At 45.7% G+C, this 60948-nt stretch overlaps 3 protein-coding genes across 3 annotated transcripts in view; 2 read left to right on the forward strand and 1 right to left on the reverse strand.

The window, feature by feature from the left end:
• Positions 1-54, forward strand: part of ube2z (ubiquitin-conjugating enzyme E2Z) — an 11615-nt gene extending 11561 nt beyond the window's left edge. The window contains exon 7 of the mRNA XM_007904355.2: positions 1-54. This exon is cut by the window's left edge and continues 423 nt beyond it. The gene's annotated coding sequence lies outside the window, so the exon portion shown is untranslated.
• A 7304-nt stretch (positions 55-7358) lies between these two features.
• Positions 7359-13636, reverse strand: snf8 (SNF8 subunit of ESCRT-II). The gene is made up of 8 exons (XM_042343225.1): positions 13554-13636; positions 12343-12393; positions 11721-11859; positions 11293-11397; positions 10181-10253; positions 9470-9611; positions 8452-8526; positions 7359-8101 (listed from the first exon to the last, which is right to left on the reverse strand). The coding sequence occupies exons 1-8, from the start codon at positions 13605-13607 to the stop codon at positions 7964-7966; spliced, it is 777 nt and encodes a 258-aa protein (XP_042199159.1). The 5' UTR covers positions 13608-13636; the 3' UTR covers positions 7359-7963.
• Positions 13637-25885: 12249 nt separating this feature from the next.
• Positions 25886-46522, forward strand: LOC103185749 (transformer-2 protein homolog alpha-like). Its single transcript, XM_042343302.1, has 8 exons — positions 25886-25941; positions 40178-40329; positions 41192-41357; positions 41990-42178; positions 43945-44060; positions 45041-45088; positions 45934-46001; positions 46107-46522. The coding sequence occupies exons 1-8, from the start codon at positions 25912-25914 to the stop codon at positions 46115-46117; spliced, it is 780 nt and encodes a 259-aa protein (XP_042199236.1). The 5' UTR covers positions 25886-25911; the 3' UTR covers positions 46118-46522.
• The last annotated feature ends 14426 nt before the right edge of the window (positions 46523-60948 follow it).

Consider the following 60948-nt stretch of genomic DNA (forward strand, 5'->3'; position numbering starts at 1 on the left):
CTGCTGCTTTTACAACTCCTGTGAATCCCCCCCCCCCCCCGCCCCCCACCCAGTCCGTACCAGTGTGCTTGCCCCATCAAGAGCCTGCGTATGGATCTGAGAAGCGGGTGCTTTGAGAACACATCTGTGGGGACAGGACATCAGCAAGTGTCTTAAGAAAACAGCCAAATGCTGGTGGGTGGGTGGGTTAGAGAGTTCAAGACGATCAGTGAAAGAATGCCCTGGTGGTTTTCTGCCCACCATCTTTCAATTAACATCAAATCTACGCTGTTAAATTTAGCCCCGTCCAAAGATTTTCTTTTCTCTCACCAATCCGTGTTGTCCGGCTATTACAGATCAAGCTTGCTCTCGCAACTATTTGAAAAGACCCTCTTAACATGGCCCGAAAGTGGTTCATTGAACGCACACTAATTGGTACGGCCCAGTGACTTGTACTGATTGGCTCTCTGTTAGAAGGGTCTGTATTAGTGGCATTTGATTGTAAAATTTAAATGTTGTTTAAAGTGAACAGTAACCCCTGACCTCAGCATTCTCAGCCAATGGCCCTTATTGACCCTCCATTGTCTGCGGCTCTTTCTGAGTGTAGAGAATTCCTCCGAAGCCCCCTTGGCCCCGCACCCTTCGCTCGAAAGCAACTGACTGCTGTGGTTTCACCCACAAAGCACGCAGTCCATTCACTTCACAGTATATTCTGTGAAGCGCTTTGAAACGTCTCAACGACGTCAAAAGGCCCCATGTCAAAATCGTAAGGATTATTCAGACATAGCTCTCGCTGCGCATGGCTGACTCTCTTGACAGAAAGGTATATTTAACAGAAAAAAAAACTTTCTACGACCTCGCCTCACATATAGCATGTTTTAAAGGGCACACTGGTGTACCGCACGAAGGAATTGTTGAGCACAGTTCTAGACTGTTTGACAAGGGGTAACTGTTACAAAAAATTATAGAGTGCAGAACATTAAAGTCTAATCACACGCGTTGTATAATGTTGATTAACTGTGTAAAGGTAGCTGCATATTATCTACGAGTAGGGAAATCAACTAGCAATAACATAGAAGAAAAAAAGAACCCGTTTGAACACAGCACAGCTTAAGGATTTTTAGTCAAAGATGCTACACTGTGTTACTTGTAGTATGTTTTCCCCTTTAAGAGTTGCCCTTTCTCCAGCAATTAATTAGACCTGGAATCCTGTAGGTTTGACTTACAGAAAAAACACAATTGCAAGGAACGGTATCTCGCACGGGCGCTTTTGAAAAATTTAGTTTGGAGACTATTTGGGCTCAGTTTAGTGCAGTGTTTGACTTCTGTATCCCGTTAGAAGTTCCCGAATGTGCAGGAAGTATCATCGTTTCACCCCCCACCCCCCCGCTCCCTGGACCTGGGTTCGATTCCCGGGCAGGGCGAAACTTTGGGCAATTTACTCCACGTGCTTCTGTTTATTTAGCAGTGAGTAGGAACCTGGTTGTAAATCGATTGGCAGGTTGTTTTTCCGGGAATAATAATCCCATCAAAATAAATTTTAAAAATAAAATAATAATAATTTGGTCACTCAATCCACGGCTGCTTGTGGACGCTGCTGTGTGCAATTGGCTGCCGCGTTTCACCCACAAACTATACTGTCAATTCGCTTTACAGTATATTCTGTGAAGCGCTTTCGAAGACATCATAAGGCAAGGATTATCAAGTGCAAGGATTATTATTATTGTACCAGTCTACTTTCTGGAGTTTTGCATATATAAGCCATACTAATTGTCTTCCGTCTCTCTCCCTCCCTCACCAAACACCCCCCCACCCCCCAATCAGTGCTGATGTCCTGTGCTCTATTTAACTCTGATGTATGTTCACCTCCAGGTCTCGCTAACCAGAGGTAATATTCCTAACAATGCTGTTCTCCAAATGCACAAGGGCAGCGTTCTGTTAGCATCGTTTAAAATACAGTATTTCCGACAGAATACACAGTCACTACACCTTACAGTATATCCTGTCAGACGTCCTACCAACGTGAAAGGTTATGAAATGCAAGGATCATTATTGTCGATCTTGTTTTTAACATTGACGCATAAGGCACCTCGAGCCAATACATCTCGACCAGCGTGCAACTGAGCCTCGGACTAAATTCCTAGTGGAACACCTCGGGGCGGAGGTGCTGCTGTAGTGCGTCTACTTTAGGAGCAAAAGGGAGCAGGAGAGTGAGTTAAAGCGGTTGTTGTAACGCTCTCCTGCAGTTAAAATCTCCCTGTTCTCGCTGCTCATGCAGCTGGTTTGGCTAGTTTGGGGAGGAGGGACATGTCTCCGTGGCTGCCACAAGCCCTGAACTGCACTGATTGACGATGGGAAATCCTCCATCAAGAGAAGAGATATTCAACTTTATTTGTGGAATCCTGTAGCTGAGTGCATAGAGCACTCGCCTCGCAACCGAGAGGACCTGAGTTCGATTCCCGGGCATTGCGAAAAGTTGGGCAAGTTTCCTTACTCCACACGCCTCTGTTTACCGAGCAGTAACGAGGAACCCGGCTGTTTGTCGATTGGTTAATCGGTTTTCCAGGGGTTGAAAAAGTTAATTCATTAAAAGATGATAATATTTTGGTCACTGAATCCTTGACTGTGTATTCTGTGAAGCGCTTTGTGTCTTCTCGAACTACATCAAATGCAAGGATTATTGTTATTTTATTATAGAATTGGGGGGACAAATCATAGCAACGAAAGTATGGGAAGAGGATTTGGAAGCTGATTGGTTTTNGGGGGGGGTTGATTTTGGGGGAGATTCGGTGGTTTGTCCGAGATAGAAGTTGAGTAAACCTGCTGGAATAGCTAGCCAATTCTCCCATAATTAATTGCTGTTTTTTTCCTCCCCCCACCCCCCCACCCCTGTCGCTCGGTATGTACATAGCTTAGATATATTGGGCAGGTAAGTTCGTTCGGGCAATTTTCACAGTTAATGCATTTTCCATTAAATCTCTGTCACCAATGTTCTGTCAGTAGGTCAGTTCAGACTTGTAATCATTGTCCAGGTAGGCAGTTCTCTTCACTCTCTGTTCTTGTAATGCTGAGTGTATGGAAGGAGAGACAGAGCAATGTCGCTCAGGCTCTTACCCACTTGCTGTAAAAAAAAGTATTTTTGATGCAAAAAGCTTTTCTGTCATTTATGATGTTTAGGAAATGCAGATTTTTCCTGCTACATGCACACTTTGGAATGCCAGACTGAAAGCACTTGGGTACTTCAACAGTGTATGTTAGGCGTGTTCTGTGCGTGGAGGTGATGTGCTGAATCCTGGGCTGACTTAATAGTGGTACATGTCACATATTCATATTCTGTGTCTCTACCACTCGATGGACAGTCATTGAGTTCGCTCGCTGTAAATGAACAAGGTATTTTCACCATCTCAGTGTATTTCCAGAGGTGATCAAATTGCTCTTAACTTATTTTCAACTCCCCTTCAAGTTAAGTTGTGCCATGGTTAGATCCAGTAATTCCTCTGTAAGATTGTCACTGCCTTTTTGTTCTTACCAGCAGGACGAGAGCGAGAGAAAGACGGGGAGAGAGATCTTTCTCTCAACAAGCATTCTGTGAATATACACATGATTTAATTAGCCAATTAAATAGAAGTATCAAAAAAGACATTTCAGACGTAGATTATTGGTGTGTCCTGTTACTGGTGGATGTCTGGTTTTCAAAGATAAATCTCAAAGACAAATTGAGATAAAACTTTAATCATTGTTTCACAAAAGAAAGCAAAATCCCATACTCATTTGACAGCCAGGTTAATATCTTTCAGGAATTCACATCATGGAGTTTCATAAATACAGTGGAACCCTTTTATATAGTTGAACCTTGTTTGCAGTGAATCTATTTCACTGTTTACCCACGAGTTTGCGTTTACATGTAACCAGAGCTTGGCTCGATGTAGACTAAAGGCCTCTTAAATCCCCAAAATGTGCTGTTTCCAGTCGTGACCTGAAAATCACATGTTTTTTTTTTAAATTGCTATCCTGAAACGGATTCCTGTACGTGAACTGGAATGAAGGCTTTTAAACCGCAACTAATATAACCGGAAGGTGTCCTGTTAGTCTATGACAAAGTGCTTGATATTGTTAGTTCTGGTGATCTGATGATCACATCAGTGCTGAGTATGAGACAGACCATAAGCATTGGTAATAAGGTTTCACCATAAGCAGAGTGCTCATCTGGCCGTGAACTTGGGGCATTGGTGTTTTTCTGAAATCAGAATAATTGCACTGTTTTTAAAGGGCATTAACTCCACACGTGTTATCAAGTGGTGTCTAGAACACAGGTCTGTTCCATTTGTAAAACTGCTGCATGTCGTAAGTCTGCTACTCAATGGAGAGAACGGGGACTGTGTTCCCGCCTCAATCACTTGGCAATTGGTGCCCTTGCCGCAGACTGAATTCTCTGTCCCTCTCAATGAGGATGGAGGGAATGGGAGTGGGAAGATTGGGGATGGAAACTATTTAAACCAAAGGCAGAATTACTTTGAGCCGCCCGGTAAATTTCAATGTCGCTCGCCCCCCCCCCATAGCAGCACATTGCTTGGGGGTCAAACCCCAATCTCTGTTTGTTGTGTGGTCTCAGTAGAAAAAATTGGGGTCCAGAAATAGTGGTTTCTAACTGGGTTCCTCAGCGAGAAAACCGAGTGGGGTCCGTCTCCCCTTCGGTAACCGGGAGTGCGTTACTCCGACTCGTCTCAGAGTCCTGATCCTAAATTGGAGCCGCAGTACTGCTGTCTTGTCACAGGTGTTTTGATCCTCAGTTCTGTTGAACTAACCCCTGCAAGAAGTGGCTTTAATATGCATAATGGTGAAAAAGAAACCAGTTCACAAGTTCCGCGCTTATCCTGAGGCTTTTGTGTTTGACTCCAATTCGTTATGATCTTGGAACAGTCGCCTTTCCCAGGTCCAACAATGGTGGTCAGCAGCTAACAGGAGCTCGTCGTGTATGATTCCCTACGGAGCTAGTCATGGAAGCTGTCAATGACAGCCACACAGAGGTGTAAGTCTTGTGAGAAATCTATGTTTGCTATGGTAATCTATGGCTGGGATCGAGTGGGATTGGAACCTGTGACCTTCTAATTCAGAGCTGTAAATTGGGTTGCCGAGTTAAGGAAGGAAAATAATCTAGATGTCCTGGTTAACATCCAATGATCTCCTGCTCTGATCTTCCTTCCCCCTTTGCTAGAGAGTCTGTAGCAGGGCTTTGTGTGAGGACAGCATCAGTTGTGCTGCCCTTCCTCACTGTCCAGGCTCACACGCCAATAGCTACTTGAGTGAGACACCAAGCCCTAATGGATCAACATCCCAGAATGAGCTAATGTCTGCTGAGGGTGGACAGTTCTGCCCAGTCCTTGCCAAGGTTTTGTTGTACAAACACATACAGGAGTGAAATCATCCAGCTCACTAAGTATTCAACCAAACCAATTCTTGCCTGTCGTATCTTTGTTCCTCATGAGGAAGCCCAGATCTGGACCTGCACCCCTCTGCTCTTTTATACCATGTAAAAAGACCTGTGATCACTAGTGATTACCAGATTTTCGCATCGGGCATTTGAAATACCGAACGGCCGTCTGGTTATAGACTGGAATGCAATTTGAGTGAGTGGGCACTGCCAGCAATTCCTTAGCCTCTTGGTGTTGTGAACAAAGGAGCTCTCCTCCAAGCTTGGGTTATCAATCCTCCGCAGTGGGCGGCCGGGGTCTTTCTCACCCCATCCCCTCAAGGTGGGTACCGGATACTCATGTATGTCAAACACAAGCTGGCACTGTTATCCAAGATATCCGAAGGGGGTGGGGGGAAGGTTTGGTCAGTCAGTGAATGGTTCGGGGATGTTCCCAGTGTGGAAGGACAATGCAGAACTGAAGGTTTGGGGCTGGCTTACAATATGGATTTAACAGTTGTGTCTTCTTAAGATACTTAATGCTGTTGAATCAAATTGTTCCAACAACTAATATGCATACTAGGAAAAAGCACTGATGTTTATACTGTTTCATATTGTACATACGTGACAATTAAAATCTTTGGTGCAATAAAATTTGCAGATAGCAACTTTCCAAAAAACACTGTCCGTTTTGATTTATTTGATTCCCCTCCTCTGGGTCTTTTTCTAAATCCCTTCCCCCTCGCGGCTTGATGTCCACCTCGCCCAGTGTTGCGGGGTCTTTTTAACACAAATTGATGCTCCGAAAATGCAGGTTGCGTGTGTGGATGTAAACTGACAGAGAGACGCCAACTGCAGAAAAACTTGCAGAGAAATATCGCAACTTTATTTGGTGTTCAAAAGTGACCATTCCAACTTGGTGAGTGAACTCCGAGGCGAGAGCGGGGTGGACGCAACTTTTAACTGGAGGATTCGAGAGAACAAACCACACGTGAGATTAATTAAATCCAAAATCAAGTTGCAACAACCAAACCGATGGCAAAATACTGCAGGTGCTGGAAATCCATATACTGACAAAGATGAAATGTCTGTCCGTCTGCTAATAACTCAATAACTGATTGACCTGGAGACATGATTTATTCCTCACCGGAAAGGTCTTGCATGGGGGAGTGTCATGGGGATCTCCTATCGTTGATGAGCTATATTAAAAAAGCCCAAATATGAGGTACACCTGATGCATGGTTTTCTGCAACAAAGTTTTGACAGAGGAAATCACTTCTAGAGTTACATTCGAAGAGGGACAGAGGGAAAAAAATTCAATTTTACATTTTAAAAATGAGCTGAATCCCATATTCTCTCGAGGGTAAGAGTGAGGAGGTGAGAGAGGGCTTTTGGGGGGGTGGGAGGGAGAGGGGGCAAGAGGGGAAAGGTTATAAGAGCGAGTGAATGTGTCAGGAGGAGAGAGAGGGTTCAAGTGAAGCCTGAGGTCTGTTCAGCAAGAGTCCTCCCACTGAGTCTACCCACTGAGTCCTCCCACAGGAGTCCTCCCAGCTGAGTATAGATAGGGACGAAATGTCTGTGTGTCTTGTCTGTATGGCAATCTACATTCCATATTGGATCCTTTGGTTGCAAGCGAAGCTACAACGGGTGTGAATTCAAAATAAATCTATGGAGGAGAAAGTAAATTAACGTTAACTGACAAAAGGTCATGGACCAGAAACGTTAACTCACTTTCCTCTCTCCGTAGACGCTGCCTGACCTGCTGAGTGTTCCTAGCGACTTGTTTTTGTTTTATACTCAAAGCCCGATGTGGTCAGTGAAAGCCTCGAGTCAACAGCGGTTTTCTCGTGCCGTCAGCTCTGCGTTTCTGTGAAGAGAATACTGTGTACAGGTTCTGATTCCATCATTGGGGAAGGAATCCTAGTGGCCCACATTGCAAGTTTCCCCAGGCCATGAAGAATCTCCTGCATCTCTCGGCCTCTAGGATTTGTAATTGAACTGAAAATGAATTGCAGGTCATGTCAGGCGAGCGACACCCTCATCGTGTGCTACAACACCCTCCATCATCATCCCTTTTCGATTCTAAATGCAACTGCGCTCAATTTGTTAACCGACCCACGTCGATATATTCCCGATTCAATGACTGTCCCCCAAACTGGAGTGAAATAGCACCTGACCACCGCTTCTCAATGCGAATGTCAGGCAACTTTTGCCCCCCCCTCCCCAGTCTCTCTCTAACCCGTTCTAACCCCGTCACCAGTTCACCGATCGCTGTCCCTGGGCACAAGCTGTTTGAAATGCGGAGCGGTGATGACTTGCCACCTGAGACCAGTGACGGTAAAAAGTTCCCTCACAAACAACACAGGTCAAAAAATACTTCAAGTTCGGAATTCTCTTGCGGTTTTACAATACTTTGAATATTCAGATACCAGAACTGCAATGGCTGACAAGTGTCTGATACGTACAGAAACCCATCACCGTGTTTAAAGAGTATCCACCAACACCCGGAAATTACCCTGGGTCTGGAATAGAACACAGAAAGCCCCCTCTCCCCTGGTAGGAAGAGGGGTATTATCATGGCGATCTTTCGTCAACCTCTTCCGGAGAGACATCCCGGGAATAAAGTTCCGAAAACAGAGCCGGCAGCCAATACTGGGGCTCCTCAGAGGATTGTCTGTCGATCCAGGCCAGACCTTCCTTCAACAGGTGTTCCTGGAAGAGTGAAATGGCTGGAGTGTAAAGGCTGTTAGTCCCACAACTGTCCCGTTAGTTAGAGCTCTCGCCTCGCAAGTGAGAGGACCCGTGTTCAATTCCCGGGCAGGGCGAAATGTAGGCAAGTTTCGTTACTCTAAACGCCTGTTTATCCAGCAGTAAATAGCCCACAAATATACAATCAATTCACCGTACAGTATATTCTGTGCAACGCTTTTGAGACATCGCGACGACGTGATAAGGCGCCATTTATCACATCTTTGATTATTATTATATTAGTCATAATACAACAGAGCGCGGCACGGGGACAGGAGACAGAACCCAAATCCCTGCAACGGTTCAGAACATACCAGCACGTGGTTAGCTCGCTCAGTCTCCCACTTCAGGCTCGCTTTGATTTCACTGACCGTCACATATCCATTTTTCTGCAAAGAAACACAGACAATGTGTGTCGTGGGGGGAAATCTCTTATTATGCAGCAACTAAAAGCTTTATTAGCGTAACAACAACAACATGCACTTACATAGCGCTCTCCACACAGGGTAACGTCTCAGAGCACTTAACGGGGGGAGGGGGTGGTAAGCACGGTCGAAGAGGAAGGTTTTCAGGCGGTACTCGAAAAGGGGGAGAGAGGGGGCAAGGCGGAGGGATTGAGGGAGAGTGTGCCAGAGTTTCGGGGCATACTGGCTGAAAGCGCGACTTCCAATTATTATTCTATGTTATTTATTAATGATTATCACAGCGCAGTGGTTACAGCGCTCGCCTCGCAAGCGAGAGGGCCCGGGTTCGATTCCCGCACGGGGGAAACCTGGGGCGCCCATTCATCCCGTGGATTTTGCACGGTTTCGAGGAAGAGAAGAAGTCGAACAGGAGCACGGCAGGACAGCAGCCCGTCGCATCACTAACTCACTGATGGCGGCGGGCAGTAACGCATGGCAACCCACGCCAGCAGCGCAGCATCACAGAATCATAGGATCACACACAACGCAGAAGGAGGCCATTCGGCCCATCGTGTCAGCCGCCCAAATCAATCCCACTCCCCCGCCCTCTCCCCCGTAGCCCTCCCCACGATTGATTTGGTCACTCGATTTGTGGGGACGCTGCTGTGCGCAATCGGCTGCCGCGTTTCGCTCGCAAAAATATTCAAGTCAATTCACTTTACGGTGTGTTCTGTGAAGCTCTTTGAGACGTCTTGCAACGCGCTAAAAGGTGCTATCATTATTATTATGCGTCAAATGCAAGCGTTCTTATTATATTCCGCGAAGCGCTTTGAGACATCTCGGAAGACACGATCAGGCGCCGCATCAAATTCAAGGATAATTATGATCCCCAGAGCAGCGAGAGCTCATCCCGTATCCTTCCTCTCACCTCCGCTATCTGCAGGACCACAGTGTGATCCATGTTCAGCTCAGCAGGGACCGACTGCACCAGGTACGTGCCTCCAACCGGAATCATGCTGAACCCGTTGCCCAAGGCTTTCAGCTTCTTGATCGCTCGGATCAGGTCATCCCTGCACAAAAGTCAAGAGGAAACGGGGAGGTGAGAAGACAATAGTAATAATAATAATCCCTGCATTTGATGCAGCGCCTTATCACGTCTTCGAGACGCCGCAAAGCGCTTCCACAGGATAGACTGTAAAGTCAATTGAACGTGTACTTTTGGTCAAAAGGCGGCAGCCAATTCATTGCGCACGGCAGAGAGTGTCCCGCAAACAGCCGTGGATTGAGCGAACACGTTAGAAAATTATTATTTTTAAAACGTATTTGTTGAAGGCTTCATTAGGAGCCAATCGACGGACAACCCGGTTCCTGCTGACTGCTGGCAAACAGAGGCTCGGGGAGCGGACACGGCCAAAGAAATAAAGAGTTGGGAGTCGGAGAGAGACGGAAAAGGTTAAGGGAGGGAGTTCCAGAGGTTGCGGTTAGTTGTTAAACCCCCACCCCCACCCAGCGCATGCCAGTGCACCCCGCATGCACACACACACACACGCACACACGCACACATGCACACAAACGCAGCACTTCAAACCGGACAAGGCTGACAAATAAATCCGTTCGATTAGAGCTTTGGTCCACTCACTGGCTCACGTCCTGCGCCAGCTTCCCTCGTCCTTTCAGCACCCGCTGGTGCAGCTCCTCCAGTGTAATCAGCCCTGGTGGGTGGGTGAAGAAGAGGGTCTGAGACGTGTGTCCAGTAACTGAACCCATTTGTGCAGCACATCTTCGCATCTACATTTGCTAACAGGAACTTTTCCTTCCTCCTATGCAGCTCACCTGCCTGGTCTCTGCTGCTCCTGAGCACAGAGACTCACACTGGGGCCAGTTCGACATTTGCTAAAGACTGCTACAGGAGATAGAGATAAACCGAGACAGACACTCACACACACACACGCCAGACAGACACACACAAAGACATACACAGACACACACATAGAGACACAGACACACACACACAAAGACATACACAGACATACAGATAGAGACACAAACACACACACAGACATACACACACACACACAGATACACACACACACATACAAAGACATACACAGACATACACACACACAGACACACAGAGCTCAGTCTAGTCTAGTGCAGAGCTGGGGGTAGCGCTGCAATGTAAGGAGGTGCCGTCCCTCAAATGAAACATTAAACCAAGCTGCATGTCTCAGGATCCTAACCTCTGATAAGGTTAAGGTCCCGAGAAGCTCTTCAAGTCGTCTTGACGATGGGATAAGGAGCTCTATCAAATGCAGTTACGAAAATACTTGGAAAATAAGAGATTTGGGTTTGAGAAAAGTAGTAAATACCAAACGAGAAGTTTCGAATTTTTCCGTGACACAATACGCAGATTTCCTGGGGGCGAACGGGGTGTCTGGGATACACGGAAACCCATCACTGTGCTTAAGAGTATCCGAACCAAGCTGAGAATTCCCTGCATCCCACCTACGTATTAGGCGCAGGTTCGCAAGAGCCAAGGCTTGGGGACCCCAGAGTGTGCGTTGGGGTAACTGACGGGGGAGTCTAACCGGCTAAAACGACATAGCTTGCCATTGATAGCACTGTCTGGCAAGCTTTCCTGCTGCTCGTTCAGCTTACAGGGTTTACAGGATCCAGGGATACAGCACAGGCGAACTCCGAATCCAGCCCAATAACACCGATAGAAAGTGGAAACAAACCAACGTGCCTCACCTCCATTTCTGTGCTTCAAAGCCAGACAGACCTCAATGATTTGCACTCCCAGCTCGTAGTAAAAATCTCCAACTCCTAGCATTTCAGACCAAAATCCTTTGCCGGCTGAAAGCATCAAAAAGAAACTGTAAACACCACCAGTTTGTACCAAGACACGTTTACCAATGAGACGTCCGTTCGCTTGAGAATGAGTTGCACGTCTCAAAGACACAATGTTCAAAAGTAAATTAATAAAGTCACTCAAACCCACGACTGTTTGTGGGGACGTTGCTGTGTGCTATCGGCTGCCACACTTCGCCCACAAAAAATATATATAGTCAACTCGCTTTCGGCCTTCCCGGGAATCGAACCCAGGTCCTCTCGTGAGGTGAGTGCCTCTAACCGCTGAGCTACAGGACTCCGGTGAAGGAAGGAATAAGCCGGGTTACATGCTAAAGGATCCACTCCGATCGTCGCACACATATCCTGGAACTGAACCCGAAACTGCGAGCTTTTGCGAATCTCCTGCTTGTGTTTCCTGGCAAACTCCTCCAGGTGGGTCTTGAACATCTCCAGCTGCTTTGACATCTGGACAGAGTTAAGAGAGAACCGGACAAGGTCAATCCTGGTGTCCTGGCCAACACCACCAGATAATAATAATACTAACAGCAATAATAAACCCTGCATTTGATACGTCTTCAAGACGTCTCAATACACTGTACAGAATTGACTGAATGATTTGTGGACGAAAACGCAACAGCCAATTCGCCGCAAGAGTGTCCCACAAACCGGTTTTAGCTGTTTAGATCTCCCAGCAGTTTCCCCGATGCGCACTTTGGGGGTGTCCAAGCCTTGGCTCTCGTCAACCAGCGTCTAAAACACCCCGGAGTCTGGGTTCCGACCCCAGCCCTCGCCCTGGGAAGAGGGCCCTTTCCATTCTGGACGCAGGGAAGTTTCTAAGTGGAGTTTCCGGTCCGCACGTACGTGGAACTCTCAGTCAGATGACGGTTACTCTTAAGCGTCGGCGAGGTTCAGTGTGTCGGACACCCAGCGACCAAAACCAATGCTCACCTGAATCAGCTGATCCTCAGCCAACTCCGTTCCTCTCTCTTTGTACCTTGCCTGGAGACAACAACAGCAACAACAACTTGCATTAATGCCGTGCCCTTCACGTGGGGTAGCGTCACGGAGCGCTTAACAAGAGAGGGAGCTTGAACCCAAGCTGGAGGGAGGGAGGAGGTGACCGTAAGGGGAAGGGGGACAAGGCGGAGGGACTGAGGGAGAGTGTTCCAGAGTTTCGGGGCGCAATGGCTGAATTGAGAGCGAGGTACGGTCGGGGGTGGGCAATGTGACGGAGGGGGAAGGGGAGGGGTCTTGGTTAGGGGCCGGATGTGGGGATCGAACCTGACGCCCAGGTTACGTACAGGTTCGGTAAGTCTCGGGGATACGCCGGTCGATCACTGTATTGGAGGTCAGTGGAAATGATTTGTTATTAACAATATTTATTATTATTATAGTAAAGACCATCACATTATTAGTGTCAATTGGCAATGGTTTGAGCTGCGTAACCCCTTAAACCGAGAGGTTAATTAAACCCGTCCTCAAAAAAATAATAAAAACGATAATAATTTGGTCACTCAAATCCGCGCCTGTTTGTGGGGACGATGGCAAAACACACAGTCACTACACTTGACAGTAAAACGTGCTGGAGAGCGGTGGGGGTGCAAACAATAACCCTTATGTTATTAATCCCTCGGGTTCCTGTCTGGTCTATTTGGTTGATGGCCCCAAGTGCAATAGTCTGGGGGGGGAGAGAGAGGGGGGAGGGGGGAGAGAGAGGGGGGGAGAGTGGGGGAGTGGGGGGGGGGGGGGGAGAATAGGGGGAGTGGGGAGGGAGAGGTGGGGGGAGGGAGAGAGAGAGGGGGGAGGGGGGGAGGGGGGAGTGGGGGAGAGAGAGGGGGGAGTGGGGGGGAGTGAGGGGGGAGGGGGGAGAGAGAGGGGGAGTGGGGGGGGAGAGTGGGGGGAGTGGGGGGGAGAGTGGGGGGGAGAGTGAGTGGGGGAGTGGGGGGAGAGGGAGAGAGAGAAAGGAGGAGACAGAAAGGGAGTGAGAGAGGGGGGAGGAGGGTGGGGGGGAGAGTTGGGGGGAGGGGTGGGGGGGAGAGAGAGAAGGGGGAGGGGTGGGGGGGAGAGAGAGAAGGGGGGAGGGGTGGGGGGGAGAGAGAGAGGGGGGGAGAGTTGGGGGGAGAGAGAGGGATAGAAAGGGGGAGAGAGAATGTACTCACTTCAGTGAGTTTCTTTTTGGCGATGGCTCCCGCTCCCACCCCTCGGCGGTGCATCTCTCAGGACAGAGAGGGAGAGGGAGAGGGTACGGGGTGTGGGTGGGGGGTACAGGGCTGTGGGGGGGGTACAGGGCTGTGGCTGTGGGTGGGGGGTACAGGGCTGTGGGTGCGGGGAGGGCTGTGGGTGGGGGTGGGGGGAGGGCTGTGGGGGGGTACAGGGTGTGGGTGCGGGGAGGGCTGTGGGTGGGGGGTACAGGGCTGTGGCTGTGGGGGGTGTGGGGGAGGGCTCTGTCCTGTGGCTGAGGATCGCCCTCTGGTTCCTGGTTCAGCGCTGTGACATCATCCGCTCATCATCACAGCGCTACACTGAGCCCTTTAAACCCCAACACCAACACAGCCACAGCCCCTCCCACACCCACACCCTCACACACCCCCTCACACAGCCCCTCACACACACCCTCACACAGCCCCTCACACACCCACACCCTCACACACCCCCTCACACAGACCCTCACACACCCACACCCTCACACACCCCCTCACACACCGCCTCCCACACCCTCACAGCCCCTCCCACACCCTCACACAGCCCCTCACACACCCTCACACACACCCACACACACCCCCTCACACAGCCCCTCACACACCCACACCCTCACACACCCTCACACACACCCACACACACCCCCTCACACACCCTCACACAGCCCCTCACACACACCCTCACACACCGCCTCACACACCCCTCACACACACCCTCACACACCGCCTCACACACCCCTCACACACACCCTCACACAGCCCTCACACACACCCTCACACACCGCCTCACACACCCCTCACACACACCCTCACACAGCCCCTCACACACACCCTCACACACCGCCTCACACACCCCTCACACACACCCTCACACAGCCCCTCCCACACCCACACCCTCACACCCCCCCACACAGCCCTCACACCCCTCACACACACCCTCACACCCCCTCCCACACCCCACCCCACCCTCACACACCCCCTCACACAGCCCCTCACACACACCCTCACACAGCCCCTCACACAGCCCCTCCCACACCCCACACACACACCCTCACACACCCCCTCACACAGCCCCTCACACACCCTCACACACACCCTCACACAGCCCCTCCCACACCCACACACACACCCTCACACACCCCCTCACACAGCCCCTCCCACACCCACACACACACCCTCACACACCCCCTCACACAGCCCCTCACACACCCTCACACACACCCTCACACAGCCCCTCCCACACCCCACACACACCCCACACACCCCCTCACACAGCCCCTCCCACACCCACACCCACCCCACACCCCCCTCACACAGCCCCCCACACACCCTCACACCCACCCTCACACAGCCCCTCCCACACCCCACACACACCCTCACACACCCCTCACACAGCCCCTCCCACACCCCACACACACACCCTCACACACCCCCTCACACACCCTCACACACCCTCACACACACCCTCACACGCCCCTCCCACACCCCACACACACACCCTCACACCCCCTCACACAGCCCCTCCCACACCCCACACACACACCCTCACACAGCCCCTCCCACACCCCCACACACACCCTCACACACACCCTCACACAGCCCCTCACACACCCACACACACACCCCCTCACACCCCCCTCACACAGCCCCCCCACACACACACACACACACCCTCCCCCCCCCCCCCTCCCCCCCCCCCCCCCCTCACACAGCCCCCCCCCCCCCCACCCGGACACAGCGAGCGCCTCCCCCCACGGTGTGTGTGTGTGTCACAGGGGCCGGTGTGTGGCTGTGATGCGGTGCCACAATGCCGACCCCTGAGCATTGTATCTGATGTGAGAATATATTTCTGTGCTTCCACCATCGCTCGGTCGCCTTCCTACGTCTTCCCTACCAACCCGCCCGGCCGCCCGCCCGCTCCCTCCGCTCCTCCGCTCCCTCCGCCCAGCGGGCTCCGAGCTGCTCCGTGTCTCCCGCCCGACCCGCCCTACCCTCGGTGGCCGGGCTTTCAGCCTCTCCGCCCCCGCGCTCTGGAACTCCATCCCACGGTCCCTTGGCCTCGCTTCCTCCCTCGCCTCCTTCAAGGCCGATCTCAAGACCTTTCTCTTCGACCTCTCTGCCTTCCCTCACCCCTACACCGCCCCTCCGCCCCACCCGGCTCGGGCCCCGACAGCTGACTGTTCAGGGCTTTGGGACATCCTCCCGACGTGAAAGGCGCTACAACAGTAATAATCATCATCATCGTCATCATCCTCGCATTTTGATACAGCACACGTATCTGGAAGACGTGATCAAGCCCTATATGGCGTCCGTTTGGTCAACATTGAGTGACCCACAGACAGTCGTGGATTGAGGGACCAAATTTATTATTAATCAGAAATGAAGTGAATGTCGTTCTTTTTGTTGCTGGCGTGAACAGCATCCCACAAACTATTCTGGCACAACCTGTGTGAGTCAGCACCCGGCGGGAGGCAAAGCCGGGCACACATGTGTTTGCGTGTGCGAGCGTGTGATTGTCTACATGTGTGCACGTGGGTGTTTGCGTTGGTCTGTGTGCGTGTGTGTGCACGTGTGTTTCAGCGCCTTGGGACGTCCTCCTGACATCGAAGGCGTCGTGTAAAAGCAAAGAAAACCAAAAAGGGAGCTCCTGTTCAGAAGATTTAATTTTTATTGTGGGTGGGGGGTGGGGGGTGGGGGGAGTGTCACGTTTACAAAGATCTCCTTGAGATATTTACAGCAATGCTACAAACCAAACTGAATATTAAGCAGTAAATTAATCAATGCATCAAAGGCACATGTAGATCTGGGGATGTCATTGTGTGTTTGGTGGTGAGGATGTTACTTGGACTCTTGAATCCTGTGGGAAACAAAAGGTATACGTTAGAGACCGTGAGGGATAATAATATAATAATAATAATCATTTTTGCCTTTGATATAGCGCCCTATCACGTCCGGGAGACCTCCAAAAGCATTTCACAGAATATACTGTAAAGTGAATTGACTGTTTTGTGGGTGAAACATACAGTCCACTTGGCATTTTGAGGGTGGGAGGGGAGATAGATCTCAATGTAACATAGACCATGGATTTCCCCCCCACACCCGACCCCCCCACCCCCGGGTTGATTATATGAACATATGGCTCAGGGTCTTGCCATTATTTTGTGATCCTCACAGCAATCTGAAGTCTGTCCAGAAGTTCCTGGAGGACTAGATGCTTCAGGAGTGAGTAAGCAGGCTCCGCAAACTGAGCTTGGCTAAAAATGTGGGGGGGAAAGGAAATTAAGAGTCTTGGTCAGAACCCGGAGTCACAGGTTCGCTGAACTCAGCAAGTTTCCTTACTCCTGGTTGTTAGTCAATTGGGGGATCGCTTTTCCGGGGGTAATAATCCCTTCAAGAATTAATAATAATAAAATGGTCACTCAATCCACGACTGTTTATGGGACACTGCTGTGTGCAATTGGCTGCCGCGTTTCGCCCACAACATATACAGTCAATACACAGTGTATTCTGTGAAGCGTTTTGAGACTTCTCGAAGATGTCATAAGGCGCTGTATCAAATGCAAGGATTATTAGTTATTATTTTTATCTGATCTCAGACACTGGCGGTCTTTGGAGTTACAGTTGGCCTCAATGCCTGTTGGTTAAGGAAAGGAACATGAGTCAAGTAGGTTGACACCTTCTGACCACTACTCACTATGTGTCAATGTGCCTCAGTTGGTAGTATTGTTGCCTCTGAGCCAGAAAGTTGTGGGTTCAAGCCCTGATGCCGGGATTTTCAATTCACGTCATCGAGGCTGACAGTGAGGGATTTGCACCGAGATGGGGTTTGGGATCGGGAGAGGTGGGGGGCAGGAAGTGTGGGGTAGGAGGGGGTGAGGCAAAGGGACTGTGGGATGGAATTCCACTACTAACTCACTACTAAAGCTCACAGATGAACCTAGGTTCTAAGATCAAAGTCCCAATGTAGGCTTGGTCAGGTTCCACAGGCACTGATAGCCCTCCAGACCTCATGATGACCTGTAACCAAGTGACTATTCTTCATGTGGACGTCTTTCTCAAATGCATCCACTGTAGAACGGCACCCACAAATCTAGTCCCTTATGAGCGGGGCCTCTGCACCAATCATCACCAAGTCCTGCAAGATTGATTCAAAGCTTAATCATAATAGTAATAATCCTTGCATTTGATACAGCACCGTATCACGTCTTCAAGACGTCTCGAAGATCTGCACCGAAAATACTGCAAAGTGAATTGACTGTATATTTTTGGGGTGAAACGCGACAGCCAATTGCGCACAACAGCGTCCCACAGACAGTCGTGGATTGAGTGACCAAACTATTATATCTTTTTTAAGGGATTATTACCCCCGGAAAAGCAATCCGCCAATCAACTAACAACCGGTTCCTATCACTACTAGGTAAGCAGAGGCATGTGGAGTAAGGAAACTTTCCCAACATTTCACCCTGCCCGGGAATTGATCCAGGTCCTCTCGCTTGCAAGTACTTTGACCGCTAAGCTGCTGCAGGACTCCATCTAAAGGGGGCGAGGAGTTCATAAAGCCAGTTCTAGCAACCTAACCATCATCTTAATTAAAATATGCCATTTTAGCATAAGACAAGTAGCATATCTAAGACTATGGGTTAAGAGATGCCACTTTAACCTTGTACAGATAAGCCCCACATTGAGCTTAATAGTTTTTAGGTTGACACTCCACTCACCTCCGGTTTCCTTGGTGCTTTAAGAGACAAGTGAGGAAGGTTCTGTAAGGCTGGGCCCCTGCGTGGAGGAGGTGAGCCAAGCTGGGAGCCTGAGCTGGCATGTCCATGTGAAGTTCTCTCCTCACTGTGCCACTGGGTTCCCTGAAGCGTAAGTAAATACTCGTCAACAACAGAGCTCAGTGCAGTGAGGTTTGTTAGCTTGTTAACCACAGGCTAATCTCCGGAAGTTAATAATAATCATAATGATAATAACTCTTGCATTTGAGCGCCTTATCATGCGGTTGAGACGCCTCAAAGCTCTTCACAGGACACACTGTAAAGTGAATTGACTGTGTATTTTGTGGGTGAAACGCGACAGCCAATTGATTCATTTGAGTTATCCCAAAGCACACTCTCGGATCACCAAGCCTTGATCATTGCCAACCTGCACCTAACATACTCCAGAATTAGGTAAGTGGAGTCCATCTCTTCGGGGAGAGATTGTGGATTCCATTCTAGTCATGGGAATTTCCTTGTGTAGGAGGCACGTGTTGAACTCTCAGTCCTGTTTGGTTACCGTGAAGCACGGTGATGGGTTTCTGCATATGTCCAGTCACCTGCTGGTCCCCAAAATATGATAGATTCATGATACCCCAAAAATATTCCACATCTCCCCGATAGCTCAAAGGGTAAAGATTTTTTTTGAGTGTGGAACTTAGCCATAATAATAATAATAATAATCCTTGCATTTCATAGAGCTCCTTATCACATCTTTGAGATATCTTAAAACCTTCATAGAATATACTGTGAAGTGAATTGGCTGTATATTTTGTGAGCGAAATGCAGCAGCACAGCAACGTCCCACAAACAGTCGTGGACCATTATTTTTGGTGGGATGTTGCTGTGCGCAATGTGCTGCTAAGTTTCCCTTCAAATACACCATCACAATCCATTTCACAGTAAATCCTGTGAAGCGCCTACGGATGTGATAAGGAGTGGTATTATTATTAATGCATTGGCCATAGCTGTGGAAAGCTGATGGTATTAGTGGATCTGCTCCCCAGCACGAGTCAGCACTTTCCTGAGGCTCCCCCCCCCCCCACCCATCCCAACCCCAAACAAATGCGGAGACAACCCTCGGATCTGCTCACCAGCTTCTATAAGTGGGCCACTTGGCTCCAATCAGCAAGTCCACAAAGCTCTTAGTCCTCATTGTGTCCATGTACTTGCTGTGGTCGCTCGCTAAAGTAGCCTCTGAGTAACGTTTATCAATTGGCTTCACATCACCAGAGACGCTGCAATGTAACAGAGAAACAGAAATGGTTAGTCACAATCTCAGGCGAAACCTTAGGCAAGTTTCCTTACTCCACACGCCTCTGTTTGCCCAGCAGTAAGCAGGAACCTGGTCGTTAGTTGATTGGCGGATTGTTTCGGGGGCAATAAACCCTTCAAAATTAAATAATAATAATAATCCGGTCACTCGATCCACAACTGTTTGTGGGACATAAGGAGACTTTTCTCATTAATTTTCTCTTTCTCTTTATGATCACTCAACCCACGGCTGTGTGCGGGACACTGCTGTGCCCAATTATAGCTGCCATGTTTCACCCACAAAATGGACAGTGCATTCACTTCACGTGTGTCCTCCAAAGGGCTTCACAGAACCTCATACCTGGTTTCATTCTGCTCGTCCGCCCTTTGCAGATTTTTCTGGGATGATCCCACGACGGAGGAGAGAATTATAAGTAGTTTCAGAGTGACCATCATTTCTCTGGAATGACAAAAGCAAAAGTTTTGTACATGTTGATCATTTTGTTGCCTGTTATTAACTACACGGCTATATTTGGCCCTGCTGGCCTTCGGGACTGGCAATGTTCCTCATTTGCGTACACACATCATAGTCCTTCGGATGAGATGTTAAACCAAAGTCCCGATTGCCTGTTTGGATGCATTTTAAAGATCCCACTGGTTGTACTCAAAAAGAGAAGGGAATTTCCTTTGGTGTCCTGGCCAACAATCTCACAGATTAAACTTGGTCATTCACTTCTTGGCTGTTTGTGGGATGTTGCTGTGGGCAAATTAGCTGCCGCAAGTTGCCTACAAAATGAACAGACACTACACTTTACGGTAGATTCTGCGAAGAGGTCTGAAACGGCTTCCTGATGTGAAAGGCACTGTACCCACCAACGTAAGGATTATTATTGTATGAATCAAGGAGCTTCTCCTGCTTCTAAACCCTGGGGAAGAAAACTACGACAGTAAAGTCCAAATTAAGGCAAAATCTAATGGGATTAACCTGGCTCCATGCCATAATAATAATAATAATAACAATAATCCTTGCATTTGATATAGCGCTTTACACGTCTTCTCATAATAGAATGGACTGTAAAGTGAATTGATCGTATATCTGTGGGCGAAATGCGGCAGCCGATCGCGCACAGCAGCGTCCCCACAAACAGTCGCGGATTGAAGTGACCAATTTATTATCATTGTACAATAGCAATGGGAAGATATCCCGGTCGGGAAAGTACGGAGAAGCTCAATCGGGTGAGTTTCGATGCAGTATTGATGACTGCCACCAGAGGACACTTGTGCACGTAACCAATCAAACGGTACAGATGCTGGACCTTTCCTATCGGTGAAAACTGCGGGACACCTAAGGCGTGTCTTCATTGTGTTAACCTTTCTCTCCGTTGCACTCTCCTCTCTTTTCTTGCCGCGTTTGACACGTGCGGAAACCCTACTTAAGAGCCTCCGAACCACCGCGAGCAGCAGCAGCAGCAACAACTTGCGTTTATATAGCGCCCTTCACGCCGGACGGCGTCTCGGAACCAGACCCGCGTATATCTGCGCCCACCCACCCGTGGAAACTTCCCCGAAGGGATGCGCTCTAGTTATCCAATTCCGCAAAAGACAATTGGCTGCTGCGTTTCGCCCACAAAAAAAATACAGTGACCTTACGATATATTCTGTGAAGCTCTTCAAAGACGTCTCAACAACGTGACAGGGCGCTCTATCGAGTACAGAGATTATTATCATATATTAGGTATATTCTAGACCCCTCTGTTCCCTTCTCCCTCATGTAAGCGAAGAGTAGAAGCTAAAAGATCTCTGTTACCTTTGCAGATTCTTCACTCGTTTGTCGTTGCTCGGATTCCGTTAACTAGTTCTGCTGCTTTGTCTGTGCCGGATGGCGATATCACCTCTTTTATACAGTCCCACTGTGTAAGCAACACCGCAGAACTCCTCAAAAGGAAGTAATTGCTGACCAACAACTGGACAATTTACAGTACATTAACCTTAACTTTCGCGCGATCTGCATCATTTACCCCTTCGTCTGCTTTATATATTTAGTGTTGTTTGCAAAGTTGCGATTAACGCCACTAAATTGCTGCACTAAAAATAATATCGATGGTTCCAGCGAAGAAAATCATAATCAAACTTGTGCACATTTTGTGAACTAAGTAATTTGCAACAGTTATGATTTCCTTAATTATATCAGCAATAAAGTGTATTTAAAATAATTAATGTTTTTACGCACATTAAATAATTTCCTGCAAGTCCAGCCTGGTATTTAATTGCTCATTATTTTTTGCTCCCACTAAACTTTTATCCCTTCTCCACTGAACTGATTTTTTAATTTCTTTTTTCCCTTACCTATATATCAAAAACACATTTACAAATCCACGAGAACAAATATACTTTATAATATTGCTTCTGTGATGCACTTTGAGACGTTTCAATGACATGATAAGGCACTATATTTATATAATATAATAATAATAATCCTTGCATTTGATATAACGACTTATCACATCTTCACGACGTCTCAAAGCACTTCACGGAACATACTGTAAAGTAAATTGACTGTATAATTTGTGGGTAAAAAGTGGCAGCTAATTGCGCATAGCAGCGTCCCACAAACAGTCGTGGAATGAGTGACCATCAAGAGAAAGAGAATATTGAAGAGAAATGTTGGGCAAGTTTCCTTACTCCACACGCCTCTGTTTACCCGGCAGTAAGTAGGAACCTGGTTGTTGGTCGATGGGTAGATCGCTTTTCCCGGGGAAATAATCCCTTAAAAAAAATAATAATTTGATCACTCAATCCACGATTGTTCATGGGACGCTGCTGTGCGCAATTGGCTGCCACGTTTCGCCCTCAAAGTATACAGTCAATTCACATTACAGCATATTCTGTGAAGCGCTTTGAGACGTCTCGAAGAAGCAATAAGGCACTAAATCAAATGCAAGGATTACTATTATTATTAGGACTTTGAACTAGGCTAATGGCTTAGTCTCGGCTAATGCTCTAATACGGTGCTGAGGGTGTGTTGCATTGTTGGAGGTGCTGCCAACCTTCAGATGAGATCTTAAACTGAGGTCCCATCTGCTTGGTCAGGTGAGCGTTAAAGATCCCATGGCAGTACTCAAAGAGAAAAGAGAGTTTCTCCTGGTGTCATGACCAACAATCCTCAAGTTAGATTGGTATTCACTTCAAGGTCATTTGTGAGACATAGTTGTGACTATATTGGCTTTCGGATTTGTCTACAAAATATGCAGTCGCTGCAATTTATAGTCGAAATGCTTTGTAACACAGTAGTGGATTGAGTGACCAAATTATTATTCTTTTTAAATTTACTTTTGAAGGGATATCGAATGCAAGGATTATTATTATTGTTATTATTGAGGCACTGACACTGTTTTTGCTCAATCTAACACCTCACCCAAGTGACCGTTATTCACATGTGACTGTTCACATTGACTGTCTCAGTCTCAGTTGGTGGCGCTCTCATCAGAAGGTTGTGAGTTCAAGCCCATGAACTTACATAGTGCTCCCACATGTTGTGTTATAGTGTAGCCTGTTTCCATGCTGTACCTTCTTTGTAAATTCTCTGTGCGCAATTGGGCTACCGTGTCCACTCATGAATACACAGTCACTTCAAAGCAAATCCTGTGAAGCGCTTTGAGACATCCTCCTGATGTGGTCCACATGGCTTAGCCCACCAGACCTTCAGGGAACCAGCTTTACGCAATTTCACTTATCCAATTACACATGAACATTTCCGCTAGTTAAAGGCTATTTAGGAAATCAATAGTTATTGACCATTCTCTAAAAGTGTGCAAATTAACAGCTAGCATTACTAGTCATAAAGCATTATTGCACTACGTGGAATATAGACTACAATCAGATCATTGCGTCACTATGCACCAATTTACCGTGCAAATATTTAAGGTGACTATCGCAAACTATTGTAACCCTCTAGTTTCTGAGACATTAAACTTATGTTTGTGTTACTATTTTATTGTGTTTGCTACTTTATTCTGTTAAAATTTATTTTCATTCATTTTAAATATTGGGGAGGATTTATTTTTACTTGTTTTATTTTAAATTTTATGTGCAATTTACAGAGTGTAAATGTCATTTTATTATATTTACTTGTATTTTAAATGCATCGACACTTAACCGGAAAATCCAGCTAGCCAGACTGGATGTCTTCCATATTTGCCCATTAGCCAAGGGTTGAGTGTAATTACTTGTGATGCAATAAAGCGAAATAAAAATACAAATTCTTCATGCCCTTTGGGTTACTTTTGTGGAGTTCTGTAGATTAGTGGTTAGAGCACTCGTCTCGCAAGTGAGAGGACCTGAGTTTGATTCCCAGGCAACGTGAAAAGTTGGGCAAGTTTCCTTACTCATGGCTCTGTTCACCTAAGCAGTAAGTAGGAAACTGGTTATTAGTCGATTGGTGGATCGTTTCCAGGGTAGTAAATGCTTGAAAAAAATAAAAATTTGGTCACTCAATCCACGACTGTTTGTGCTACACTGCTGTGTGCAATTGGCTGCCACCTTTCGCCCACAAAACACAGAGTCAATTCACTTTACAGTATATTCTGTGAAGCGCTTTGAGACGTCTCGAAGATGTGATGAGGCTCTATATCAAATGCTTAAAAATAATAATCCTTGCATTTGGTATTGCGTCTTTCTCTAAGTGTGGCAGTCCGGCTCACTGGGTAGCAGTTGTTGCCTCGGAGTCAGAGGATGTCCGTTCGAGCCCCACACGCAGAATTGGAACTGATATTGTCTAAGATGACACATTCCAAAGCCGCGCTGAGGGTGCGCTCCATTGCTGGAGGGTTCCCTTATGAAACGTGGTGACGTTGTTTGTCAGCAAATGTGGTAGCAGTCGGCACCGGCAAGGTCACAGGGGCAACGGGGAGGTCCAAAGGTCCAATTTATCTGGAGAGTTACAGACCAGGACACTGAAAGTCACTCTTCTCTTCCGAATCGTGTCACAGGATCCATAAATACCCGCCCAATAAACAAGGAGACAGGACCTCAGTTTGGAGCCTCATCCGAAGACCGTACTTCCAACAATGCAGCGCTCTCCCCCCAATGCGGCACTCCAGTGCCACCCTGGACTATCAGCTCAAGTCTTAACGTGGATCGTGAACCTTTTGACTCGAAAGGGCCAAATCACAGGAGGGAGTCCTGTCGCTGAGAGCACTCAACAGCAACGACGACAACAACGACAAGATTTTGTGGAGTCCTGTAGCTCAGTGGTTAGAGCACTCGCTTTGCAAGTGAGAGACCTGAGTTCAATCCCAGGCAGAGGGCCAAACCTCGGGCGAGTTTCCTTACTCCACACAGAGCCCTAATAATATTCCCTCCAAAACCAAAAACAATAATAAATTGGTCATTTTCAATCCACGACTGTTTGTGGGACATTGCTGTGCGCCATCGGCCGCCGCGTTCGCCCACAAATATACAGTCCATTCACTTTACGGTCCATTCTGCGAAGCGCTTTGAGGACGTGAGAAGAGAGACAGAGAGAGAGAGAGGAGAGAAGGAGAAGGAAAGAGAGAGGGAGAGAAGGAGTGAGTGTGAGACAGAGAGATCCGGAGCTCTGATTGGTGGGCGCTGCTGTCAATCCGCGGCGGCGGGGCGGGGCGGTGCGCTGACGTCACTTCCGACTAGCAGCGGGCGGGAGCTGGAGCGGGGGGGAGGGAGGGAGGGGGGCGCGGCTCGCGGACGTACTTCCGGCTGGCGGTGGGCGGGAGCGGGGCTGGGGAGGTGGGGGGGGAAGGGGGCGGGGCGGGGGCGGGGCGGGGGCGGCGGTTGGTCGCGCGCTGTATAAAAGGCGCCAGTTGCCAGGGCGCCATTTTGTTGGGGGGCCAAACACTCGGCGGCGGCGGCGGCGTTGGGTCGGAGCTTGAGCTCGAGCTGGTGCTGCCCGTCACCTGGTACCCGGGGGGTGGGGGGGGGGCGGACGGAGGGGGAAGAGAAGTGGTTTCTTTTGCAATTAGATATATATTTTTAATTTTTTTTGGGGGGGGTTGTTTTGAGGTGCGTTATTTTTGTGTGTGGATATATCTATTCGTGTATATATATATATACACACACACGCACACCCGCCCGTGATTTCTTTCTCGAAGTATATATTTTTTTTCTCTTTGCGCGCGCGGTGAAAGGATAATAATTAATAACAACAACAGCGGTATTTGAAGCCAAATTTACCTCATAGATAGAGAGATAGACAGATAGATACCTTTATATCTATATATATATTTATATACTCCCCCCCCCCCCCCCCCCTCCCCTCACACACCACCCAAAACAGAATGAGTGACATTGAAGACTATGGCCGAAGGGTGAGTAGAAAGAAGTGTGTGTTGTGTGTGTATGTGTTGTGAGTGAATGTGAACTGATTTTTTTAAAAACATATATAATGTATACACACACACACATATGTGTGTATCTCTCTCTATATATATATATATATGTGTGTGTGTCTAATTGCAAAAGGGTTTGATCAGGTTGACAGTCATCCTTGCGTTCGACACGGCGCCTTTTGTTGTTGTTGTTGTTGTTGTCGACGCTCCCCCTCCCCCCCCCCCCCCCCCCCCACGTCTGCCAGGTGTAGTGACTTGCGCGTTCCCCCACCGCCCCCCCCCCCCCCCCCACCCCGGGTCGCAGATACACCGCCGCGCGCGCGGGGGGGGGGGGGGGGTCGGCCGCAGCGGGCGGTAAAAATAATAATCATCATCATCATCACCAAATAAATGATGCAAAGAGAAAAGAAAAGCGCCCCCGACTCAGCCGGTCAGTCCTTACCCTGATATCATCACCCGATGCGTGTACGTGAATCGCGTGTGTGTGTGTGTGTGTGTGTGTAAAAAAAAATGAGATCCAGCGATCTCACGAAGGACTTCTAACGGAACAAGAGTCGGGAGACTAAAACCGGCTGTGTTTTGTGGAGCTGTTTCCCCCCCTCCCCTCCATTACCCCCTCCCCTCCATCCCCCCTCCATCCCACCCCTCCCCTCCATCTCTCCCTCTCTCTCTCTCCCTCTCCCTCTCTGTCTCTGCCTTTTTTTAATAGCCGAATCGAACAACAGGACCGATATGTGTCTCGGATGCCTTTTTATTCCCTCCCCCCGCTTCTAGTCTTCGTGTTTATTTTGTAAGCTTCCTCCCCCGTTTTGCTATTGCCTTCGTCGCCCCCCTCCCCTCCCCTCCCCTCCCCCTCCCCCCCCCTCTCCTGTCAAACGCGGACACTTCATTCACTATGGCTATGGAAATCCAGGCAGACGGCAGTCCCCGTTCGTGTTGATGTCAGCCATCTTTTGTTAAGAGAAGCCTCCTTGCTCTCCTGCAGAACCAGCTGGCTCGGGCTCTTCGCAACTGCTTGGAGGATAGTAATAATCCTTGCATTTGATGTCGCGCCTCATCGCTTCGTTGAGACGTCGCAAAGCGCTTCGCAGAATGTACTGTAAAGTGTAGCTTGCGGATTTTGGCTATGCCAACATTTAAGCAACTTTTTTCTTCACAATCTCATCCCGTTTTCGACACCCATCTCCGCCTTGAGCCCCTTTCAAGCTGTGTGCTGAGGCTGTGTAAACAGATGGGCAAAATATTGTTTTGAGGTTGGGGGGAGGGGGGTTCATGAAATGTTTTGGTAATAAAACTAGATGTGAGCAGAATAGAGAAGAGTGATTTTTTAAAAAAATGGCAATCCTTGCATTTTATGTAGCATTTCATACCCTCTTGAATGTATGGAAAAGTATCACAGGATTTTACTATGATATGCAGTGACTTGAGTACTTTTTAGGCGAACTCGACAGCCAATTTGTGCCCAGCAATGCCCCACAATCATCCATGAGGGGAATGATCAACAATAATTGTAATAATCTTCATATTTCATATGGATCTTTAATTGAGAATGAATCAAAGCACTTCATAAGATATATTGTATGTTGTATACCTGGATTTCAGTAAGCTTTTCATACAGTTCCTCTTGAGAGGCTGGTACTCAAAGTAAAAAAAAAAAGCAGGAATCAGTGGAGGTATATTACACTGAATACGCAATTGGTTGAGTGGAAGAACCCAGAGGGTGGTGGTACAGGGAATGTCATCAGACTGGGGTTCCATGAGAGTCTGATTTGGGACCTTTTTTTGATATTTTTATAAATAATGTGGAACTAGGAGTCGCAAGCACAGTGGCTAAGTTTGCAGATGACACCAAGCTAATGAAAGTGGTAGATTGCAAAGCTGAACAAGAGAGGTTACAGGAGGAATTGAATATACTTGGGAATTGGGCAGATGAAATTCAATGTGGAGAAATGTAAAGTACTTCACATTGGGACAAGAAAATCCTAGAAGGAACTCTTATTTGAACAGAAGGAAAATAATATGTATGGAAAATGAAAAGGACCTGTTGGTTCTGATTGACAATAAATTGAAACTTTCCCAACAATGCTCTGTCAGTGAGTAAAGCAAACCAGATGATGGGACGTATCAAAAGATCAATAGCAAACTGAAATAGTGGGATAGTCCTGCCGCTGTATAAATCATTGGTGAGACCATAGTTAGATACTGTGTACAGTTCTGGTCGACGCAGTACAAAAAGGAGAAATCGAGAAGATACAGAGGAGGGCAATGCAAATGATTGAGGGAATGGAAGGACTGGACTATGAGGAGAGACTAAGTAAATTGGGCATGTTCATGCTGGGAAAGAGAAGGTTGAGAGGTGACATGATTGCTGTCTTTAAGATTCTAAAGGGGCAAAGCAATATAGATCATGACAGACTGTTTCAACTTGTCCAGAATAGTAAAACCAGAGGACAAGGCCTGAGATTGAAGGGGTGTACATTCAGAACGAATGTACCCAAACACTATTTCAGTGAGCGATTAGTGAAGTTGTGGAACAGGCTCCCGAGGGAGATGGTTGAATCAGGAAATGTTGATTCTTTCAAACACAGTTTAGAAAGTTTTGTTTAGGAAATAACATTATGGGATATAGCACATAGGTAGTTTGAGACATATGTGCATGCAACTGCCAGGAAGGTGGAAGGCGAACTAGATGGACCTTGGTCTTTTTTTGTCAAGCATTTCTTATGTTGACGTAGAGTGTAGTGACAGTATTCTGTAGGTGGATTGGATATTACATTGTGTTTGACTTGTTTTGTATGTTTAGGAGTTTGATCTGCCTTTGCATTAAAAATTTAAATTTGCAAAGTACATCTGTATTTTAAAGAAAGCTTTTTGTTGAAATATAATCATGTCTTGCAGCTTATGCTCACCACAATGACTGGCTAGCCAAGCACACTGTGCACTAGCTGACCACTGTGCTGCATTCATTTGCTGTATCTTTGTGTGAGGAAATCTTTGAAGAATGCATGCACATTGTACTGTACAGTGTAACAATAACTGTACTGTTAGCAAAATTATTAAAGGTCAAATCCTTGGAAATTGCAGACTTTGGCCATGTGAATGCTCTAGTCTCAAAGTGAACTCAAAAGTATTTTCCTTAAAGCTCCATGTCATCCCTTTAGTTTTTTAATTTTTTATCCAGTCATCTTCTGAAGAAGGTAGTTCTATTTCATTGTTCTATAGGTGCCAATTGGTCTCTGGTATTTCACCCAAGTGCTGATTATTCATGTCTGAACCTTTACTGAGTTTAGAAGATGTTGAATTATTATTTATTAGCCCAGTTGTTGAGTTTTAAATCACATTGCACATTGTCATTTCTGCCCAAAAGGTATTAATTTTTAATTCTAGTTTTATGTGCTTACTTTCTCCACCCATGCTAAAATCCCAACTCCTAGGTCCAGATGAAGTAACATTGCTTATTGCACCTCACTATAATGTACAACCTTAAAACAGGCAAGAAGATGCTGTTGACATATGATCACTCTGTCCAAAATGACAATATTTCTCTTTAATATTGTTCAGAAAATAATTTTAAACCTTGGTTACATTGTGTTTTTGACAGCTGAATGGCTCAGTAAGTTTAGACCAAAACTAGCTTGAGGGGTATAGAGGTTCCAGGTTCAACGTGTCCTTGTCTAGTTGATATTAGTGGGACAGCAAAAAGGGATAGTACAATTAGCCCCATCAACATTGTGGAAAGACAGGGTTCCATTCTAATCACAATCCTTTGACCCTGACTGATAGTATGTGTTGCTATCCCGTGTGAAGAGCACTATATAAATGCAAGTTGTCAGATGCAACTTACACCCTTTCCCTGAATTTTTTTAGTATGACAGTACTTGCTGTTGAGACTCAAATCTCAATTTGTGGTTACTGCAAACAACTAAAAGGCCTTCATGCCTAATAGAAGGGAAGAGAAACCAAATGCTTCAAGGATCGAAGGTAGAAATTAAGTATTTCCCTCTTCCTACTTTGTTCCTTTCCAGCCTTAAGACTGGTGACTCTCAGTAATTTTGTTGTCCTCCTCTAAGAATATTTGTGGGGAATGCTGAATACAAGCTTGTAATCTTTGTTCCATTGTGTTATGAGTTGGAACTCTGCTAACATTTATTATTAAAAGTAATTTTCATATTTGACAGATTAGATGGCATTCCTGTTATAACGTGGTTTCTCTGATCCCAAAAATTACACACCGTTTTATAATAATAATCCTTACATTTGATATATAGCGCTTTTCATGTCTTCTAGACATCTCAAAGTGCTTCACAGAATATACTGTAAAATGAATTGACTGTATATCTGTGGGTGAAACGCGGCAGCCATTGTGCACAGCAATCGTAGATTGAATTGACCAAATTTTATTTTATTTCTTTCTTGAGGGATTATTATCAGGTGTGTTCAAATCATAGAATTGACCAGGACAGAAAATGGCCACTCAGCCTGTCATGACTATGCTGACACTCTGAAACAACTTACTAATTTTTGCCACTCCTGCACTTTCTCCTGTATCCTTTCATATTATTCTTTTTCAAATATTAGTCTAATTCCCTTTTCAAATCCATTATAGGTTCTGCATCGACCGCCAGTTCATTTCAGAATAATAATCTTTGCATTTGATATACGACCACATCATCGACCATCTCAAACTCAGGACCATTTCAAGCTTCTCAGGATTCATTATAAACTATTTTTGTAGGAGAACCTAAGATTCCACCTATGATTTAATATAGACGTTACATACGTGTTTATAACGTGTCTGTGGGGGCGAAAAAACAGCAGTTCCACCTCTGTGTTGTCAGATTGCCGTGAATGTCATTTCCTGCCTTAATATTTGTAACAAGCGCTACTGATGTCACTTCCTTCACGGAATGCTGTCAGTGGTGCTTGCACGCAGGAATTTCTGTTACTGCGGTGTCTTGTGCATAATATGCAGGAAGTTCCATCAAATCCTGTGTGTTGGTGCAAGATCCAGGAAGTGACGTGGAAGCTGGGTGTGTACCGTGTTTCCAGTAGCGCGGGTACATACCTGCACTGTAAACACTGCACCGTGATTTATCCTCCTCACTCACTCTCTACAACTCCCTTTCCACAACTCTTGATGTCCTTGTCCCCCCTCACCTCCCGAATCGCCTCCTACTCATGAACCTCACTCTGGTACACCAGTCACCTCTGCTCAGCCCTCACCTCTGCCAAATCATCCTTCTCCAAGATAATCTTGGAGGTGAAGGACAGCCCCAGGCTCCTATTCTCCACTACCAACCGGCTTCTCCGTCCACCCTCTCACGCCTCGCCCGTTCTCTCCTCAAACTCTGACTGAGGAGATGCTGGATTTCTTCGAATCCAAAATCGAGGGGATCTGTTCCGCTCCCTCTGCCCTCCCAACCACGACTCCCTCCCCATCTTTCCACCACATTCCGACCCCTACCCATCCCTGCCTCCACATTTTTGAACTGTCTTCCCCTCCTCTCTCATCACCACCAATGCAGCATGATACCCACCATCTGCTCCCTTGACCCCATATCCCCATCCCTCTCCTTACCTCCCAGCTCCACCTCCTCACCCCTCTACTCTGACACCATCAATCTCTCCCTTTCATATGGCACTGTTCCCATCCACCTAAAAACAGCTACACTCACCCCCATCCTGAAAAAACCTTCCCTGGACCCATCCCTGCCTTCTAACTATTGGCCCATCTCCAACTTTCTTTCGAAGGTCTTTGAAAGAGTCGTTGCTTCTCAGCTTCGCTCATTCCTCTTCTGCCACTCCCTTCATGAGCCCCTCTAATCGGGTTTCAGCATGGAAACTACTCTGATCAAGGTGACAAACGACATTTTGTCCATCTGTTACCAGGGCTCCTTCTGCCTCCTCATCCTCCTCAACCTCTCTGCTGCTTTTGATACCATGGACCACTCCATCCTCTTTCACTGCCTCTCACCTCAACCTTCAAGGTTCTGTCCTTGAATGGTTCAGGTCTTATCTTTCACATCAGCTCCAAATTGTCTCCACCAACGGTTTCTCTTCCAGCCCCCGCACAGTCTTGTGTGGTGTTCCTCAGGGCTCTGTCCTCAGTCCCCTCCTCTCCAACCTCTACATGCTCCGCCTTGGTGACATCATCTGGAGACATGAGGTCAACTTCCACATGTACGCAGATGACACCCAACTCTATCTGTCTGCCGCCACCCTCAATTCCAGGACCACTGACGTCCTGACAGATTGTCTTGACATCAAGTTCTGGATGAGAGCCAACTTTCTACCACTGAATGTCAGCAAGACTGAGGCCATCCTGATGGGTTCGTGCCAATGCCTACACACCTCAGGCACTGGCAGCATCAGCATCCACGATTGCACACTCCACCTCACCAAGCCAGTCAGGAACTTGAGCGTCTTGTTCGACCCTCAGCGGTCCTTTCTTCCCCCGTATCCGTGCCATTACCCGCTCTGCCTTCCCCCACCTCCGCAACATTGCCCGACTCTGCCTCGCCGCTCAGGCCACCGAAACACTCATACACCCATTCGTCACCTCAAGGCTCAGCTGTGGAAAACTCCCTCCTTGTCGGCCTCCCCAACTCTTCCCTCCGCAAGCTGTAGATCATCCAGAATTCTGCAGCTTGTGTCCTCTCCTGCACCTGGCTTTGTGACCCCCGTCACTCCAATCCTCGCCCAGCTCCACTGACTCCCCATCCCTCAGAGAATTCAAAATCCGCTTCCTCGCTTTCAAGGCCCTCCACAGCCTTGCCCACTTGTACATCTCTGACCTGCTGACCCCCTATCAACCTGTCCGCTCCCTCCGCTCAGCAGGCTCCGGACTGCTCCAGGTTTCCCGCCCGACCCGCCCTCCCATCGGTGGCCTGGCTTTCAGCATCTCTGCCCCCACTTTTTGGAACTCCATCCCACAATCCCTTCGCCTTGCTCCCTCTTTTGCCTCCTTCAAGACATGACTCAAGACCCTCCTTTTTGACTGTACCTTCAGCCGCTCTCCTATCCCCTCTGCCCTCCCTCATCCCAACCTTGCCCCCCCACCCTCAGGTCCTGATCCCTGACTGTTCAGTGCCTTGGGACGTCCTCCCGATGTGAAGGGCCCTTTACAAATGTAATGTTGTTATTGTAAACAAACCTGTACTCAATCTGGACACATGTCTTGTATTAATAGAACCGCAATATTGGAAATGTTGCAACCAGCAAATTGTTTATTTAAGTAATTTTTACTATTTTAGCAATTGTTCAGAACTGCTGAAAGATCGAGTGGTTTCTTTCACCTGTTAATTTTGACCAAACGGTGGTGCCTGTGCATCAATTCACTTCCCAGTGACCCAGTGTGATTCTAAGCCCTACAGATCAGGGAGTTCTCTGGTTCAGTTTCTGTCTTTGCTGAGTTAGCTGATCCCCATCCATGCTGGTGGCTGGATCATGCAGCATGAGTCACCCACTGCTTTCAGGAGAGGATAGAAGATAATCGGAGAACACGTGTTAAAAAGAATTCTAAATAATGTTCCATAAATTTGGAATGTTCATCAAAAGCAGGTCCTCCTGCTTTTTAAATAAATTCACGTTTCTCTGCAGTACTAAGATATTTTGTACATTAAATATGCAGTAGAGGTGTAGTGTCTATAATAAATGTTTGGGGATACAGCGAGTTAAATGTTTCTGTTGTGCTTATCAAAGATTAGTTGCGAGGCTCTGCCAACAGAATATTGCAGTCATCAAATCAATTCTGTAATGTCCCTTAACCGCATCCCTGATATCATTGCTTAAACAAATATTTTTTAAAAAATACGCAGTAAGTGGCCATACTTTGAGGAGGTCATAATACCCTTTAAATGAGCATTGCCATCAAGCGAATAAAGACTACCCTACTATTATGTGGTCTGGTTTAGTACAGATTTGTTTAAAGTGCAGGTGTACTGCAGATCTATTCCTGAAGCACTGTATCCTTTTGCCATTGTCTGTCTGCTCAAGGACTTTTACAATTTATTGTAAATCTTTGTCAATCACTTTGTCAAGGAAGTGATGTGGCAGTGCGTCCTGAGCACAGCACTCAACTTGCCGGAAGTGGTGTCACTGGTGACCTGATAACTGGCTGCCATCTTTTGGCATACTTACTTATTATAACGCAGCATTGAGATTAGGGATCCAAACCATTATTTTATAAGGCAGTCATACAATCATACAGACTTACAACAACAAGATTGCATTTATAGAGCGCCTTTCACGTCGGGAGGACGTCCCAAGGCGCTGGACAGTTGGGTCGGGACCCGAGGAGGGGGGAAATGGTCAGGGTGAGGGGAGGGAAGGGAGAGAGCGAGGAGGGGGTAGAGAGTCGAGAGGGGAGCTGCAGGCACGGTTGAAGAGCAAGGTCTTGAGACCGGCCTTGAAGGAGGAAAGGGAGGAAGCGGCGAAGGCACTGGGGGATGGAGTTTCCGAGCCGAGGGGCTGAGAGGCTGAAGGCCACCGATGGTAGGGCGGTTGGGGCGGGAGATGTGGAGCAGACCGGAGCCAGAGGAACGGAGGGTACGGGCAGGTAGGTAGGGGGATAGTAGGTCAGAGAGGTAGGAGGGAGCGAGGCGGTGAATGGCCTTGTAGGTGAGGATGAGGATCTTGAATTCGATCCTCTGGGGTATGGAGAGCCAGTGGAGGCGAGCGAGGGTGGGAGTGATGTGGGCGCGGTGTCTGGTGCAGGACAGTACACGAGCTGCAGAGTTCTGAATGACCTGCAGTGTGGAGGGAGGGCCAGGAAGTCCGGCGAGGAGAGAGTTCCCATAGTCCAGCCTTGAGGTGATAAAGGCATGGACCAGTGTTTCAGCCGCGTGAGGGGTGAGGTAGTGCCGTAGTCTGCGATATTCCGGAGGTGTTGAAAGGCGGTGCCAGCTGTGGGGCGGATATGAGGGAGAAAGGACAGCTCCGGGTCGAACAGAACCCCGAGGTTCCTGGTGGCTTTGAGAGGTGGAGAGTGCGGAGCTGATGCTGTCAGTGCCTGAGGTGCGGAGGCGCTGACGTGAGCCAATCAGGAGGGCCTCAGTTTTGCGCACATTGAGCTGAAGAAAGTTGTCTCTCGTCCAGGACTCGATGTCGGACAGACAGCTGTCAGGTCATCGGGGGTATTAGAGTTGAGGGTAGAAGAGGAAAGGTAGAGTTGTGTGTCATCCGCATACATGAAGAGGAACACAGGAAGAGGTCAGTTAGCCAATCAGGTCCGCACCAACTTTCAGGAGGTTCAAGACTCACTTATCTCTATTTTAAGCGTTCCAAGGCACAACCTCATGTGAAGCGTGCTTATATAACTGCAAGTAGTGTTATATCTTTCGTCGATCGACCTGTCTACTTCCCTCTTGAAACTCACAATGGATTCTGCCTCTACCACCTTATTTGGCATGGTGGGTCAGTACTCATTGGCTAAACTACTCAATGGTTGGTAGATATTTAAAGAAGTAACTAAATTTGTTCCCGAAAAAAAGACATGAACATCAATCAGTTAGTTTCTCGTGATATATAGCTCATTGCAGCTTTTGGAATATCCATCTATGTATGTTTTGTAGGTGAATGAAATTGGACTGCACATTATGGTAAATCCTTTGAAGCACTTTTGAGATGTTTGTCCAACGTGAAGAGGAGCTGTATCAAATGCAAGGATTATATTTTTGTGTGGAAAGAAAGCACAGTTAGATCTTCCAGTAAATGTTTCTGAATGTACAATGGATTTCTATTTTATCAGCCTCTATCCTCCAAAATACCTTGTAAAAACTAAAACCACATTTTATTTGATTTCCTATCCAAAAGTTTTTTTCCCCAAAAAGTTAATTCAACAGTGGCTCAGTTGATTCCAGACTCTGAACTAGGAGACCAGAGTTTCAATCGATGTTTCGTCTGGCATTTCCCAAGGCATTTCTTCTTAATGATGCTGATATTTCCATGTGATATAGAGATGGGTTTAAATTAATACCAAATGTATAATATCAAAGGTTTTGTAAACTAAAAGCCTGGGCTTTGTTTGAATAATTTTGTATATCATGTTAATATTATCCCATTATTATATAAACCTTGTTGAAGCACACTGTTAGTGTATTTATTTGATGTGGTTGTACATGGTTGTAATCAGTGTCACTGTGCCTGTTGTGAAATGTTTGCGGAGCTGAAAGAGAGGAACAGTTTAGCATTGCTGATAGTCTCTCCTCAGTGATCTTGAGTGATATAGAAAGAATAGAAAGACATACAAATGTCTAACTGTGTCGAGTTCCTTAATGTGAGTAAAAGTTAGACTGAGCATTGGAGCACTTTGCTTCACCAATGCTATAATTTTGTGGATTGCCAAAACAATGCCTTGTGATTTTGGATGTGCATTATTGCCGACATCCCTAATTAGCTTGTCCTTCTATGGAGGGATTTATCGTTCATTATTGGACAGTTAGAAGTCGATCTCAGAACTGATCAAACTTGTCTAAGAAATATGATTTGAGCAATAGCCCTGAAATTTTAGTGCTGTAACTCAGTGTGGTCCAACTAGAGCAGAGGCCCGCCGGGTGATTTTATGCAGCCTGCGACCGTTTCCACCCTTCCAACTTCCACTCCCTCCCACCCTGGTGAACGGGGCAGGGCAGCGGCAGGAGCCCAGCGGTTGGGAGGACTCGGCGTGCAGAGCCTTTACCACAGTCTGTCAGGAAGGCAAGCGCGAGAGGAGGGGAGAGAGAGGGAGGAGAGAAAGGAGGGAGTGAATGTGTGTGAGAGGTAAGAAAGGGGGAATGAGAGAGAGAGAGAGACTGAGCGAGTGATTGAGAGAGAGTGAGGTGGGAGGGAGTGAATGAATGTGAGGGAGAGGGGAGAGAAAGGAACAGAGGTGGATGATTGAGGGAGAGTTTGAGAGGGGATAGAGAGAGTGTATGTGGGAGAGAGGAGGACAGGAGGGGTGAGGAGTGATTGAGAGGGGGGAATAGAGAGTGAGAAGTGGAGTGAGAGTAATTAAGTGAGTGTTGAGAGGAGAGAGTGCCTGAGAGAGTGGGAGGGAGTCCCCCTCTCTGCCCCCCTCTCCCCTTCTCTCCCCTTTTTTGTCCTCTCTCTGCCCCCGTCTCTCCTTTTCTCTCTCCCCCCCTTTCTCTCTCTAACCCTCCCTCCCTTCCCAAGCGCAGGTAACTGTCTGCAGGAGCTGGAGGTTGGTTGCTAAGGACACAGTTGTCAAGAGACGCAGTTGCCTTCCTGACAGACTGCAGTAAAGGCTCGGTGCACTGCGGCCTTCCTGCCGCTGCCCTGGGAGGACATCACGAGGGAGGGAGGCGGTTGGAAATGGACTGGATATGGCCCTTTCTCAAATAGGAAATGCGGCCCATGGCAGCAGAATGGCTGGACCACCCCGCTGTAACCGATTGCTCAGCTGGCAGCCGGTCAATCCCAGTAAAATTGACATTGTTTCAAAATGTGTTGGTTTATTGGGTTGGTTTGCTGAGTGGGCCAGTTGTACTGGATCAACTTACACGGTTCATTCAACCTTGTGAATTCTGCATGCCTCACAGTATTGTGGATGATTTAGCAGTAAACAATTAAGAAACGCAAGAAAGTCAGATTAATATCAACGTTTGTTAGATTCAATATCATGCTCTACCTTTTGAGTAATTGTTCACTACAGAGAGTTCTTTTAGATCTTAAACATCAAATGAATGTTAAATACCCAAATTTCAATTAAACAAAGGAAATGTGATAAATACAAGTTGTTTAGTTTGGGGTGTAGATTAAATACTGGAAATTAACTATGCAGTAAAATTTAGGTTACCTTATTGAGACAATTTAAAAAATCCAGCACTGCTGCTAAGTCTTAAACTTTTAATTCAAAAAGTCATAGTCCCCTTTGTCACTGTGGAGCCATTAACTATAAAGGGAGAAGATTTGGGTTGAATAATAATAATAATCCCTGCATTTGATGTAGCGCCTTATCACGTCTTCGAGATGTCGCAAAGTGCTTCACGGAATATACTGTAAAGTAAATTGACTGTATATTTTGGCGGCAGCCAATTACGCATGGCAGTGCCCCACAAAGAGTCCTGAAAATTGAGCGACTGAATTATTAATATTCTTTATTAATTTTTGAAGGGATTATTACCCCTGGAAAAGCGATCCGCCAATCGACTGACAACTGGGTTCCTACTTACTGTTAGGTAAACAGAGGTATGTGGAGTAAGGAAACTTACCCAACATTTCGCCCTGCCCGAGAATCAAACCCAGATCCTCTCGCTTGCGAGGCGAGTGCTCTAACCACTAAGATACAGGACTCCACAGAAATTCAAATTCCAGATGTCACATCAGGTGCAAAACTCACCGCCCCCCTCAGTTTTGTAACCAATAAAATGTTGCTAATAAGATCATTGTGCACATGAAAGTTGTGCTTACGTTTCATCCTTTAATCGTTAAAATAGGTTTGATTTTCAGTGCGTACTGTGCTGTTGAGAAACACAGTAAAAAGGATCGAACATTTGTGTTCCCAAGACGCCTTTTTAAATAGAATCATTACTCAACTTTCAGAGGCTCACGTTGCCTTTAGGATTTCTGAGGCAAACCAGTCTCCCTATTTTTAGCTCACTGAAACAGAACTGCTGTTATAGAACTGGTGACCTCTCCCTTCACTCCCTTGCTCTCCATCCCTTTTGATCCCATCCCCCAGCTCGGGTGCAAACCCTTGACTGTCCTCCCAACGTGAAAGGTGCTATATAAATGCAATCTGTTGTTGTTCCTGGATGTATTTTTGTCTCTCTAGAAATTAAGTTGCAAACACCAAAGTTTGTACGTAATAGAAGTTACTTTAGGTTGGTTTTAAAGTAATTTAAAAAGTCCAGAAAGATGAGGGCTTTAGGAGCTTCGATGCCACATAGTACAGTGTAGTATCCCAACTCCTCCTCTTCCTCGGCTGTGGTTTGTAATAGGATTGATGTTATAGGAATTACTGCACTGTATTTTTACTTGCCTGCTGTTTTGTGGTCAAGGCAGGCAGGGTGCTCTGTGTTGGCATTAAGTAGTTCCAGGCCAAATGCAGAGCAAAGCTTCCTCAACACTGAACCCTCAGAAGAGCACCTGCTATGGTAATAGTTGACAAATCTGCCCTTGTGATTTGGCGCAATTGATTGTGATGGCTGATAGAGGTCTTAGAGGTTATGAGTATTTTTGTGTCTATGCGTGTGCCCATACTCACACAGAAGGCAGATTCTGTACTTTCTCCCATCAGTCTGAGCAGGATTTGAGCCTGTCCTACCCCACCCCCCCCCCCACACACAGAATTTGTTTTATCAGGTTATGTTTGTGGGAACAAATGCTATCAATTCTGAGTGTAAGCAGATTGAGTTTATTGAACTTTTGGTTTCAAGCGTGGTGTCATTTTAGTTTTTCTTAAGTAAGGAGGTAACTAATTCACTGTCCCACCCCCCCCCCCCCCAACCCCTACCCCCCCAATTTAAATGGGGAACATGTTCCCATTTGGTTATTTCTCATTTCACTAAAAAAGAAACTTGGAACAGATCCAGAATAGGGGAGGAGAGTTTAATGGGAAATTAAGATTTACAAAAGGCTTGAATCTGAACCCAAATTACCTCATCATGCTGAATATTCTTTTTCCATTAAGGTTAATATACATGAAGAAAGTGGAATAATTGTCAAGAATGTGGAAGATAATCAACATAATGACTATACACACAAGTATTGCAAATCAGTCAAATAAATTTGAAGCTGAAATGAGAGCGAAGATTGGTCAGATAGAAGAGCATGCATGGTGTAAGGCTTTAAGTGGTTTGGAAAGTGAAGATTGCGGAAGTGTGGGAAAACTGAAAAATGAAGAATGAAGAAAAGAAAGTAGAAACAAGAGTGAAGTAAATTTAAAAGAAGGTGTCTGGAGGGAAGATACCTAGGCCAAGTAACGTATATAGTCTATATTTGTGTCTGTATGCTACAGTTCTAGTATAAATTGCATGCTAAAGTTTATAATCAGACTTGATTTCTAGAAATACTCGGAACAAATATGATATTAGGGCAGTCTTAATATTCTAATTAGGTTAATTGGGGTTTTATTTATTAGGGAAGTGGTTGAGGAGAAATTAAGTACTGTAGTTGAGAATAAGACTGTTGTCCGATTAGGGTTTAGTTGGAATTTTTACTCCTTTTTTTTTTTGGCTTTGTAACTACTTGTAACTAAATTGTCCTGACCTATTAGGTCGGGAGGTCAGCATCAAAGTCACGGAGCGGGAGCCCCGATGAACTTAGAAAGTCCGAACACCAGTCTGCTTCTCGATCTCCTTCAAGGGCATCGGACCTGTCGGGGTCACGGATTCCACACTCGCGGTCTAGATCAAGATCCAGGGCAAGGTAGGTTTACTACAGAGTGCCTCTTTCCCTCCAATTACTTGCCTAGTAGCAATAATAATCTTTGCATTTGATTTCGCACCTTACCACATCTTCAAGACGTCTCAAAGCGCTTCACAGAACATACTAAGTGAATTTAATGTATGTTTTGTGGGTGAAATGCGGCAGCCAGTTGCGCACAGCAGTGTCCCACAAACAGTCGTGGATTCAGTGACCAATTTATTATTATAAGAGATATAAGCCTCCCAATGCCTGATGTGTGCGTCAACCTTGGCCGGATATTAATAATAATCTTTACTTTTAATAGAGCGCCGTGTCACGGCGGTGAAATGTCTTGAAGGGTTTCACAGGATTTACTGTAAAGTGTCGTGAGTGTATTTGTAGATGAAGCAATCTGCGCTGTCACATAATCAACCATGAAGTTAATTGTATCCGGGGGATTGTTGGCCAGAGAAGTGTGAGAAGCTCCCTTCTCTTTTCAAATAGTCCTTTTGGGTCTTTAACATGAAGAGGCAGACGGATTCTTGGTTTAGCATCTCATCCGAAGGAGAGCAGCTCTAACAATACAAGGCTTTCCCCCAATACTGCATTGGAGTATCAGTTTAAAGTCGCATCGTGGCCTGAACCCCACAATCTAATGACTCAGACGCGAGTGCTATGAACTGAGCCAGGCTGACAAACATTTAACGGCAGTAATGGGGGGAGGAGAATGGAATCACAGACAAGGCAGTCTGAATCCTCACTCTACATCCAGGTGTGTTTACCTTCCAGCAGAGGAGGGGAGCAGAGATTTAGAATTTCCATTTGGAAGCCTATTATAGAATTGAGTGCAGATGTGGTCTAACAGAAGTGTCCATTTAAACAGGTCGTACTGTCGACACCGATCTCACAGGCACTATTCACGATCCAGATCACGTTCTCGGTCGTACAGAAGAAGATCCAGGAGCCGATCGTATTCACCCGACTACAGGCGTAGGAGAAGCTACAGCCGTTCTCCTATGTCAAACCGACGCAGACATGTCGGAAACCGGGTTAGTAAGTGCCAGGGTTTCCAAGAGAATTTTTATGATCGATTCCTATTGAATGGATATTTAATTTGTGGATGGAACATTATTGGCCAATAAAATAAATGTTTCTTGATTGAATATTTCTTGATTTATGGCATAAATCTGATGCCTGATGTGTGGCACCACTGGTCTAGATCATTATCCCATTCTTCGATGTATTCATGATTGCTTGTATTAATTGAAAATGATTTACTTCCTGCAGTTAAAATGACATTCGTGTTTGCTTGTTACCCAAACAATACTGTCAGCAATACTGTCAATGTACAGTAATATCCTATCTGGCAGGAAGCATTATTGTTTTAATCTTATTACTGCTGTGCACTCATCCATTACTAAACAGTTTGTCTGAGACACCTCGATTGCCATCCAGAACCAGCCTGGATACTGTTTTGTTAAATTTACAGTGAACCATGACAAATGGATAGAACAACTCCAGGGAGAGCAGAGGCCTGAATATCTCCTAATTAACAGTTTGCTAAAAAATTCTTTACACATTTCCTATACTGATGAGGCAGAAATCAGGCATGTTCAGTATCGAAACTGGAAAATAGATTTGAGCTCTGTAATTGAACTGCGGTTTTTGGGTTCTCCCCTAGGCAAACCCAGACCCTAATAGTTGCCTGGGAGTGTTTGGTTTGAGCTTGTACACTACAGAACGGGATCTCCGTGATGTGTTCTCGCATTATGGACCACTTGCATCAATCAATGTTGTGTACGATCAGCGAACGGGACGATCAAGAGGTTTCGGTTTTGTCTACTTTGAGAATGTTGAAGACTCGAAAGAAGTAAGTTTACAAAACCAGCAGTTGGGTAACAAGCTGAAGCTTTCTTTTATTGCTGAATTCAGTCTCTTCAGAATGAACTGAAAAGGTTGGTTGTACCAGTGATTTCACACTGTCAGACTATCAGACTTCTTGCTGCTTTTTTTATTCTGCATACGATAATAGAAACCAATTATACAGTCATTTGGTAAATGTGAAAATCCTAAAACCAACATTTTCATCACAATCTTGAAGTAAGGTTTACACTTTACAGCATATCTTGTGCAGTGCATTGAGACTTCTCGACGATGTGATACGGTGCCATATCAAATGCAAGTATTATAAAAAAGAGACTGGAATCAGAAAATGTTGTTTGTTTCAAGAACAAATTAAGATCGATTGCTGCTAGAAAATAATATCTCAGGATACAGTATATAGCTTGGAACAAGACCTGTCAAGAGACTGCCAGGATGGTGTAAGGTGCACTAGATGGACCTTGGTCTTCTCTCCGCGAGCTGATTCTTATGTTCTTATGTAAACCGATGTGTGTAAATAACTGATTTTCATGTCCTTGTTGCTTCACTTCCCTTCTCCACCAATAGGTGTCTCCCACTTCTTGGCGTCTTAAAATTGGCCACTCTCGTGCCTAGTTCTGTGGTGCTCAGAGGTTAACCTGTGTACAGCACATGGAACCTTTCATGCTTATCCCAATATCTTGTTGGGAAAAACACATTTCTAGTGTTTGTTTTTAGGGGTTACGCTAGTGTACAGTATAATAATAGTGTACAGAATCATTTGGTCACTCAATCCACGACTGTTTGTGGGATGCTGCTGTGCGCAATTGGCTGCCACGTTTCGTCCACAAAATATAGTTAATTCACTTTACAGTATATCTGTGAAGCGCATTGAGACATCTAAGTCGTAATAAATCGCTATATCAAATGCAAGGATTATTATACAGAGTTTCACTTAATGTTTCATATACTTTATAAAACCGTGCATTGTTATGATGTGCTATTCAGAGGAGTTCATTTTTGTGTTACTTCCCCCCCTGCAACCTCCCAACTCACAAAGTTCCTCACCAGTCCTTCAAAATTGCTTTGGTATTTCAGATAACTCCCCATTGTATTGGTTGAGCCTTAAATAAGTCTCTGGCATGGTGAAAGGTATAATAATAATAATCCTTGCAATTTGTATAGCGCCTTATCACATCTTCGAAATGTCTCAAACAGAAGCGCTTTGTGGTGGATAGAGATTCCTCAGTAAAACTTTTCAATTTTGGAGAAACTCAATCGAGCATGCAGCTTGTATAGTTTTTAATTTAAAATGCAATCTTGCTCATCTGAAATTAAACCTACAAATTTTTGACAACTTATATTGTAAGCATCTGGAATAAAATGGAATTGATTTATTACAGATGAAACCTGATAAGAAAATATCTGATGAATGGTCAGAATTGAGCTGAAACCTTAACTCACGTTCCTCTCTAAAGATGCTGCCTGACTAACTGAATGTTCCCAGCCGTTTCTGTTTTCACTATAAATAACTGTCTTTAATTGTAACTTATCCCATTTGTGTGGTCTCTCACTGGTGTAATTCAGCAATTTGCAAGTTTATACCGGAAGAGTGATTGATCCATTGGACTTTGTAATTTTGCATGTGTTTAAATAATGTTCGTACTTGTATTTTTTTGCACAATTAATGATTGGGAAAATTGCGCACAATTTCAGTATTTTGCTGTGTTGACTTTGCAGGACTACCAAAATAATGTTTTATTTCCTTCCGCCCAGGCAAAGGAACGTGTTAATGGGATGGAACTTGGTGGCCGGCGCATTCGGGTAGATTACTCCATTACAAAAAGAGCCCACACTCCAACTCCAGGAATCTATATGGGCAGACCTACAACGTGAGCTTGCTTTACTTCCCCCGCCCTGGATTAATCAAATGCATATTTTTAAATGACTATAAAGACCTTTGTGTTTATTACACATAATCAAATACATGGTCCACAAAACAAGTATTAAATACAAAGGTTATGGAGTCCTGTAGCTTATTGGTTTGATTACTCTCCTCGCAAGCGAAAGGACCTGGGTTCGATTTCTGGGCAGTCGAAACATTGGGCAAGTTTCCTTACTGCACGCTCCTCTGTTTACCTAGCAGTAACTAGGAGCTCAGTTGTTAGTCGATTGGCGGACCAGTTTTCTGGCGGTAATAATCTCTTCAAAAAAAAATATTTTTTAAATAATACTTTCTTACTTAACCCGTGATTGTTTGTGGGACACTGCTGTGGTTATTGGCTGCCACGTTTCGCCCATAAAATATAGTCAATTCACTTTACAGTATGTTCTGTCGAGCGCCTTAAGATAAGGTGCTTGAGATAAGGCTATATCAAATGCAAGGATTATTATTATTAAACATTTGCAAACTAATTTACAATACAATACAAAATTACATTTGGGAAGCGCATTTCACGTCGGGAGAATGTCCCGAGGCACTGAACAGTCAAGGATTAGCGAGGGGAGAGTGTAGGCGGGTGGCCGAAGTGGAGGGTCTTGAAGGAGGCGAGGGAGGGAGCGAGGCAAAGGGAATGTGGGATGGAGTTCCAGAGGGTGGGGGCAGAGAGGATGCAGGTCTAACTGCCGATGGTGGGACGGGCGAGGCGGGAGAGATGGAGCAGGCCGGAGCCTGCTTAGCGGAGGGAGCAGACAGGTTGATAAGGGGTTAACAGGTCAGAGAGGTAGGAGGGGGCAAGGCCATGGAGAGCCTTGAAGGTGAGTTAGGCAATCAGTTTCTTATCCAAAAGCCTTGTGTTCAGGAATTGGAAAAGGCGCTTCCTCAGTTATTTTGACATTCAACAGAAATGTTATTTTTGCCTCCTACCAACAGTGATAGAAGCGACAGATATGATGAGCGGGACTACAGCGGGCGATACCGGTGAGAATTTGCTTAAAAATACTGTGAAATGGTTCTCATCCTGGAGTTGTATAACAAAATTGACTTGAGTAAATCTGTTGGCATATCAATAAAGTGACCATTTAACATTAAGAGCAATGATATTTAAACACGCGTAATCTGAACAGTTTTATAGTTTCACGGCATATTGTGGAGCGTGGGGCTGCATGGGGTATTTGCTTCATAGGAAATACGCTGTGTAATGCATATTTTTTAAGGAGCTGATTATGCTTACTGAGGGGATACTGTATAATGCCCTGAAGGTTATACTGTGTTAATTCACAATTCTTTGATGTATGCCCAACTGACAATATATTGTTTGAATGTTTCAAATCTCGCAACTTTTTTTTTAATGGTGGGAGGCCTTTATGAATTCAATAAAAAAAAGGGGGCTTTCTCAATTGTATTGGCAAAATACTACAGGCAGTAACGTGATTTAATTAGATAGTTAAAAGCTATTGAATAAATTGGCAACGTGTCGGGGGCTTTTACATTGGTACTTACATTAGAAATGTATTTTTTTTGCTCGAGTGAAGAGGTAATCATTCTCCTGCAGTTAAACCATAAATTTTTTGTTTTGCGGCATTATCAGCGAAAAGTGACACATACGTTTTGTTCAGGGGCCATATATGTAGATGTTGTGTTGTGCAGTGGAGTGCACTCGATTGCAACATTGCTCTGCTGCAGTATAAATCTAGAGTGTGGGTGGCTCATGTCTTTTGGTTTGCTGGGTGTTTGTAAAAGGGAAAAAAAATGCTTCGACTGAACAAATTTGTAGTTTGGATATTGTAATTTTTTATTGGATGTTGTAAATCCGTCTCTTTCAGACGACGCTCACCTTCCCCCTATTACAGCAGATACAGATCTCGGTCTAGATCTCGTTCGTACACACCACGTAAGTATGGAAATCAGCCACTTCCCGTCCCACAGGCGTTACAATGACTTTTAAAATAACCAAACCGCCTCAAACACTGTGCACTGTTTTTCTTTCTTTCTGTAGGTCGGTACTGAGGCTCCAGGTTTAAACGAATGAGAACCCTTTCAAACCTATAGTGGATGTTTGAATTAAAGGATAATTCCTTGGCCGTTGTGATTTTTTTTTTTAGTTTTATTTTAAGCAAATTCTATGTACAGAAGTAGTCTTTTTTGTTTTCAGGATGTTCTAGACTTCCAGTGCTTCATTAAGGTTCCTGTGTTTTGGTACATAAAGTACATGGATACCTCTTTTTAATGGGGAATCCATACACTCACATTACATCAAAGTGTCAAAATGCTCAACTTTGAAATATCAAGGCACGTGTACTTGTTTTGTGGACCATGTATTTGATTATGTAGTACTTTATTAAGACGTCCAATTGTAAAGCGGCAATTGAGCAGTGATGATATGCAATAAATTCTTAAAGCTGCAGGACTCGAGCCTGGTTTGCTGGTCTTCAGGATGGCAAAGGTGACCAATGCAACGTTCAACTATTTCAAAACTAGAGCCGGTTATCATTTTCTTTATTGGGGGTGGGTTGGGTAGGAATGTGCACTTGACCTCTGCGGCATTATTTATATTTATAAAGTGTTTGGGCGCGGAATACGATTACCAGACTGAAATCTTAACTATCAATGGGTTAATCCTGGCATGGGGGAAGGCGGCATTTTTAAAGTAATGGTCTGAACCGTGTGTTTTAAGGCCATGCGTAACGCTTCTTAAATGCACCCAAAAAGTCATCAGGACATTGTCCCCGTGGCTTGTTAGTTCAGAATCGCTGTACAAAAATACAACCAATAATTTGCATTTCATTCCCTGGGGCGTGCAGCTGAGCTCGTGGGGGGAGAGAGAGAGAAAAAATCTTTCTTGCAAGAATGAGAAACACTGCAAGGACCTAGGAGGTGGGAGTCTGAGCTCCAGGAGAACAATGTCAGTGTTTCTGTGATGTTGGATGTGAGTTGCTGGTTCTAAAACATCTGAAATATGCATTCGACAGCATGTGTTGGGAGCAAACATTACCCTGCAGTTTGTAATCTGCACCCCTCCCCCATCCCATTTCCAGGCGAGCATTTACAGCGTCGGTTTCCTCTGCCGTGCATACTGATGATCTGTAACGAGGAGACTTGAGACAAATTGAGAAGGATGTTTTGCTCTGCCTTAATGCAGTCAAAAATCTGCACCTTACGAGGCTTACCAGATCTCACAACGTGCAACTAACTTGTAGGTGAAACGGCTAAAGGCATTTGTGTATGGTGTGGGGTGGGTGGTGGGGGGGATGTGTTAAATGTGCATCCTGGTCATTTGCTATTCAATAGAATTTTCTTGTCTTTTTTTTTAAACAACATTATCATTCCTCTGTTGCCTCAGTGAGTTTATTCACCAAGACAACCCTGGTAAATGTCACTACTAACATATCCTTACATTTGATACAGTGCCTTTCAACAACTCAACAACTTGCATTTATATGGCACTCCTCACGCGGGGTAGAGTCCCAGAAAACGCCAGAACACTGGGAGAAGCTCCCTTCTCTGACATCCTTTCTGCCTGCAACTAAAGTTCCTGTTCATTCAATGGGTTGGATAGAAATGCATAGACTTGCCACGGACAGGGCATTTGGTCCAACTGGTCTGCAAGAAGGCTGCACTTTTTTTCTACCCTTGCCCAGGATTGCAGAGGCTGATTGTGGTAACAGTTGCATAAATAGAGCGCCCTTCAGGTGGGGTAATGTCAGTGTGCTGAAAGGTGGCAATGTAAGACAGAGGTTGGAGGAGGTAGTTCCAGAGATCATTGGCCAAGACTGGAAGCTTGGTCAACAATGAGGATGCAGTAAAGGGCAGGAGATGCCCAGGGATCGTGTTCGCTGAGTGAAGGGGGTGAGCCGAGGATATCAGATAGACACGGAGAGGCGAGGGTGTCCAGACCAGTTCTGCCCCAGTTGAGATCAAGCAAAGACCTGAAGCCACATTTGTGGATGGTTCTGTGGTAGAGCTGCCGGTGTCAACAGGGCTTCATGGAAACATTTTTTTTAAACTAATGGAGTTGGGTAGAGAGAGAATCCTGCCATGGAAATCAATCAATACAGTTTTTTTCCCCTGTGTTCCTGAGGGCAGTGACATGCAGGAGATTGGGTGATGACGCTCTTCAGTACCTTGCACAAGCTACAGGACAGCGAGTGGCAATAGGGATTAGGCAACCTCAATACAAAGGCACTAAAACTTACTCGATTAGTAGCACTCTCGCCTGAGTCAGAAGGTTGTGGGTTCAGGCCTCATTTCGGGACTTTGAGCCCATGTAGTCTAGGCCAGGGTGGTCCAACCGTGGGCTGCCGCGGGCTGGATTCCCTATTTGAGAAAGGTCTTCGGGCCACATCCAGCGTAGATCAACTCCCCCTCTCACTCACTCACTCTCTCATAGTCTCTTTCACCTCACATACATACTCTTCTCTCCCCCTCTTACCCCCTCTGTCTCTCCCCCACCCCCCTTTCTTTTACCCCACTCCCAAGTGTGGGCCACTATCTACTGCAGCAGGAGAAGGTGGTTGGTTGCTAAGGACGTGGTTGGTAAGATTCGCGCTTGCCTTCCTGACAGACTCCAGCTCTGTGCGCTGCCTCCTCCCAAACGCCAGCTCCTGCCCTGGGAGCGCGTTCACCAGGGAGGGAAGGGGGAGTGGAAGGTGGAAATGGTTATGGGAAGCATAAAATCATCTGAAGCGCTGCTGCCCACCCACATGCCACCTGTTGCACTGCACTGGTCCAGACAGACGCTCAACACAACAACAAAATTACATGTGTAAAGCGCCTTTCACGTCAGGAGGTTGTCCCAAGGCGCTGGCCAGTTAGTGTTTCGGACTCGAGCTGGAGGTCGGGGAGGGGTGGGGGGAAGCAGGATGATCAAAGCACAGTCGAAGAGGAGGGTCTTGCATGAAGCGGGTGAGGCGGAGGGACTGCAGGGTGAAGTTCCAGAGGGTGGGGGCAGAGTGGCAGAAGGCCCACCTGCCAATGGTGGGGCAGGTGAGGTGGGGATGAGAAGCAGCCCGGAGCCCACTGAGCGGAGGGAGCCAGCAGGATGGTAGGGGGTTAGGAGGTCCCAGAGGTTGTAGGGGCCAAGACCATGGAGGGCTTTGAAGGTGAGTTGGGCGAGTGTGGGGGTGATAGGGTCACAGTCTGGTGCGGGAGAAGACACGGGCTGCAGACTTCTGGATGACCTGCAGCCTATGGAGGGAGGAGTTGGGGAGGCCGACAAGCAAGGAGTTTGCATAGCTAAACCTCGATCTATGAGGGTTTTGGCGGCTTACGGTGTAAGATAGTGGTGGCAGAGCCTGGCGATGTTGTGCAGGTGGGGGAAGGCAGAGCGTGTCATGGCACGGGTGTGGGGTAGAAAGGATAGAACAAGACGCCAAAGTTCCGGACTGGCTTAGTTGGGTGGAGCGTGTATCCGTGGATAGTGATGCTGTCAGCGCCTGTGGTCTTGTTGACGTTCAACTGGAGAGGCGGTGGATTAGTATAGGGTGGTCAGCGGTGTCGAAGGCAGCAGAGAGGTCAACGAGGAAGAGGAGGCAGAGGGAGCCCTCGTCACAAAAAAGTGCTGGGGGGTGGGGAGGGAGTTTTGGGGGCTGCATTGTCACAGTGGCCGTCCATCAGATGAGACAAACAGGTTCCGTCTACCTGTCCAGGTGGACATTACAATTCCCATGGCACTGTTTGAGAGGAGAGCTTCTCTCTCCCCGTAACCTGGCCATCAATCCCCCAAATAAAATTACTTATTGACTTCCTTGCCTACGATGTTTGTCTGCAAAACATAGTCACTACACTTTACACTGTGAATTGCTTTGAGGTGTCCTCCTGATGTGAACGGCGATATATCAACTGTAACGATTTCTTGTTAACTTACTGTCTTCCCCACCTGACATCCACACGTATTTTCCTCCAAATTCATTGAATATCCAGCCTGATACATGTGTTTGAGGCCAATTGTAGAATTCATATCACTCTATAATAATAATAATAACTGACTGTGATATGAAGATCACAGGGATTGGCAAGTGACTAGTACTAATCTATACGGTGTTAGTAGCGCACCAGGGTTTGGAGTTACCCACTGAACCTTCGGGGAATAATAATAATAGCTTGCATTTGATAGAGCACTTTGTCATGTCGTTGAGACGTCTCAAAGCTCGTCACAGGATGCACCGTAAAGTGGAGTGACTGCATTTTGGGGGTGAAACGCGGCAGCCAATTGCACACAGCAGCGTCCCGTACGTTCGCGGGGAAGCATGTTATCCGGCTCTTTTTAACGTGCGTTTTAGTAATTTTTCTGTGTTGATTTTTAGTTTCAAAATACGCTTGGGTTAATGATTGTATCAATTGGCGATAACCACCCTCCACGCTGCTTCAGCAACTCATCCCGGGCTCGTCACCGAAGGTCACCGCAACAAAAGAAAGCAGAAACAGGCTGCTCAAATTGGTCTTTCTACTGTTTCATCTTTTAAAGAGGTTCGCTCTTTTTATTTGGTTAGGGATTTTTCTGGGGCAATTGGTCAGTGCAGCAGACTAACACGCTACCCTTTCACCTCTGGGATACAGGTCTGAACTCTGCCAAAGGGAGGATGGAAATCTCTGTGCTGTCCCTGCATTAGGCAGCTTCAACTGAGTTCAGGAGAGATTGGGCCCACAGTTCAAACGTTACGTATTAACATTGTAGAACGATCCTCGTAGTCGTGCAGAGGTTACAGTGAAGATTCCCTCATGGTGATACCAAATATAACTCTTGCATTTGATATTGCATTCTTGTGACTTTCCCAGAGGATGTCTCAATGTTACAAAGCATTTCGACTATAAATTGCAGCGACTGCATATTTTGCTGACAAATCCGAAAGCCAATATAGTCACAACCATGTCTCACAAATGACCTTGAAGTGAATACCAATCTAACTTAAGGATTGTTGGTCATGACACCAGGAGAAACTCTCTTTTCTCTTTGAATACTGCCATGGGATCTTTAACGCTCACCTGACCAAGCAGATGGGACCTCAGTTTAAGATCTCATCTGAAGGTTGGCAGCACCTCCAACAATGCAACACACCCTCAGCACCGTATTAGAGCATTAGCCGAGACTAAGCCATTAGCCTAGTTCAAAGTCCTAATAATAATAGTAATCCTTGCATTTGATATAGCGCCTTATTGCTTCTTCGAGACGTCTCAAAGCACTTCACAGAATATGCTGTAAAATGAATTGACTGTATATTTTGAGGGCGAAACGCGGCAGCCAATTGCGATCTACCAATCGACTAACAACCAGGTTCCTACTTACTGCCGAGTAAACAGAGGTGTTTGGAGTAAGGAAACTTGCCCAACATTTCTCTTCAATATTCTCTTTCTCTTTATGGTCACTCAATCCGCGATGTTTGTAGGACACTGCTGTGTGCACTTGGTTGCCGGGTTTAATCCACAAAACATACAGTCTCCCCTCCAGGGAGAGAGTGTGCATTTCATTCCAACGATGTATCTCTGGGATCTCAATGTGTAGGTGAGATGCATGGAATTCTCAGTTAGGTTTCCTCTTAAACACGGTGATGGGTTTCCACGTGTGTCAGACACCCAACTGACCAAAGAAAAAAAAATTCCCATCTTCTGCTAAGTAAAGCCTCTCATCCCTGGTATTGTCAGTGTATCTCTATTGTGCCCTCATTGCTTAGACACCTTGACTATAGTAGGTGCCCAAAAACTAGAAGCAACAGCCTAACTAATGATTTATGTCGGACAATAAGGACTACCAAAGCAGGTTGTGAGAATAGATTCAAGAGACAACTGTGGGAGAGAGAAGGATTGAAGAATATAGTGAAGTGGTGGACAGATGAGTCTGAGATGGAAAAAGCGCCATTGGTATATAATCTGTATGTACAGTTCATTCACAGAATAACCTCATTCGTATTTAATATCAAATGGCCATCTTACACAGAGGATAGGCTGTGTAGGAAATAGATATGAATCAGGCTCCAGTTGTTTATTGTACTCAAATGAGGCCATAATATGACCATAAATATGAAAGATAATAAATATTATTAATAAATTAGATTATGAAACCCAGGGCGAGGAAGGAAAGCGAAGCAGAGTCACTGGGAGAAACTCTGTACTCTTTTTGAATATTGCTATGGTATTTTTAAAGTCCACTTGAACTGGCAGACAGGACGTTTCATCGGAAGCTCGGCACCTCTGACAATGCAGCACTTCACCAACACAGCACTGGAGCGTCAACTCGGACTGTACTGGTCATGGGCTTAAACCCACAGCCTTCTGACTGAAAGGTGAGAGCGCTACCAATATAATTATTATTCCGTAATGAAAAACATGTAGCAAACTGTAAGCCTTGCCATTTTATAAACTATATTTTAGCTTTCGAATAATGTAAAATATGAATAGTAAATTGGCTGAAAACACATTTATCACAAATCTTACTTCCTGTTGAAGTGCCGACGATAACAATTTCTTCTGATATGTGACCTCAGCCACTTCCTGGAATTAGGCAATCGATTATCTGTAAAACCACAGATCTTGGGGACAACTTCAGCTGGAAACTTGCACGAGAGCAGAGTTTCTCAAACGTGGCCACTGTGGATATTGTGTGGCCACAGCAGCCACTTGGCCTGTCCTGTCCTGGCGGGAGGGGTGTGGGGGGAAGAGTGTGAGTGCAGCCAGAACATTTGTTTGAGAACTACCGCACATTTTACACAGTGGTCGTGGTGGTGTTCACACCTTGATAATGGAAACAACACACTTATATATTGGTTAGGTTCACGTGGGTTCATTTAAAGTTAGATCCACAGCATATTCAAGTCCTAAAGGGCTCAGCCTGGCTCAGTTGCCAGCAAGCGAGGCTTTCCCACTGCTTGTCCGGCGAGGATCATCCAAGGAAAAATCGGAAAAACTGGAGCTGTTTTCCCTTGAACAGAGAAGGTTGAGAGGAGACCTGATTTGGAGGTGGGGGGGTGGGGGGGGAATGCTAAAATGTCAGTGGTTTTGATAACTTAAACCGGGAGAAATTATTTTCACTGGTCAATGAGTTGGTAACTACATGGTAATTACAGGGCAAAGATAGAAGGCAGTAAATTTGTTTTACACACAGATTCTTAGCACATGAAATGCCCTGTTCCTAGAACAGTGTTTGAGGCAGAAACCTTATTAGCTGGTAAAGGGGGAATTACAGTAGATAAATATCTGAAAAGGAGAAATGAAAAGGGGTGTGTGTATATATATATATATAGAGAGAGAGAGAGAGACTATGGGTCTAATGGCTTCCACTGGGCTGTAAATGTTTTATTGTGTATTTATTGCCCTGAGGATCACATTGTGTTAAAGCTGGGCTATTCAGCAAGCTCGCTTCAGTGATTAGTGTCAGCCTGGCTCAGTTGGTCGCACTCCAGCTCCGAGTCAGAAGTTCCCGTAGCACAAGTCCAAAAGAAAGCCAGTTTCTTTCGTGGGGACCTGGCCAACAATCCCCAAGATAAAGTTGGTCATTCGCTTCACGGCTGTTTGTGCGATACTGCTGAATATAATTCACGTTGCAGTGAAAATGCCGCGAAGCGTTTTGAGACATTTCAACAATGTGATGAGGAGCTATATCAAAATCAAGGATGATTATGTTTTATGAATATGATTCGCTCAAACACCACCCCAATAACTACGAATAATACAAATAAAAACGAATTATTTTAGGTGAACAACAGTTGTATTCGAACATTATGCAAAGGCAGCAGAGAAATGGGAGCTCAGTGGCACGTGGGTGAGTTGTAAAAAAAATCGTTTCACACCAGAATTCTTGCAGAAAAAGGCAACAACAACAAATTACATTTGCAAAGTGCCTTTCACGTCGGGAGGACGTCCCAAGGCGCTGGACGGTTGGGGGACTTGGACCCGAGCTGGGGGTTGGATTCAGGAGGGGTGGAGGGCAGGGAGGGTAGAGATAGGAGGGTGATCAAAGGCACGGCGATCGAACTAGAGGGTCGTTAGACGTGACTTGAAGGAGGCAAGGGAAGGGAGCAAGGCTAAAAAGTCATTGCAAATTGCAAATAATTATTTATTGAGTGCCAAATGACTAGAGGTTCTGAACCAATTCTCCCAAAGAGCTGCTGTAGAATTACAACAGTTGTTCCAGGCATCAGATGGAGGGAAAGTTTTTTCATTTGGTAAGAAATTCATGTGAACGTTAATTCAGCTCAGCGATACGAGTAAGGTTGTGGAACATCTGTGTTTAACTGATCAAATGCCAAGGCATAAGGGGAAATTAACGACAAGCAGTCTGAAAAGCATGCAAAGGAGACACGATTATTTTTCTGCCAGGTCAGATTCTCTGATCAGCGCAATAGGAAGCATCAAATAATGACCATCATAAATAATAACAACAATAATGAATAATAACAACAATAATAAATAATAACAACAATAATAACAATAATAAATAATAACAACAATAATGATGGTGGCATTTGATACAACGTCTTTCACATCGGGAGGACGTCTTAAAGCCTTTCACAGAATATATTCTGAAGTGTAGTGACTATGTTTTGTAATCTGTTGTTTGTGGATGAAAGAGAAGGAATAGATTTAATAGAGGTGTTTAAAAAAATATCAGGGGTTTTGATGGAGTAGACAGGGAGAAACTGTTTCCTCTGGTGGGTGGGTCGGTAACCAGAGGACACAGATTCAAGATAATTGGCAAAAGAATCAGAAGGGATTCGAGGAAAAATTGTTTTGCCCAGAGAGTCGTTACGATCTGGAAATCACTGCCTGAAAGGGTGGTGGAAGCGGGTATGATAATAGCTTCCAAAAGGGAATTGGATAGGTACTTAAAAAGGAAAAAAATGTGCAGGGCTACAGAGTAAGAGCCGGGGAGTGCGACTAGTTGCTAACTCTTTCAAAGAGCCATCACGAATGGCCTCCTTCTGAGCTGTAAGATTCTATGATTCTATAATTCCAAACAAAGAACAACGCGTTGTTAATATAATTAATGATATCACTGCTCAGGGCTTCAGTCCTGATTCAAGCAGTTACTGTGTACATTGTAAAGGTCAAACGATTTTGTTTCGTACAAAACCTGTTAAAGCCGCATTTTTTTTAAAATGTGGTGTAATTTGGGGATTAAATGATTTCAGGGGCTCGATTTTGTGCTCTCTGTTTGTTTTCGTGAACCGCGAAAAACTAGTTTCTCTAATCACTTTCTTGTGAACAAATGTGTGTATAACTTTCTCACTCTCTTCCCCCTCCTCACTCTCAATAAGATGCCACAGTGGAAAAGCACGATCTTTAATAATAATCACAACAATAATCCGTGCAATCGATAGAGCGGATTATCATGTCATCGAAGTGGGTCTCAAAGCGCTTCACATGATATACTGTTAAAGTGAATTGACTGTGTGTTTTGTGAGCGAAAAATCATATTCCAAATCCACGTTTTGTTTTTTACACCATGTCCCTTGTTGTTTAGATTTCATCTCTACGTAAACGATAAGCATTTGAATATCGTTGAAACGTCTCAAAGTACTTCCCAGAATATAGTGTAAAGTGAATTGACTGTGTAATTTGCGGGCGGGAAAAGTGGCAACCAATGTGCGTGCAGCAGAGTTCCGCAAACGGTCTGGGATTGAAGCGACTAAATTATCATTTATTCGTAAGTACTTCATCTTTTTGAAGAGATTATGACCCCCCGGAGAAGCATTCCGCCAATCGACTACCGACCGGGTCCCTGCTTACTGCTGGGTAAACAGAGGGGCGCGGAGTAAGGAAACTTGCCTAAGGTTTCGCCCTTGAACCCGGGTCCTCTCGCTTGCGTGCCAACCACCTCGCTAACAGGACAACCACTCGGATTTACTGCAAAGTGTAGTGACTTGAGTGTTTAATAGGGGAGCAAAGGCAGCCAATTTGTGCACAACATCGTCCCACAAACAGCCCAGGACTTGAATGTCCACTTCATGTGGGAGGAACTGCTTCGAAATGTGCTCAGGATCAAACCCTTTGGGAATATTGTCGTCTGCAATCGAAAAATACTGCAACTCCTGCTATTGATTTGCAAATAAATGGAGCAAATCAAACGATATTATGCGCCCAAAGTGAATCCGAAGTTGAAACAAACTTTATTTTTGGTTTAAAGCTGCTGCACGCGACGAGATTTCCTCTGACATCAAAAGATTTGGTTGTTTTTTTTCTCTTTTTTGTTGTTGTTTTGTTTAAAAAAAAAGGAACAAAAAACTGCTTTAAAAGCAACGCATTCGATCCCACACTTTCAAAGGTTAGGAATTGAGATTAAGTTCAATTTCGCACAGAAATGATGGAGAGGACAGATGTGATGTGACAACATGTTGGGGGTTGTTTTGTATGTACACACACCCTCACACACACCCTCACACACACTCTCTCACACAGTTTCTGGTCTAACTTGATCTGTTTTTTTAGGGGAAGGTTTTATCATCCGAAAGTGGAAGGAAAAAAAGGATGTGTTGTTGTGTAGTTTGTATGGAGTCTCGCCCTGTGTTTTGATCAGATTTCACTCCACTAAACCTTTGTACAAACCAACTCCTCTTTACCTCTGACTGTGATCAGTCGCTGTGGATTTTTCTGGGACAAAAAGTTAACTGACTAATCGTTTCTCCCTCTGAGTCTCAGTCCAGGAATCTCAATCCCATTTCTAACCAAATAAACCAATAGTTTATAGAGTCCTGAAAGCAGAAAGAGGTGGTGATGGGATAACTTTTCCTGTGTGTGTGTGTGTGTGTGTGGTTGTGTTTGTGGATCACAACTCTGTACAAACCTAAATTCGTGTGGATTTTAAATGATTTAACAGCAAAACGACTCAGTGAGTACAAATGTTTGCAGCAGATATTTCAGACCCAATAATGAACCAAAAAGAAATGTACCTTTTTTTTTTGCAACTGGTCGGTTGGTCTCTCTCTCTCTCTCTGTGTGTCTGTGTGTGACATTAAATATTCCCTTTGTTTTTCCAGATGGGATGTCGGGTTTGGGAGAGGATATGAACACAGCTATTTGTTGGTGTTACTTTGCAAATCCCCCCTTTTTTTTCCCCCCAGAATTTTCTTTGTGTTTTTTTTAAGGAACGAAAGATGGGGAATTTCTGGGCTTTTTGTTCATTCTTCATTCCCCACGTGTTTTGGAGTTTGGGTTTAAATGGACTCAGTTTAAATACCCTGAGACCCTTGAGCTGCAAACCAACTCTCCCCCCCCCCCCCCTCCCCCCCCCCTCTCTCTCCCCCCCCTCTCTCCCCCCCTTCTCCCCCCCCCTCTCTCTCCCCCTCTCTCCCCCCCTCTCTCCCCCCCCCTCTCTCTCTCTCTCTCCCCCCTCTCTCTCCCCCCTCTCTCTCCTCTCCCCCCTCTCTCTCCCCCCACCCTCTCTCTCTCTCCCCACCCTCTCTCTCTCTCCCCCACCCTCTCTCTCTCTCCCCCCCCCTCTCTCTCTCTCCCCCCCCCCCTCTCTCTCTCCCCCCCCTTCTCTCTCTCCTCTTCCCCCCCTTCTCTCTCTCCTCTCCCCCCCCTCTCTCTCTCTCTCTCCCCCCTCTCTCCCCCACCACACACACAGACCAGACTCTCCCACACACCGAGCAATTCAATTCAAACCGATTCATTCAGACGTTCAGTGCAAAAAAAAAGATCCCCTGACTTCCAATTGCACTTTACGAAAGTTCTATCGAAAGCATTCGCGATCGCATTCTTAGCCCTCCCTCCCCCTGTGTGTGTGTTCCACCTTTCGGGTTTCACTTGAAACTTATCGCTTTCTATCTTACAAACTGTTTTAGAAACGATCCGAATGATCTGTAAAGTTTTGGGGGTCCGACCTCACACCGAGGGATGAGTTTCTTGTGCTGGAAGCGAACTCGTTGTAATAATAATTACTCTTGTGATTAATTATTATTATTATTTCTAGTAACTAGTTGTGGTGAGAAGTGATTCAGCCAATGTGAGCTGTGACACTCAGTTCATGGCGGTGTGGAAGATGATGATAATAATAATCTTTGCATTTGATACATACGGCGTCTTATCACGTCTTCGAGACGTCTCAAAGCGCTTCACAGGATATAGCGTAATGTGAATTGACTGTATGTTTTGTGGGCGAAGCTCGGTATCCAGTTGCGCACCGTGGGGTCCCCACAAACAGTCGTGGATTGAGTGACCGGTTTATTATTTTTTAATTTTGTTTCTGAAGGGATTATTACCCCCGGAAAAGTGATCCAACGATCGGTTTCCTACTCACTGCCGGTAAACAGAGGCCCCGTGAAGTAAGGAAACTTGCCTAACGTTTCGCCCTGCCCGAGAATCGAACCCGGGTCCTCTTGCTTGTACTGTATTTATTAATAGGAAGCCGTTCAGCCCGTCCACTCCTGTCCTGCCAGTTCACTAGATCATGGCAGAGAGCGATTATTCCCAGTTTCACTGCCTTTTCTCAGACCCTGACTTGCCGACCGTTTGCATTTAGATAGCAAGAATAGCAACAAAAATTACATTGGTGTTGCCTTTCACATCGGAAGGCGCTCTCATACAGAATAATGTGTTGGGAGTAATTTACGGTAATTGGGTCCGGAGCTGAGGGTGGGGAGGGGGTGATCATTGACCATAGTCCTGCAGCCTCGGGCTTAGAGCACTCGCCTTGCAAGTGAGAGGACCCACGTTCGATTCCCGGGAGGGGCAGTTCCTTCAGGCAAATTCCTTACTCCACACATACAGCTCTGTTTACTTGGCAGGGCATTTAAAATTAAAATTTCGCCCACAAAGCGCACAGTCAATCCACTTTATGATGTATTCTATGAAGCACTTTGAGACGTCACAACAATGTGATAATGCACTATATCAAAAGCAAGGATTATTATTATTGTTGTAGTAACTGTTAGACCCACTCAACAGCTAATCTGTAGTAATGATGCCCAATGAAATGCGTGGAGACAGTTCTTTTTTTTAAGTGAGATTGAATGAAGGAGAACTGCAATAACAATAATAATAATAATAATAATAAACTATTGGTCATGTTCCTGAGAGATCTGCCTTCTCTTCTTTAAAATAAGATCTTTAACTGTGACAGAACAGGCAGACAGGACTTAGATTCAGTGTCTCATGCACCCCTCTGGTAACATGTTGCACCCCCACTATTGTGTTGGATTGCCATCAGCTCTTTAACACTGTATCAGAGGAAGTGAAAACTGAGGAGTAAAAATTAGTTCAAATTTAGATTTCATAATGATAATAAAATAATCCTTGCATTCGATACAGCGCCTGATCACATCTTCAACACGTCCCAAAGCGCTTCACAGGATATACTGTAAAGTAGATTGACTGTATATTTCGTGGGCGAAACATGACAGCCAATTGTACACAGCAGCGTTCCACAAAGAGTCGTGGATTAAGTGAGCAATTAATCTCACCAATCAACTAACAAGTTACTTACTGTTAGGTAAACAAAAGGTTTCGCCTCCAGAAATTGAAGGTGGGTCCTCTTGCTTGCGAGATGGCCACCAGCCATTACATCTCAGGACTCCACAGTTAAGGAGTGGGAACATTTATCATTCGTCTTTGGGACTTGGCTATAAATCGAGGTGAGACATACAGGATCCTGTATGAAAGCTCTGGTGTAAATTAGAACAGTTGCATATTGCATCTCATCTCATCTTCACAGGATTCACTGCAAAGTGCAGTGACTACGTATGGTATGTGCAGGCAAAAGCAGCAACTAACTTATCCACAAACACCCATGAAATGAATGACCAATATTATCTGGAAGGATTATAACTTGGTCGCTAAATCCACGCCTGTTTGTGGGACACTGCTGGCTGTCTCGTTTCGCCCACAAAATATACAGTCAATTCGCTTTACAGTATATTCTGTGAAGCGCTTTGAGACATCTTGAAGATGTGATAAGGAGCTCTATCAAATGCAAGGATCATTATCATCTGCTAATAACGGTTTGCTGAACATTGCTGTACACAAAAAATTGGCAGCCGCTTTCACTTACAAATAGTTACTACAGTTTACAGTAATTCCTGTGGAGCACTGAAACAATTCGACTTGATGAGATGCAATATGCAACGATAATAATGATTTGTAAAGGTGATGAAGGACATAAGGAACAAACAACACCTTAAATAATAAATTTATGTCTCAAAGTGCTTCATAGATTACTGTAAAGTGGATTAACTGTATTTTGTGGCCAATGTAGCTGCCTTTCCTGCAGGAAACAGTCTCAAAGAGATGGACTGGGAACCCAGGCAGGGTGGTAGATGGGGGAAGGGAGGTAGGAATAGGGGGTAGGAAGGAGGTGACTGAAAATGCAATCAAAAAGGTCTTTAGAAGCAATAAAGACTACAGAAGGAGGATTTCTGCCAATTAAAAAAAAATTGCTGAGGAATTTCTGTATCACACCATTATTATTGATGTTCCCTGCTCTTCAAGCACCCTGGGTGCTGTAGTTTCATTCTTAATTACTCTGGTTCTGGGTCTAATTGCTGGCAACCCTTCACCCACAGTGAAATCAATCCAATGGCTTCCATGTCTAAACAACAACAAAAGGTTCTCTTCAGAGTTCCAGTGGTTCCTGGGCAAGACAGGCACATCTGAAGTCATCCAAGGCTTTGGTGGTTGACCAGTCTATCTCACCCAATATTGTTGGCAAGTTTCCTTACTCCATATGGCTCTGTTTAGCTAGCAGTGAGTAGGAACCTGGTTGTTAGTCAATTGGAGGATTGCTTTTCCAGGCATAATAACCCGGAGACTTAATAGAAGTTTTCAAAATTATTAGTGGATTCGATAGGGTGAACGAGGAGAAATTATTCCCACTGGCGGGTGGGGCGGTAACCCGAGCACACAGATTTCACATA

Source organism: Callorhinchus milii, unplaced genomic scaffold (genome assembly GCF_018977255.1).
Source record: "Callorhinchus milii isolate IMCB2004 unplaced genomic scaffold, IMCB_Cmil_1.0 Scaffold23, whole genome shotgun sequence".
NCBI lineage: Eukaryota > Metazoa > Chordata > Chondrichthyes > Chimaeriformes > Callorhinchidae > Callorhinchus > Callorhinchus milii.

What these genes read in the sequence shown, in the direction of transcription:
- snf8 (XM_042343225.1), bottom strand. Translation starts at nt 13,607, where the DNA reads ATGCACCGCCGAGGGGTGGGAGCGGGAGCCATCGCCAAAAAGAAACTC. An exon ending in TGGTCCTGCAGATAGCGGAG is followed by an intron (nt 8,527 to 9,469) that starts GTGAGAGGAAGG and finishes GTTTCTTTGCAG; the next exon opens with AAAAATGGATATGTGACGGT. An exon ending in AGCGAGCTAACCACGTGCTG is followed by an intron (nt 8,102 to 8,451) that starts GTATGTTCTGAA and finishes TCACTCTTCCAG; the next exon opens with GAACACCTGTTGAAGGAAGG.
- LOC103185749 (XM_042343302.1), top strand. Translation starts at nt 25,912, where the DNA reads ATGAGTGACATTGAAGACTATGGCCGAAGG. An exon ending in TTGAAGACTATGGCCGAAGG is followed by an intron (nt 25,942 to 40,177) that starts GTGAGTAGAAAG and finishes CTGACCTATTAG; the next exon opens with GTCGGGAGGTCAGCATCAAA. An exon ending in AGATCAAGATCCAGGGCAAG is followed by an intron (nt 40,330 to 41,191) that starts GTAGGTTTACTA and finishes CCATTTAAACAG; the next exon opens with GTCGTACTGTCGACACCGAT.